General features: G+C 44.4%; 1 protein-coding gene and 1 long non-coding RNA gene across 2 annotated transcripts; both read right to left on the reverse strand.

Annotated features, from left to right (window-relative positions):
- Nucleotides 1-18,386: 18,386 nt before the first annotated feature.
- LOC306769462 lies at nucleotides 18,387-20,182 on the reverse strand. Its single transcript, XR_013771685.1, has 3 exons — nucleotides 19,726-20,182; nucleotides 18,722-18,872; nucleotides 18,387-18,587 (listed from the first exon to the last, which is right to left on the reverse strand). It is a non-coding gene; the product is annotated as an uncharacterized lncRNA (long non-coding RNA).
- Nucleotides 20,183-20,414: 232 nt separating this feature from the next.
- On the reverse strand, nucleotides 20,415-54,575 carry LOC306769014 (SH3 domain and tetratricopeptide repeat-containing protein 1-like; the record flags this gene model as incomplete). The annotated part of the gene is made up of 21 exons (XM_079257514.1): nucleotides 20,415-20,582; nucleotides 21,667-21,860; nucleotides 25,333-25,337; nucleotides 25,397-25,629; nucleotides 29,244-29,440; nucleotides 30,990-31,140; nucleotides 31,286-31,408; nucleotides 34,963-35,113; nucleotides 35,805-35,985; nucleotides 36,057-36,278; nucleotides 36,362-36,502; nucleotides 38,314-39,621; nucleotides 40,432-40,544; nucleotides 40,644-40,839; nucleotides 41,758-41,834; nucleotides 41,915-42,113; nucleotides 42,202-42,342; nucleotides 42,780-42,885; nucleotides 43,093-43,223; nucleotides 52,628-52,699; nucleotides 54,458-54,575. The coding sequence occupies 21 exons, from the start codon at nucleotides 54,573-54,575 to the stop codon at nucleotides 20,415-20,417; spliced, it is 4,227 nt and encodes a 1,408-aa protein (XP_079113640.1).
- Between the last annotated feature and the right edge of the window lie 1,780 nt (nucleotides 54,576-56,355).

A 56,355-nucleotide genomic window follows, 5' to 3' on the forward strand; every position in this document is an offset into this window, starting at 1 on the left:
AACCATCGGCTTGCACCCATCTGCTTCCAGCCTCCATCTGCAGCCACCACCATTGGCTTGCATCCACCTGCTTCCAGCCTCCACCTGCAGCCACCACCATTGGCTTGCATCCACCTGTGTCCAGCCTCATCCTTCAGCCACCATCCACCATTGGCTTGGTTCTGCCCGTATCCAGTCTCCACCTTCAGCCACCACCATCAGCTTCAATCCGCCTTCTTTCAGCCTCCACCTGCAGCCACGACCATCGGCTTCCATCCGCCTTCTTTCAGCCTCCACCTGCAGCCACCACCATCGGCTTGCATCCACCTTCTTTCAGCCTCCACCTGCAGCCACCACCATCAGCTTGCATCCACCTTTTTCCTGTCTCCACCTTCAGCCACAACCATCGGCTTGCATCCATCTGCTTCCAGCCTCCACCTTCAGCCACCACCATCGGCTTCCATCCACCTTTTTCCTGTCTCCACCTTCAGCCACAACCATCGGCTTGCATCCACCTGCTTCCAGCCTCCACCTGCAGCCACCACCATTGGCTTGCATCCACCTGCTTCCAGCCTCCACCTGCAGCCACCACCATTGGCTTGCATCCACCTGCTTTCCAGCCTCCACCTGCAGCCACCACCATCCACTGGCAGCCACCTGTGTCCAGCCTCATCCTTCAGCCACCACCATCCACCATCGGCTTGGTTCCGCCCATATCCAGTCTCCACCTTCAGCCACCACCATCAGCTTGAATCCGCCTTCTTCCAGCCTCCACCTGCAGCCACCACCATCGGCTTGCATCCACCAGTCTCCAGCCTCCACCTGCAGCCACCACCATCGGCTTGTATCCACCTGTCTCCAGCCTCCACCTGCAGTCACCACCATCAGCTTGAATCCGCCTTCTTCCAGCCTCCCCCTGCAGCCACCACCATCGGCTTCCATCCGCCTTCTTTCAGCCTCCACCTGCAGCCACCACCATCGGCTTGCACCCACCTTCTTTCAGCCTCCACCTGCAGCCACCACCATCAGCTTGCATCCACCTTTTTCCTGTCTCCACCTTCAGCCACAACCATCAGCTTGCACCCATCTGCTTCCAGCCTCCACCTGCAGCCACCACCATCGGCTTGCATCCACCTTTTTCCTGTCTCCACCTTCAGCCACAACCATCGGCTTGCATCCACCTGCTTCCAGCCTCCATCTGCAGCCACCACCATTGGCTTGCATCCACCTGCTTCCAGCCTCCACCTGCAGCCACCACCATCCACTGGCAGCCACCTGTGTCCAGCCTCATCCTTCAGCCACCACCATCAGCTTGAATCCGCCTTCTTCCAGCCTCCACCTGCAGCCACTATCATCGGCCTTGCATCCGCCTTCTTCCAGCCTCCACCTTCAGCAACCACCATCGGCTTGCATTCACCAGTCTCCAGCCTCTACCTGCAGCCACAAGCGTCGGCTTGCATCCACCTGCTTCTAGCCTCAACCTGCCTCCACCACCATCAGCTTCCATCCGCCTTCTTTCAGCCTCCCCCTGCAGCCACCACCATCGGCTTCCATCCGCCTTCTTTCAGCCTCCACCTACAGCCACCACCATCGGCTTGCATCCACCTTCTTTCAGCCTCCACCTGCAGCCACCACCATCGGCTTGCATCCACCTTCTTTCAGCCTCCACCTGCAGCCACCACCATCGGCTTGCATCCACCTTTTTCCTGTCTCCACCTTCAGCCACAATCATCGGCTTGCACCCATCTGCTTCCAGCCTCCACCTGCAGCGACCACCATCGGCTTGCATCCACCTTTTTCCTGTCTCCACCTGCAGCCACCACCATCGGCTTGCACCCATCTGCTTCCAGCCTCCACCTGCAGCCACCACCATCGGCTTGCATCCACCAGTCTCCAGCCTCCATCTGCAGCCACCACCATTGGCTTGCATCCACCTGCTTCCAGCCTCCACCTGCAGCCACCACCATTGGCTTGCATCCACCTGCTTCCAGCCTCCACCTGCAGCCACCACCATCCACTGGCTGCCACCTGTGTCCAGCCTCATCCTTCAGCCACCACCATCCACCATTGGCTTGGTTCCGCCCATATCCAGTCTCCACCTTCAGCTACCACCATCAGCTTGAATCCGCCTTCTTCCAGCCTCCACCTGCAGCCACCACCACCGGCTTGCATCCACCTTTCTCCAGCCTCCACCTGCAATCACCACCATCGGCTTGCATCCACCTTCTTTCAGCCTCCACCTGCAGCCACCACCATCAGCTTGAATCCGCCTTCTTCCAGTCTCCACCTACAGCCACAACCATCGGCTTGCACCCATCTGCTTCCAGCCTCCACCTGCAGCCACCACCATCGGCTTGTATCCACCAATCTCCAGCCTCCACCTTCAGCAACCACCACCGGCTTGCATCCACCTTTCTCCAGCCTCCACCTGCAGTCACCACCATCAGCTTGCACCCATCTGCTTCCAGCCTCCACCTGCAGCCACCACCATCCGCTTGTATCCACCTGCTTCCAGCCTCCACCTGCAGCCACCACCATCCACTGGCAGCCACCTGTGTCCAGCCTCATCCTTCAGCCACCACCATCCACCATTGGCTTGGTTCCGCCCGTATCCAGTCTCCACCTTCAGCCACTATCATCCGCCTTGCATCCGCCTTCTTCCAGTCTCCACCTACAGCCACCACCATTGGCTTGCATCCACCTTTCTCCAGCCTCCACCTGCAACCACCACCATCAGCTTGAATCCGCCTTCTTCCAGCCTCCACCTGCAGCCACTATCATCGGCCTTGCATCCGCCTTCTTCCAGTCTCCACCTACACCCACCACCATCGGCTTGCACCCATTTGCTTCCAGCCTCCACCTGCAGCCACCACCATCAGCTTGAATCCGCCTTCTTCCAGCCTCCACCTGCAGCCACCACCATCAGCTTGAATCCGCCTTCTTCCAGCCTCCACCTGCAGCCACTATCATCGGCCTTGCATCCGCCTTCTTCCAGTCTCCACCTACACCCACCACCATCGGCTTGCACCCATTTGCTTCCAGCCTCCACCTGCAGCCACCACCATCCGCTTGTATCCACCTGTCTCCAGCCTCCACCTTCAGCAACCACCACCGGCTTGCATCCACCTTTCTCCAGCCTCCACCTGCAGTCACCACCATCAGCTTGCATCCACCTGCTTCCAGCCTCCACCTGCAATCACCACCATCGGCTTGCATCCACCTTCTTCCCGTCTCCACCTGCAGCGACCACTGTCGGCTTGCATCCACCAGTCTCCAGCCTCCTGTGTCCTCCTGTGTCCAGCCTCCACCTGCAGCCACCACCATCGGCTTGCATCCACCCGTTTCCTGTCTCCACCTTCAGCCACAACCATCGGCTTGCACCCATCTGCTTTCAGCCTCCACCTGCAGCCAACACCATCAGCTTCCATCCACCTGCTTCCAGCCTCCACCTGCAACCACCACCATCGGCTTGTATCCACCTGTCTCCAGCCTCCACCTTCAGCAACCACCATCGGCTTGCATCCACCTTTTTCCAGCCTCCACCTGCAGCGACCACTGTCGGCTTGTATCCACCAGTCTCCAGCCTCCACCTTCAGCCACCACCATCGACTTGCATCCACCTGTCTCCAGCCTCCACCTTCAGCCACCACCATCGGCTTGCATCCACCTTTTTCCTTTCTCCGCCTACAGCCACCACCATCAGCTTGCGCCCATCTGCTTTGAGCCTCCACCTTCAGCCACAACCATCGGCTTGCACCCATCTGCTTCCAACCTCCACCTTCAGCCAAAACCATCGACTTGCATCCACCTGCTTCCAGCCTCCACCTTCAGCCACAACCATTGGTTTGCATCCACCTGCTTTCCAGCTTCCACCTACAGCCACCACCAACGGCTTGCATCCACCAGTCTCCAGCCTCCACCTGCAGCCACCACCATCGACTTGCATCCACCAGTCTCCAGCCTCCACCTTCAGCCACTACCATCAGCTTCCATCCGCCTTCTTCCAGCCTCCAGCTGCAGCCACCACCATCAACTTGCATCCACCTGCTTCCAGCCTCCACCTGCAGCCACCACCATCGGCTTGCATCCACCTGCTTCCAGCCTCCACCTGCAGCCACCACCATCGGCTTAGATCCACCTTCTTCCATTCTCCACCTGCAGCCACCACCATCGGCTTGCATCCACCTTCTTTCAGCCTCCACCTTCAGCCACCGCCATCGGCTTGAATCCACCTGCTTTCAGCCTCCAGCTGCAGCCACCACCATCCGCTTGCATCCACCTGTGTCCAGCCTCCACCTGCAGCCACCACCATCAGCTTCCATCCACCTGCTTCCAGCCTCCACCTGCAGCCACCACCATCGGCTTTCATCCACCTGTGTCCAGCCTACATCTGCAGCCACCACAATCCACTGGCAGCCAGCTGTGTCCAGCCTCCACCTGCAGCCACCACCATCCACCATCTTCTTGGATCCACCCATGTCCAACCTCCACCTGCAGCCACCACCATCGACTTGCATCCACCTGTCTCCAGCCTCCCCCCACAGCCACTACCATCAGCTTGCACCCATCTGCTTCCAACCTCCACCTGCAGCCACCACCATCGGCTTGTATCCACCTGATTCCAGCTTCCACCTGCAGCCACCACCATCGGCTTGCATCCACCTTCTTCCAGCCTCCACCTTCAGCCACCACCATCGGCTTGCATCCACCTTTTTCCTTTCTCCGCCTACAGCCACCACCATCAGCTTGCGCCCATCTGCTTTGAGCCTCCACCTTCAGCCACAACTATCGGCTTGCACCCATCTGCTTCCAACCTCCACCTTCAGCCAAAACCATCGACTTGCATCCACCTGCTTCCAGCCTCCACCTTCAGCCACAACCATCGGCTTGCATCCACCTGCTTTCCAGCTTCCACCTACAGCCACCACCATCGGCTTGCATCCACCAGTCTCCAGCCTCCACCTGCAGCCACCACCATCGGCTTGCATCCACCTGTCTCCAGCCTCCACCTTCAGCCACTACCATCAGCTTCCATCCGCCTTCTTCCAGCCTCCAGCTGCAACCACCACCATCAACTTGCATCCACCTGCTTCCAGCCTCCACCTGCAGCCACCACCATCGGCTTCCATCCACCTGTGTTCGGCCTCCACCTGCAGGACCATCCACCTTCTCCCCCCAACCACAGTACTGTTCAAAAGTCTCGTGTCACTCCTTTTCTTTTCTTTTTTCTCCAATATTAACGTTTTTTTTCAGCAGGAATTTCTGTTGCTCAAGTTCAGCTTTTCCTGAAATTCTTTTTTTAAACTCTAATCTTTTCTACTTTTCTCTATCGACAGTCTGACAGACTTTCTAAAGGTCTGGAGTTTTTCGTTGGATGCTGGCTGTTTTGTTTTTTAACTTATTTTCAGTCCAGTTCTTCTACCTGAGTGATTTCAGAGTAATGTGTTTGTTTTATTTATGTGTTTGTTTCGTCATATATTTATGTTTGTTTACCTCTTAACACTGACCTCTTAATCATTCAGGTATATAAAGGAACCCAAACGATGAACCAGTGTTGGGTCAACACATAACAGAATACTGAAACAACACATTTTATATTCGATCTTAATGCTTGCATTAGTCAGCCGTTAAAATTAAATTAATATTTTTCATCTGATTTTATCTTTATAACAAAAACATCTATGAAAAAATTTGACAGACAGAAAAAAAACAGTATTTTGACCCAACAAAGTGTTTCAAAAGAGTTTCCAGCAGAAAAAAATTGGCATATATCAGCATTGTTTCCACCAAACCACTGGTTCAGATATGGGACCTTCTCCCCTTCTTTTATTTTCAACTGGTCCAGTTTTATTGAGAACAAACTTTCCACCATGCTGTGTGTAAAGTCATGTTGTTGTTTATTCTCAGTCATTTCTTGCTTCTTGAAGATGTTTCACTTTTATCTGAAAGTCTTCAATTCTAACCAGAAGGTGGGGACTCTCAGATTATAAGTGTTAGAAAAACATTAAGGATCGATAAGGTGACATGGGGTCACCATTGTGTTTGGTTGTTTTGTTCTTTAGATAAATATGAGCTGCCGATGAAAGACACATTAGTATATATTTGTATTACACTGCCACCTGTTGAAAAAGTTGTCTTTTCTGTCTTCTCTGTGTTTTTTCAAGAAGTTTATCTGATTTAATGAAGGTCCAGTTTGGATATAAACAGGTTTGAGGTGCTTCCTTAATGCAGCTTTGTTTCCTAAGTGTCCCCTCTGTCCTTGGAGGAACATTTTACCCTGAAGTTTCTGATATTGGAAAGGTTTGTTCCAGTGGTTGGTGTGAGTCAGACAGTAGATCATGGTCTGTTCTGGTTTCTGGTGAACGTCAGTGTTATGGTTTCCATCCTCCTCAATGTGAGTGTTTCAGCCTCTAAAGTTTAGATTTCCACCCGGGTGTCCTCCGTCTCTCTAAACTGGATTGCTGGATGGCACAACATGCAGAAGACAGATTTCTCAAAGGAAACGTAACGTCTAAAACGTTCCATTTCCTTTCTAATCAGGACTGTGTCCTGCTGCATGTATGCCTCTGCACCACCTGCTGTTCATGCCATGACTGCTTCAGGCAGAGGCACAGCTCATGCTGTGGGGTGTCTGATGCCCCCATCATGGCCAGCATGGAAATGGGGGAAGCTGAAAAGCCGTTTTTGGATTGTGCATTCACACTGAGGAGGATGAAACCTCAACACTGAAGTTTACCAGAAACCAACACAGACCAGAGGCTAGTATTTGTCCCCCCCCCCCCTCCCGTGTATCACAAACTGTCTGTCAAGGACAGAAGGGAAGACTCAGGAAACAAAAACACATCAAGGAAGCACATTAAATCTGTTTTTATCCAAACTGGATTTCATCAAAACAGACAGATTTCGGAAAAAACAAACAGAAGACAAAAAGGACAAGTTGCCAGCAGGGGGCGCCACAGTACAAATATTGTGTCGTTCAGCAGCACCTCATATGTACCCAAAGGACAGACAAACCGAACACAAGCTGAGTTAAGAACAGTGAGGAGTGTTCAGACCTTCATACAGGAGAGACCAACAACCACTCTGTAAACACATGAACACAGGAGAGCAGCTCCACACGTCCACATTCAGACGTCCATCTGCACCTCAAGGAGAAAGGACACTGGAAGATAGTCACGTCAGCACTTCAGACATAGAAGACAGATAGATGCGAGGAGAGCAGAAATAATGTTAAACAGGAGAAAGCAAGAGAATGGTGGTCTCTGGTACCACCTTCCAGCTCCTTCAACTCTCCTCCTGAAGGTTCATCCATTCACACACTGGACCTGAAAACCGACATGTTTCTGCTCAGGCAGGTGAACCGTTTTCAGGTGACAACGACATGAACAGATCAGAGTCACTGACTCCATGTGACCTTATCGACCCTGAACACGTGATGTTCCTTTAACACTTACAAGCTGAGAGTCCCACCTTTTAGTTAGTGAAGAAGACGTACAGATGAAGGTGAAACATCTTTAAGAAGCAAGAAACAAAAGTCCAGCTGACTTTATTCCACATCTGATAATTACCATGACCTGCATGGCTGAGGATTTATAGCAACATGTCACATCTCAGCATGGTGGGAAGTTTCTCATCAACAAAACTGGAGCAGTTGAGAGGAAAGGAAGTGGAGAAGTTTGCACATCTCAACCGGCGGTCGGTCTAAAAGCCATCTGCAGCAGATGAAGTCCAGGAGCTGATAGAGGCGCTGATACGTGGACAAAAGGCTGAGGTGTGCCGGATGACGGCAGAACTGGACTGAAAATCAGTGCTAACAGCTCTGATGGAGGGACGGATCCCTCCATCAGAGCTGTAGAGAACAGAACAAGCAGCAGCCGACATGTTTCAGTAAATCTTTACTTTTCCATCCTATTTCTGCTTTTTTTTTTTTTTTTGGAGTGGCTCCAGACTTTTGCACAGTACTGTCCCCCAAGGTAAGAATCCACCTTCCATCCCCGTGATGGACACTCAGCACTGAATGTCCTTCATGATTCATTTTTTTATATTGAACAAGTCATTCATGGTCTCACTCTGTGCCACATGATTTAACGGTGCAATATTCCTTTCTTTACCCGTTGCCGGGGGTTTCCTGGAGGGAAGCTCCCGAGGAGACGTCCTGACTGAGGAAGACATCGTGTCAAAGACTCAAGGTAAACAGAGGAATCGTTGCTGGTGTTAAAGAGTGGATGGAAAGGTTTTAGTTTATTTCATTTGTTTTATTTTTCCCCTCCAGTGAATCTCTCTGGTGTCCAGCTCGGACCGAAGCCGTCTCCATCTGTCTCCTCTGTGATCCGTTTCCAGAAGCACACCTGAAACTCCACCTTCTGCCACGAACCTGCAGGTAAAACTCACCTTCAGTCTCCAGCTGCAGCCTCTACCATCCACCTGGAGCAAGTTCCACTGATCCGTTGTCTGTATGTGCTGGTCCTGCTGCAGGGTCATGATGGTGGGAATGGAGCCGACCCCAGCAGCTGATATAGGGGAGGAGTCCACTTTGGACAGGACACCAGTCCATCGCTGGGCCAACACAGAGAGACAAACAACCAGCCATGCTCACTCAGATGTCAGAGTACCTGGAGAGAAGCCACACATGCAGACCCCAGCCGAGCTTCAAGCCAGGAGCCTCCCAGCTGGGAGGCCATGTTGTTAACTCCCACCGCTCCATGCAGCCCACCTTCCAACTCGCACCGTTTAAAACAAACGTACAGATCCAACCCTCAGCTGAATCGTCTCCATGGCAACGTCTCTCTTTGGCTGCAGCCCATCTTCCATCTAGATCCTTTAACTTTAGGTATTTTGGTGTTCTTCTGTTCCTGCCGGTGAGCAGATCAAGTTGCTTTTTTCCTTTTGCTCCGACACTCAGGATCTGTGTTTCTTTCAGGCTGAACTGCCGTCCATCACCAGGAAGAAGAATCCACCTTCCATTTCCACGTGCAACCTCTAGCATCAAGAAAGAACCTAAATCCAGCTTCATCCTGCTGCTTTTACCGTCCACCTCCAGGAAACTTCAGGTCCACCTCTTCATGCACTCTCCTCCTCCATCCTGCAGCGGAGGAGGGAGGTGTCCAGCAAAGAAAGCTCCATGGTAGGAGAAAAGATTCCTGTTTTACAAGCCTTCTTTCCACTGATCATTTCTCTCCCTTTTCAGTGACTGATCTGTTCAACTGTCCACACACGGCTGTCCTTCATTCATTTATTATCCTTGTTTCATTTCAGCCCGACATCAGGAAGTTCAAGTCCATGCAAAGTCAGCTGAAGCCCCCTTCCTCAGAGACCATCAACATGAAGGTGCTGAGCAAGGTTTGTTTTTATTAAGAGAGAAAGAAAATAGATTGATCCAGTATTCTCAACCCAAATAAGGCCTTTCGTTTCTGAATGCATCTCTGTGCTTTTCCTCCAGATCCATCTGGGTTTCTCCTCCAGATCAAGCAGAAGATGACAGAGAGCCATTTCTTCACTTCCATTATTCCTACCTTCATTCCTCCACGCTCAGCACCAGCAGCACCTTGTCCTCCCTCTGACTGGGAGGGATCCTTCATAGGGGTCTTCTCACTGAACCTGAAGTTAAAAAAAAACTGGTGAAATAAATGAAAGGTTCTGACTTTGAATTGTTTAAGCTTTTTGTGCTCAATTAAGGTTTGTTTCAGTCACAGAAAATTTATTTTTTCACACATAAGGAAAGCAAGAACTGAAAGGCCAAAACAGACAGAAGCAGAAAAACTTGGATGCCTTACATCAAATGAGTTGCCCTAAATAGTAGAAATAAAACAGATGTGCATCAAATAAAGATAATTTTATTACTGCTGTATTATCAGGACAGACAAACCTGACAGAGGTACATCTGTGAGATTTTTTTACATTTAAACCTGAAATGTTCTGCTGTGGCTAAAAGATGTTAAAGTGGTGATAAATTGTTTTCACATTTGGGCTGAAACAAGTCTGTAAAACAGGAGATGTTGTCACAAGGAGAGTTGGACCCAAGGAAGAGAGTAATCAAGCAGGTATGGGTGAACAGATTTATTTGGGTGGCTTGAACAGGTTGTAGTTCGCGAAGGCTCAGGAATCACTGGTGTGTGAGCAGGCAGACAGCTTCTGTAAAAGGCTGTTTCGGTTCACAAGAAGGGAATCAGCAAAGCCTGCAACAATCCAGCACTGAATGCAGATCAGCCTGGGGTTTATTAGCAGCTGAGGTGCAACAAGCCTGATTCCACTCAGCTGTGCTGGTTAACTACAGGACACGCCTCCTGTAAACACCAAGAGAAGACACGCAATCCACACAAGGAAAAGAGGAGGAGGAACACACACACCAGGGCTTGGGGATCCATGACAGGTGTTACTTCACATCTGCAGAAGAAAACAATCTGCAAAACATTTTAATATTTATCTTAAAGGGACTTTTTTTTTTTTTTAGAGAGCAGTTCTTTATTTTGTGGAGGATTATTGTAACCATAGATGTTAGCAATAATCATGAGAGAATTATCAATGCTCATAACTATAACAATCCAGTGTCCAAATTCATCTTTTTTGATAGATGTAACTGATCCAGTAGAATTATTCAGTAAAATCGCTACTCCAGCAGATTTTGAGGTGCCGTGACTATAGTAGATTTTGTCCCCCCATTGATTATTCCAAAATTTTTCATCATTGGAAGTTGTGTGTTTCTTGCAAAAAGTTAATTTGAGCTTTCTGACTTTTACAGAAGAGAAAAATACCCTCTCTTGACCCTGTCTTGTAAACCTCTGGTATTTAAAGAAGAAAATAAAACATCACTTTTAAAGAACATAAATTAAATAATATATATAAAATATAAAAATAGAAATGTGTATTTGTACAAGGAATTAGCTTTGTAACTGTGCTAATACCACCAAAAACTTCTTTTAACAGTTAGCTGAACAACAAACTTTTAGAATAGGCATTTATCTGGTTTTACCCGAGTGTACTGAACAGTTCATATTCTATATTTTTCATCCAGCCGCGGTGACCCGCTTTCCTTCCACATAAGCGTAGGGACCCTTGAATGCCGTCTTCTTCCCCTCCTTCCGCGCCTTAGCGATGATGGGCCACACAGCATCCCGTGCCAGCTTGTCCTCCTTGGTCATGTCCTCCACAAAGCGAATCTTCAGATCCTCACACACCTTGTGCTTGTATGATGCTCTCCATATCACGTCCCAGTCGACCCTCTTCACGAACTGCATGATGACTTGCCGTGGCTTGCCGTCGAGTTTTCTCCCGAGCCTATGAACCGTATCAACTGTCTTCTCCATCTCCGATTCGAGTTGAGGTGAAATACGGCACAACAGGTTGATGACATCCTGCCTTATGTTTTCACCTTCTCGCTCTTTGAGCCCGTTGATCCGAAGGTTCCACCTTCTTTTATATCTTTCAACGTCTTTGACTCTCTCACGCAGCTTGTTGTTTTCCCGGGTTAACTCGGCCAGCGCACTTTTCATGTCGGCCATTTCTTTTTCACAATCATCAATCTCTGCCATGTTGAAAGCGATGCTCTCACTGTGCTCTTTAATAATAGTGGTCATTTCATCAAGCTTCCTGTCTTGCCTGTCAAAACGCTCAATGAGAGATTGTAGAGATGTTTGAATAGCTACCAGCAGCGTAGTGTTGGAAAGTTCTGGCTCATCAGTCATCTCACCGGTTTTCTGTTTCTTCAACGTCTCACCTTTAATCGGAGTTGTTGGCGGGCGTTTGGCGATAGTTTCTTTTCCTCCTTTTCTCGGGGATTTGGAGGCCATCACAACATTAAAAATAGTGTCCGTTGATTGATAATGCAGTTAGAGTTTATATGATTTGGTATATCAGGTAAGTCGAATAAAATTTGCGAAAGTCTGTGCCCGCTAACTATAGAGCGTCTACTCAGTCCCCCATCTTGCCCCCCCCCCCCCCCCTTAGTGTAACATTTACACCCGCCTGACGTCGGAATCGTCGCTACAATTCTAACGCATGCACGTCCTGGCACCTCACTTTCTGAAAAACTGGCATCGTAACGACGGTAGCCAACATGTGTCAAAAAGCCGCGGCAACACCGAAAAGATAAAAATATATATTATAACTATGGTAAACACAACCGAATGAAAAACGTTTCTTTAGGCTATTTTAGGCAGCGCATTTTACTTACTTGTCGAGAAGAAAGTTGGCAACTTCGGCATCCCTTTTAAAACCCTTCTCCGTCTTCAGCTCCTTCCACCTGGAACAAAAGCTAGTCCGATGTTGATCCTTGTTTTTGTATTTCCTGGTCACGCTGCCTTTTAAGTGTCCTTTTGCGCCTTCTCGGCGATGCAAACGCTGCTCCCGTGCTGCTGCTTCATATCCGTGGTCCTCCATCTTTGTTAAAGGAGTCATAACCTGGTCTTTTCATGTGCCCACTGTCCTCTAATGGTTTTTAAATAACTGTTTAAAAACTTATTAAACAAAAAAAAATATATAAAAGTGCTTTTTCTGACACTTTATTCATAATAAACATTTTCTCGTGAGAATTCACGCGAGATTTTCATAAACCTCGACATCGATTAAAATCATGTTAATGAGGTGCTCGCTGATTGGTCGCTGGAAGTCCGGAGTCGGAAAGGGGGCGAGGCCAGTAGCCTCCATGCTAAAAACATTAGCGGCTAGTGATAGCAGCTAACCTGATTAGCAGCAGCTTCCTGAATTCAGGATTTATGTCTGAACCGGACTCTGAGCCTGAGAGAGAAGATACCGAGATGGTGGAAGGAGCACGTTTACAACAAACTGTCTCTGAATGGTAAAGTCCTCATTTTAATGTCTGCTCGCCTTGCCTGTTCGGATAGCATGTTGACAACGAGGCATGTCGTTCATGTTAATACGTCTCAGTTTTATTCTGTACTGTTTTTTAAACAATAAATGTACTTTTTCACACTGTACTGGGAGCATTTAGATAGGAACTAATGTTATGTGGTATCCGGTAGGACACATTAGGAGGTGACACGTTCCCATGTGGAGGCATGTTAATAAAGCTTCAGCTAAAGACCTACATGTGCCTTCTTTATGCATGTCCAGACATCATAATACATGGTGTCAGAAGTTAAGAAGCCCGTCTCAGGCAGAGATCGGAGGACGAGGTCGGTGTGAGGCAGCAGTCTTACCGCAAGCCGAAACAAGAGGCTAAGTGCTACAGGCTAAGCTAACGGCGCAACGAGAGGGCCGGAGGACAGCGCAAAGATGATGGATCCCCTGTTTTCAATCAACCCACCTGAGAACTTTGATTTTGGTGACTACTCGTCATGGCCCAACTGGATTCGCCGTTTCGAAAGGTTTCGTGTTGCGGCGGGACTAGACGGCAAAGATGAAAGCTATCAAGTAAACTCTTTAGTGTACACAATGGGTGATAAAGCAGATGATATTTTGAGCACGCTCGGGTTGAAAGATGATGAGCTTAAAAAGTACACGCGTGTGAAGGAAGCCTTTGATAAACACTTTATAGGCAAACACAACGTAATATACGAGAGAGCACGTTTTAACAAAAGGTGTCAAGAACCAGGGGAATCAGCTGAGTCCTTCATTGCTTCAGTCTACAAGTTAGCTGAAAACTGCCAGTATGGACCACTGCAGGACGAAATGATAAGAGATAGGCTAGTGGTGGGCATACAGCACCAGGGCCTGTCAGAAAAACTGCAGATGGATAGTGGTTTAACAAAGGAAAAAGCAGTGCTACAGATAAGACAGCATGAAGAGATAAAGAAACAGCAACCAGTCATGAGAGAAACAAATGTTAAGGACATGAAAGAGGAAAATGTGGACGCATTAAAGTTTAAGAAAAAGACTTTTAAAGAGAACCAAGCAAGAAAACTATTTGAAACGAAGAGTCAATTTCAAAACCAAAAAGGGAACAAGTACTGTGGACGCTGTGGCAAATCACCTGCACACTCCAAAAATGACTGTGCTACTAGAGACGCAGAGTGCAGAAAATGTCGAAAAAAGGGACATTTTGCAGCTCAGTGCAGATCAGGCAGTCCTGGAGGATGAGGACAACATGTTGTTCTTAGGAGCAGTTTCGGCAGGAGCACAGCTCACCAACTGGAAAAAGACACTGGAAGTAAATGGCAAAAATGTGACTTTCAAACTGGATACAGGAGCTGACGTGACCGTGATACCAGCTGCTATATACTCAAAAGACATTCATGGCCCACTCACCAGAGCAGAGAAGCCCCTGTGTGGTCCAAGTGGTGAAACCCTGAAAGTGAAAGGTCAGTTTGATGCTGTAATAAAATACAAAGACGAAACAACAACACAGCCCATTTATGTTGTACAAAGACTGTCTACACCTCTGTTAGGCTTTCCAGCTATTTCAGCATTATGCCTGCTACATCCTGTGGACAGTGTCAAGGAGCTAGAGGCTGACATGAAAAAACTGTACCCCAAGGTCTTTACAGGACTGGGCCTCCTAAAAGGGGAGTACAAAATAAAGCTGAAAGAAGATGCCAGTCCCTATGCACTGTCACTTCCGCGACGAGTCCCACTACCTTTATATGACAAGGTGAAGACAGAACTTGAGAGAATGGAGAAAATGGGAGTGATTGAGCCGATTGAGGAACCTACAGAGTGGTGCGCAGGAATGGTGGTGGCTCCTAAGCCAAATGAAAAAGTCAGGATCTGCTCGGACATGACTCACCTAAACGAGTATGTTTGCAGAGAGCGCCACATCCTGCCTGCTGTCGATGAAACATTGGCAAAGTTAGCAGGAGCAACAGTCTTCACAAAACTGGATGCTACAGCTGGTTTTTGGCAGGTGTCTCTGCATCCAGAATCAGTTCTGCTGACAACTTTTATAACACCGTTTGGAAGATACTGCTATAAAAGGTTGCCATTCGGAATATCATCAGCACCGGAACATTTTCAAAAGAGACACACTCAGATGATGACAGGACTGGAAGGAACTGTGTGTCACGCAGATGACATACTGGTTTTCGGGTCCACCAGAGAACAGCACGACCAAAGACTGCACAGAGTGCTAGAGCGGCTCCAGCAGGAAGGGCTGACTCTCAACAACGATAAGTGTCAGTTTGCAGTAGAAAAAGTCATGTTTCTGGGTCACATTGTAACGGCACAGGGCATTGAAGCGGACCCTGGCAAAATCAAAGCGATTATGGAGATGCCTACACCTAAAGATACCGCAGATGTGAAGAGGTTTGTGGGCATGGTGAACTATGTCGGAAAGTTTTCCCCACGTGTTGCTGAGCTCACACAGCCACTAAGAGAGCTCCTCAAAGCAGACACCCCTTGGGAATGGGGGGCAGCACAGCAGCGCGCCTTTGCTGAACTCCGACAAGAACTGAGCTCACCCACTGTCCTGGCTCAGTACTGTTTAAACAGAGAGACAAAAGTTGCTGCGGACGCATCCTCTTTTGGGCTAGGAGGAGTTTTGTCACAGAAACAACCAACTGGTGACTGGCGTCCTGTGGCTTTCATTTCACGCAGCATGACAAACGCAGAGCGCAGGTATGCCCAAATAGAGAAAGAGGCACTTGCGCTGACTTGGGCGTGTGAACGATTTCAGTCTTACCTGGTAGGGATGGACTTTTTGATCCAGACAGATCATAAGCCTCTCATTTCTCTACTAGGCAGCAGGGCTCTTGATGACTTGCCACCTCGTATTCTTAGGTTTAGATTACGACTACTTCGCTTCACATATAAAATCGAACACGTTCCTGGAAAAAACTTAATCACAGCTGATGCATTGTCCAGAGCACCTATCCAAGCCCCACCCATGATGCAGGACAAGCAGTTGGAAGAAGATGTGTGCGTTTCTGTCAACCAGATTTTGCAACAGCTGACAGCAACAGAAAGTAAGCTTGCACAAATCAGACAGGCACAAGAAAAGGACAATACATGCAAAAAACTTAAACAGTTGATCCAAACAGGGTGGCCTGCCAGCAGGAAAGCTCTCCCACCTGAACTTCAAGAGTATTGGCAGTACCACCAAGACCTGCTTGTTGCAGATGGACTATTGATGAAAAGTGAAAGGCTTGTTATTCCAGCTAGCATGCAGGAAGACATGCTCAACATTATACATGAAGGTCACCAGGGCATGACAAAATGCATCGCGAGAGCACAGCAGTCCATATGGTGGCCTGGTTTAACCAAAAGGATCAAGCTTAAAGTTGAAAACTGTGAAGTGTGTGCGCGGGAGGTTCGCAACGCACCAGAGCCTCTCCTCACGACAGAACCACCTAACAGACCATGGCAGCGTGTGGCAGCAGATCTTTTCCAGTGGAATCGTGCCATGTACCTGTTAGTGATAGACTATTTTTCCCGATACATTGAAGTGGCCAATTTTACCTCAACTACTGCAGTACCAGTGATTAACAAGATGAAAGCGATTTTTGCACGGCACGGAGTCCCGGAAACTCTTGTCACAGATAACGGCCCCCAATTTTCAGCTGCTGAGTTTGCGACATTTGCAAGGGACTATGATTTCAACCACGTGACTTCAAGTCCCCGCTACCCTCAAAGTAATGGGGAAGCTGAGAGGGCTGTGAGGACTGTCAAATCTCTCCTGAAGAAGGGGGAGGATCCACACAAAGCTCTCATGGCGTACAGAGCCACACCCTTGGCTCATGGCTCGTCACCTGCACAGTTGCTGATGGGTCGCAACATCAGGACACCGCTGCCCGTCAGTCAGGAGAAACTTCAACCAAAATGGCCAAATCTTCAACTATTTCGGAGGAAAGACCAGGATCAGAAACACAAACAAGCTATCTGGTTCAACAAGAGACACAAAACACAAATAAAACAAGAGCTCAGACCAGGACAAAAGGTCTGGGTGAAGAACACCAATGACTCAGGAACAATCAGCAGTCCAGCCAACACCCCGAGGTCCTACAACATTGACATGCCATCGGGACATCTCAGGAGAAACAGATCTCACATCAGAGTGATTCCTGAGGGTGCCACAGTCACAAGATCGGGGCGAGTTGTTCGCACTCCGCAGAGACTGGACTTATAAAAAGTTAGAACGCTGTGGTCCACAGGGCAGAATAATCCCTGCACAGCTTTGGGGACCCAGGCGGTCGGACCTGACCCCTAGACAGGTTCTGTGTCATATTTGTTAGAAATGTTTATTAGAACTGTGACACTGTAAAAAAAAAAAAAAAAAAAAGAGGAAAGAAAAGGTAAGGTTAGTGCAACGTTGACATATTGTAAAAGCACTTAAATGTTTATTGAATATTATGTTTTATATGTTTAAGGCTACAGAAACAAGAATGGCTAAATAATAAGAAAAAGGTCCTGTGGAAAATAAATGGAAATATAGACCCTAAGCAAAAGGGGGGAGATGTACTGGGAGCATTTAGATAGGAACTAATGTTATGTGGTATCCGGTAGGACACATTAGGAGGTGACACGTTCCCATGTGGAGGCATGTTAATAAAGCTTCAGCTAAAGACCTACATGTGCCTTCTTTATGCATGTCCAGACATCATAATACACACACAATCCGAAGTTACAGATGTAAAAACGGATGTTGACTGAACCGGTCGGTACGTTCAGTGTCCAGCTGCACCCAGATAAACACACACACATTTTAACCACACGGAGTTTCACGGAGCTGCGCTTTTTTATTGAGGTTTTATTTACCGTCACGTGGTTTTCTAAATTAATTAGATTTCCCGTTTTAGCCAGGAGTGTGAAAAATGTCGTTATGTCAACCTGACAGATCTCTGGTTGATGCAGACACTGATGTGGGCTGCTGTGTTACTGTACAGATAAATAACATGAAGTCATATATCTTCTATCATTGATCAGGCTTCCTGCTGACTAATATCTCGTGTTTTATAAATTCCAGCATCACTTACCATCTATTATGTTGGTCTAATTGTTTGTTAAGCTGCACATGCCAAGATATTATTACTGTGTTTAGAAAATAAAATGTCTTTTTTTAAGGATAAAGCTAAGGATAAGGATAAAGCAGGTCTAAACTGCTCCGTCTGACCCAACATCCTGGCGTGGAACCAGTCTGCTTCAATGCTTTTTCATTACAAAATGCAGGAAATATTTATAAGCAGGATTATGTACATTTACCTGTCGGAGGGAATGAGAGGCAAGTTTCTCTTCAATGCCCAAAAATTCAGAAATAAAGCTAAACAAATGACAAATAACTGTAAAAGGTGATTTTTTATGTTCTTGCCATTTCATATTACATATAACAAGTCGTAACTTTGCTGCAGTCACTGAGGACAATAGCAATTGAATTAAAGTAAATACACATCTTTACCATATACACATTTATGCATCTGACTACTGAATGTAAAATGTAAATCTGAAGTAAAAAAAAAAAAAAAATACAGCTCTTTAAAACACAATATCTTTATTAGTGTACAGAAATAATATCAATGCTCATTTTCAATGTAATAAAATAAAAATGGTCATTTTCACTCTTAGTTATTGATTCTGTTAACACAGTAGCTGAGTTTTCTAGGTTTTATGTGGCCTCTCGTGGTTCTGGAGCCGGATGAGCAATCCTCCACACCATCTTCATCATCATCATCTTCCTTCAGACTGGCTGAGATGTTACCTTCACTGCTGTCGTCTGGGTTGCTTTTCTGCAAGGAACCAGATACTCACATCAGAACAAGCAATAAAAGTGCCTCTTAGCTTCCATTAAGAATGTATATGTGTTTGATGTGTTATGTTGTGTTATGTGTTGTTTGTTTGTGAAATTAAACAAACGACAAACCTGTATTTCTGAGGAGAGGGTAGAAAGTCCTTGATGACAGCTGTGTTCCAGGTGTTGCCTGCATTGTAGGGTCAGTCTGCTCCAACATCAACTTTTAGACAACAGTGGACCGCTGGTGCTGTGCATGGCGTGAGATGTGCTGGACTAAAATCTGCAAATACAAGTTATAAAAATATCAGATCATCACATAAATAGATTGTAGGTGTAAATAGCTGCAGTTTAAGAGTAATCAAATATTGTAATACAAATAAATCAAATCAAACTTCATAAAGCACTTTCATGCCAAAGGCAACACAAAGTGCTTTGCATACTTTTATTTTTCAAAAGCTGATTAAATAAAACAGGTTTTCACACTAAAATATTAACATAGAATTTTAAAAACACACTTATTTTATTTCACACAGTTATACACAGACCTCCACATCCACAGAGGCTGCAGCTGCAGATAATCCTGCACAGCTCCCGTTTTACAAACATGACGTGAAGATGTCAGGAGGACGAGGATTGGAAATAAAATATCCTCCCTGCCGACATCCTATAGGTGCCAATGTCAGACTACATGATGGTCACCTTGTTAAATTATCATTATGATTATTACAACTGCATGTCATGTTGGGGAGAGCAAGCTACATCCATCATGAGTACTTATTGTGTGGTAGCAGGCGTGAAAAATAATAAATAGAGAAGTCATTTACAAACATTTACATAGGATAGATATAAGAAAATAAAACCTGGGGCGGCCCTGCGATGGACTGGCGAGCTGCCCAGGGTGTACCCTGCCTGTCGCCCAAAGCCAGCTGGGATAGGCTCCAGCTTCCTGAATTGGAATAACCGGTTCGGAAAATGAATGAATGAATGAAAACCTGGGGCTCATTTGTACGCTGCAGGACGTTAAACCTTCCGGCTCGTCCCGTTAGCATAGCCGTTAGCATTAGCCTTATTGTGATTAGCTCAAGTCACCTCTGTCACACAAAGCAGAACATTATAGCGGTAGTGACACTTACCGACTGCATTGATGCTGAGCGGCTTACAGCTGCAACCCCCCCTCTTTCCAACTGAGTTGATGAGTTGTCTTCACCTGGTATTTTCCCAAATGTTAGCAAAATGTTTGGCACAAACGGAGGCCGCAGCCGGCAGAGATGCAGGTGCATTATCAGCAAAAAATAGTGTAATCCATCTGTTCCTGGTAGTTTGGTCCGCTGATGAAGGGAGAGAAAAAACCTTCCGTTATTGGTTTTGGTAACTGACAACCGAGCAGTGGACATGATCGCTGCTCGCACATCTTCACAAAGCTTGTTGCTAATAGCAACTGAGGCAGGTCCAGCAGGTGTATTTAGGGTTGAAAAGGGGCTGGTTAATGCAAATAGCTCCTCGGGATGTCGAAATCCCCGGGAGAAAATTTAAAAAAAATTCTGTGGAACCCGGGAGGTGTTGTCCAGCGACGGACGGCCGCGTAGCGTCGCCGCCCTCCGCCTCCGGGCGGCGCGGGGTGCCTGCGCGCGTCGCCCGCCCAAACCCCCGTTGTCTCAGAAAGTGTGGCCTCCCAAGCAAACCAAAAACTCTGACAACTCTTAGCGGTGGATCACTCGGCGTCGATGTAGAACGCAGCTAGCTGCGAGAACTAATGTGATTTGCAGGACACACTGATCATCGACACTTCACACGCACATTGCGGCCACGGGTTCTTCCTGGGCTACGCCTGTCTGAGGGTCGCTTTGCCATCAATCGGGGAGAAGGACCCGCTCCTTCGTCCCCGCGGCTGGGGCAGTCGCAGGCGCTCGCTTCGCCTTCGTCCCCCTAAGCGCAGACCTCCGTCCACACCGTCCGCCCCACCCTCCTTCCCCGACGCTCCAGGGCGTCTCTCAAAATGGTTCAAAGTCCAACTCAGAGTACCAGGGGCACGGACTGGGAGACGGCGTGTGAAGAAGTGTCGTGTGCTGTCTCTGGCATCTCCAGCTTAGGAAAGGTGAGCCCTTTGCTCCTCATGAAAGTTTTCACTTCCCCCAGACATGCAGCAGTGTTTCAGCACCTCTCCTGTGGACAGCCACCGCACTCACGCAGCAGGAGATTAGAGTACGTGCTCCCCACCTCATCCAGTAATGAGCGGAACTGACAGTGATTTGAACCTATTGCCATTTTTTTATTGACAATCTTAATGACAACATTCATTACCTCTGTGCATTCTGGAGGAAAGGTTTGAGTGCACGGTTCCTCTTGGTGAAGGATGCAATGAAACGTCAGAAGCTTTTTATCCAGTGACTTCTACAGTCACGCCGCAAAGCACCTTTGGGCTTCAGTCATACTTGGTGACCCATCAGTAGCCACTGACACCAGGTGGGTTGTTATTATTTCTTTGGCTCTTAAACAATCAAGCACATCCTCACAGATGTCCTGCCCCCGTGTCAGGCCTTTTAGTGGTACTGCTCAACCATTTCTTCCTGTAGTCCAGAGTTCATGTATCAGCAGAACAGTGCTATTTGTTTAATGTCACTTTTGTCTTTGGACTCATCGCAGGCAATCGAGTATGCTGCGGCTGAATTGATGTCTTTAATTTGTTTTTTTGTGATATTAAATGCCATTTTTATGGTTCTGTCTTTGACAGTCATCGCAGAGAGGGGCATCTCTTTGATTTTCTGTACAATTTCAGTCTTGTTTTTAAAATCCACAAACAGGTGTTCTGAAATCTTAACGACTGACTCTTTCATATAGTCTCTGTCCGTGAACGGCTTCCCATGTCTGACGAAGCTGATGGAGGATTCTTCACACCCTCTCCACAACACAGTGATGAAACAACAAAGTGTGTTCAGTGAGAGGCTTCTTCAGGTCCGATGCAAGACTGAAAGATACAGAAGATCATTCCTGCCAGCAGCCATCAGCTTCTGGAACAAGACCTCCTCAAATTATTATATACTACAATATTGAATTTCCCTTTGGGGATTATTTACAGCGATCTTGATGAAGATGTGTTGAATAACAGGTGAGATCTGAGCAGTTCCTGAAATGGAGTGAAGAGGTGAGCTGGAGGGCAGACAGGTGTGGCTGTAGAAGGTAAAAGAGGAGTCCTGAGCCAGTTGAGGACATCCAAAGATCTCACAAACAGAGAAGGGGTGGTTGTGAAGGCCGGGGAGTCTCAATGGAGCTGATCCAGGAGTTTCAGAGAATAATCCTTTCGTGAAAGGAATAAGGAGAAGTTGCACAGATCATCAGAGGGACCAACGATTTAAGAGGATCACTCAGAGAGCTTGAAGTTACCACATGGGCAGCAGACTCCTCTTGTCCTCGCCTGATGATCCAGAAGAAATCCAGGTGTTCAGCAGAAAACCTGTTGGAGATTCAGCCCTCCTGCAGACTTAGTTTGCACCAAGTGGACCTCTGGTGGATGACCGCTGAAAGTCTCACCAGATCCCAACAGGTTTTCTTTTCCAAAACTATTATTTCTTAGATAATTAAATCACAATTGATTATCTTAAATTGATTTGTCTGGAAAGAGCCCTGAGATGAAGTTGTAAGTTGGCACTGCATGATTAAAGCTGAATTGAATTGAATAAATACGTGGAAAATATGAGCTAATTTTTGAAAACAGCAAAATATCTGTAAAAAGTTGGAACAGCAGCAACAAAAAACTGGAACAGTAAATGGTACAAATAAAACACTGGAGGAGCTACTGAACCAATCAGGTTAAATGGCAACAGGCCAGTAACATCACTGAGAGGCAGAGTCACTCAGAGGTAAAGATTCACCAATCTGAGACAAACCAGCCCGACAAATGTAGAAATATTTTTGAAAAATGTTTTTCAATGTAAAATTGTCAAAACTTTGAAGATCCCTCCATCTACAGAGCTAAATACAAAAAGGTCAACAGAATTAGGAGGAATCTCTGTGTGCACCAGCAAGGCTGACTGCTGGTTAACCTGGGTTCCTCAGGCACTGAAACCAGACAGGATTCAGTCTGAAATCCACAAATTCAGCTTAAAGGTCTGCTGTCAGAATATGTCAGATGTTTTTAGATTACTGTGATTAAAGTGGAAATCAGTTTGGATTGAAAGTCCTCTAATATTTGTTCATTTATAATGTCACAACTCGCCAGAAGAACCCATCATGGAACAATATGAGATACACCTTGTTTATTTTTTATTTATATTTATTGTTGGAAAGTACCAATATTTTGTAGCTTAATATCATATTGAAGATGATCTCTCCAGACAAATTTGATCAACACCATCCCTTCCAGTAGAAAGTGGAGTAAAAACTACCAAAGAAGATTCAGACAGAACCTCGATGCTAAATGATCTCACTTGGTAAAAATGTATTTCCTCCCTGACACGGATCCCTCCCTCCAGACACAAACTCATTACAGATGTGAAGCTGTTTTTAATTGTTGACCTCTCTGACAGGCAGCAGTCAGAACCAGGTCAAGGAATATACCAGTCCAGGTTTGTTTGGACAGATGAGGGGCAGGCAGCTGGATCTGGTCCAGCGATGAATGCAGCAACACAGGACTCTTTGTTCTGCAGCAGGGCGCTTACAGGCTGTTTCTGGACGCATGCAGCTCTATAATATCTGTTCTTTTTCTTTTATCGCCCTTCTGCAGTGTTTTACACTCCACAGACTTAAACTCTTGAACTTTGCTGTTTCTCTGTCTACATAACAGATTCCCTGTGGATGAGTCAAACATGATGTAGAAAAGACAGAAATACAGCATGTGGATGGAAGGGATTCATGTATTATGCTGGTTCACAGAGCAGGAAGTACAACACACACCTTGCCTACAGAAACATCATGATGAGGAAAAATAAATAGCTAAATTTCCCTGAAAAACTTTGTCCAAGCAGCACCGTCTCTGTCCAGGAAAACCACAGACATGATAAAACAACCAATCAGAAGGCTGGCCAAGAAAAGGCAGAACGTAAAGTCAGAAAAACTTGAAAACATAGAATATAAGAGAAGAATCCTTCTGAGACATTGGTGAGGTTTTCTCACACCACAGGGGAAGATAGATCCATCATCATCATCACCAGATGATGCAGCAGATGTTCCTACAACTTCTTCTTGGTTTATTCTTGATGCTGGAAAGTCTTCATCTTCATCTGATGTGTCAGTGTGGAAGGCACTTACCAATCCTGCCCTCAGAATATTTTCCAAGTCACTACATAATCTATAAAATCTCTTTTAAAAGTAAATACAACCTAGAGTTTTTATTTAACCCCCCCCAGACCTGCATAAAAATTGCACTGTATAAATGAGCTTTTCCTTCCCTTTGATGCTAAAAGGTCATCAATAAAAGGGCAAGCCAAAAGCCAAAAAGGAACTCTGTCATATCTTTCTCTATCTCTCTGTATTTACTTTCTCTTTTCTCTCTCGTTCCATCTCTCATCTGTCTGTTGCACTCCACAGGAAATATTCTGGGCCTGTATGGACAGGACTCAGCTGATCCCTGTATTACTGTTAGCCAACCAGAGGCAGTGTAGGTCAGGAGGGGGATGAATAAGGTATTAATTAGTTTCGATGAAAAACATTTATAGTTACCTGTATAGTTGTGTTTCTTTAGTTGCACTGGCACTGACTGGTTAATTCATTTTTGAGACTGTGGTAATGAGTGTTATTTTATTTATTTATTTATTTATTTATGTAGCAAAATGAGTGACAGGAGAGAATTTAGGAGTCTGTTTCAGTCCATCAGACAATCTTCGAGACAGTTAAGCTAAACTTGAACATTGGTCTGCCACAAGCAGGGCAGATCTGCTGAATAAGTAATTATAGTTACTCAGCAGGTATTTAAATAAGCCACATGAATGAAGCACAACTCTCAAGCCAAACTCATCAAGATAAACCCGGCTGTTCCTCACTCCATCCATGTGGAACACCCCTCTTGACTGAAGAGTCAGCGAAAACAGAGTTATTAAGCAACACAGAATCAGCAGCAATGAAAGAAATCAGTCACTTTATTAATCATATTCACATATCACATATTCACATCGTGAGGAAGACACTAGTGGACGATTCCCACATCTTCCTCTATAGTCTGATAAAATATATAAATCACTTTTTAATCTTCCAATTAAAATGACAAGCTGCTGAAGTTGGGGACATCATTAAAGACTTTGTTGATCAATTCTTCTACGCTTTTCACCATTTCCACATATAAATGAGTAAAAAACACACAGCTCCAGAACCATTCATCTATCATCATCTCTGACAGACCAATAAAAAAGTGTACAGATGTCCCCTGTCACCGACAGAAGGTACGATTACAAGTGAAACCAATTTCCTCCAAGCAGCTCCTTTCTTATTCATCTTAAAGAATCCAAAGTACCTCAAAGAAAATGTCAACACCGATAAAAATGAACAAAATCTGACTTCTAAAATAATCAGGATAATTCAAACTCATATCAAACTTCCTGACACGATTCGCCAACTCAAAGTATCTTGTAAAGGTGAATGTAATTGTGTAATGTAGAGAAAACATGTAGAGGTGAAACTATTTAATATATTAATCTTTATATAATCTATATTAATAGAAGAAGTAGGAAAGCTGTTCTGGTGACCGGCAGGTTTAAAGCAACAGATCCAGGCCTGGGAATGTTTTCCTTCAGTCTTTCTGACAGTCTTACCACAGCTGGTAAAAGTCCAACATATAACATGCAGTGACTGACCTATGGTCCAGATGTCTGATACTGGGATCCGCTGCTACACTGCTGATGGGATGAGATGTTGATCCTTCTAACATTCAGCTCTGCAGCAAACGCTCGAGCCTTCTGGTAGAAGAAGAGGGAGAGCTCTCGGTCTACTATGAAGTTGTGGTAAATGGTGGCCAGGCGGGTGCACAGCTGCAGCTGAGACCTCTTGTTACCCAGATCCATGGCTGCAGCCAGAGCCAGGTGGTAGTATCCAGCAGCATCGAAGGGGTCCTGCAGAGGGAGAAGACCATTCTCACTAGTCACATGGTATTTTACTGCATGGTTGGATTTTTCTTCTGTTTTGTAAAATCACCTTCTCCCACAGACATGACATTCCCAGAATCAGGAACATCCTGTCTCAAAGTGATGCAGAAAAACTAGTCCATAGATTCCTTTTTGCTTGATTGGACGAATGTAATTCCCAATTACTGTATTATTCTGTTTCAGAAATGTTCTGAAGAGTCCCAGTTTAATAAAAAATGCTGCAATGATGGTTTCCTTTAAAAAAAAAATATATATATATATACATATATATATATATATATATATATATATATATATATATTTTTTTTTTTTTTTTTTTTAAATATTATTTCATTTTATTTTTTAGGGGGCAGTGAAGGGTTCTGAAGGGAATTATCACAAGAGACCATATCTCTCCACTTTATATTTTGCACTTGACTTGTTTAACCGTTTCTGTTACAGATATATAAAGCAGCAGAGAGTAGCTGCTAAGCCTTTCATCGTAGAGAAGCAAAAATCAAAACATAACACGATCTCGTCTCCATGAAATAAACAAAATTCAATAACAAACACGAATAAAATAATTAATTTTCCTGCGTTTCATCACAGTAAAGTCAGAGAATAACTTGTGAAAAATAATTTCTAACTGTGGACGCGTACCACACATCCAGTCAGTCCCTCATCCTGGTTGGTGGGTCTGGATCCTCAACATGGGGCTCAGGTGAATAATTCACGGAGAGGGACACTGAGCCTTTATATTTGAGACAATTTTTATATCCAGTTTATTTGTGAATGAATTTGTTTTTTTATTTGCTGTGACTGATGAGGGATCATAAAATTATGAATAGAAGTAGATGTTTTTGTGTTCAGTCTCAAAGCAAAAAACACTTGAAGTGACTCCATATAGGCTCTTGTGTTGTGGTTCCTGCTCTGACCTGTGCTGCAGTGGGTGTGCCTGTTTCCCTGGCAATCAAGTCCACACCAGGTTCTCATCGGGTAATCAGCAGCAGCAGCAAGATAAAAGGCCAGCTCAGTTCACCAGTCATCGCCTGATTGTTGTTTCATCTGTGGTAACAGCTCTCGGCCATTGCAGCATTTCTGCTTAAGAATTTAAACTGCTTGTTTCACAACTGTCTGTTCTGTCACCAGTGCATGATTCTTGCCTGCCTGCCCGCCAACCTGCCTGCCTGCCCGCCAACCAGCCTGCCTGCCCGCCAACCTGCCTGCCTGGCCACCTACCATTCTGCCCAGGAGAACAATAAACCTGTCCTAGTATCCACATCCAATCTGCACTTGGGTCCTTGTTTGTCCTACACTACAACATCTTGTGCCTGTTGTCTTTTACTTAGCTTTACACTGCCACATTGTTTTAATTCCTGGTAATTTGGGTTATTTTTCCATTCATTCAAAAATAACCACAAATCAAACTTCTAATAAATGACAGAGATCAAAATACAGAGAACCATGACTTTGCCAGTCAGCCAGACGGTACTTTCCTCCAGTGAGACTTCAACACGTCATTGTTGAAATCACTGCAACACACTGAAAGTTGTTTCCTAAAAAATTCTAAGATTATTTGGAAAAGATTAATTCAGATTATTTATTCTGACACCTCAGAACTGCAACTCACATCACTAGTCAAAACGCAGAAGTTCACTCTGAACTTAGCCTGCTCACTGGAGAATGAACAGACTTAACCGCTATGGCAATGTAAAAGACATAATGACGGCAGCTACATCTGACAACATTCAAAATGGAGATCCCCATTTACGTATGTAAGGAAGCATTAATGGGCCTTAAGCTTGTTGCTAACAGAGATGCTAACTTTAAGCATTCTTCTGACAGTGACCAACCCCTCCAGGTGTGTTTAAGGTGGGTGAAGGTGAATGTTAGTGGGTCCAGCATCCTGGATTTCTGTTACACCACAGATTTTGCAGTTTGCTGCTCCGTTTTTGATCTGTTGTTTTTAAGTTTTTAATAACCTAACTCCTTCAGGGGTCCTGGAGAGGAGGGTCCGCTGGATAGTCAAACTTCGGATTGAGGAGGAGCAGTGTGGTTTTCGTCCTGGTCGCGGAACAGTGGACCAGCTCTATACCCTCTTTGGGGTCTTGGAGGGGGCATGAGAGTTTGCCCAACCAGTCTACATGTGCTTTGTGGACCTGGAGAAGGCGTTCGACCGTGTCCCCCGGGGGCTCCTGTGGGGGGTACTCCGGGAGTATGGGGTACCGGACCCCCTTGTGCGAGCTGTCCGGTCCCTGTACGACAGGTGTCAGAGCTCGGTCCGCATTGCCGGTAGTAAGTCGGATTCGTTTCCAGTGAGGGTTGGACTCCGCCAAGGCGGCCCTTTATCACAGATTCTGTTCATAACTTATATGGACAGAATTTCTAGGCACAGCCAAGGTGTTGAGGGGATCCGGCTTGGTGGCCTCAGGATTGGGTCCCTGCTTTTTGCAGATGACGTGGTCCTGTTGGCTTCATCTGGTCGTGATCTCCAGCTCTCGCTCGAGCGATTCGCGGCCGAGTGTGAAGCGGCTGGGATGAGAATCAGCACCTCCAAATCTGAGACCATGGTCCTCAGCCGGAATAGGGTGGATTGCCCTCTCCGGGTCGGGAGTCAGATCCTGCCTCAAGTGGAGGAGTTTAAATATCTCGGGGTCTTGTTCACGAATGAGGGAAGGATGGAGCGCGAGATCGACAGACGGATCGGTGCGTCGTCTGCAGTAATGCGCCGATCTGTCGTGGTGAAGAAGGAGCTGAGTCAGAAGGCAAAGCTCTCGGTTTACCAGTCGATCTACGTTCCTACCCTCACCTATGGTCATGAGCTGTGCCGGTACCCTATACTCCTGGAGTACCCCCGAGAGGAGTCCTTGGGGGAAATGGTCAAATGTCCTCTCCAAGTCCACAAAATACATGTTGACATATTGGACAAACTCCCATGGCCCCTCCAAGACCCCAAAGAGGGTATAGAGCTGGTCCACTGTTCCGTGACTGGGACTGGGACTGCTCCTCCTCAATCCGAGATTCGACTATCCGATGGACCCTCCTCTCCGGGACCCATGAAGAGACCTTACCAGAAATCGGACGATTGTAAAAGACCATGAAAAAAAAAGATTGTTCAGTTTATGTGTAGCTTGAGTCTGAGCCTAAGAGTCCTGAGTAGCCATCTCTGCCACCTTGCCTTCATTCCTAATCATATGATTACTTGAGTCAGAGTGTGGAGAATGGACCAATAAAATGACAGTACTGTCAAAAAGTAGGCATGAAGGCTTATATGTTGACTAAGCCACTTGCAACAGAAAAGAGTATCAGAGGAGAAATGTTGCTTTCCCTTCTCCTTTTCTGTTACTAAGCAAGCCAAACAGTAACTCACTGATCCTGCAAGTTTCTGAGCCGAAGGAGTTTTCATCTTAACATCACCTGCACAGTGGAGAACGGCTCTTTGTAATATAACCAAATGTGAAGCGGCTTAATGTCATGTTAAAATGAAGTGGAAGGGTTGTAAATGTAGTAATTTGACGCTAGGGGAATAAAGGCATAATGCTGCCGTGTTACTGTCTGTTATTGTGATGACATTATAAATTAAATTGTAATAGCAGTTTTACCTTTAGATCACAGAAAATGATGTCCCCCAGTGTCTGGTACACCTTCACATAATACAGTGTTTCCTCATCAAATTGCAGAGGTGTTGGACAAAGACAGAGAGCTTTCAGGTAATAGTGTTCAGCCAGTTCATGCTGTTGCAGACAGCGGTACAGAGAGGCCAGTCGGTGGTACGACACTCGTTCATTCAGACACTCGCCTACATGGAGAAAAAACACAAAGACATTAAACTTCAAACTGTTTGCAAGTGTCTAACTCAGGGCAGCTTTGAGTATGTTTGTAAAATCATTGCTAGTTACTGGTTAATGTGTAATGGTTTAGTTACCAGCAGTAACAGCTGTTTTATTACCAGACCTTTACCTGCAGATACTGAAGAGGCCATGGGGGTTTGACCTTACAAATGTGGATCACAGAGCATTACAAGACTTCACCAGGGCTGCCGATTGTCACTCGGGATCTCAAACCGCAGTCAGGGAGAGGAGGGGTCTTACTCAAAGGACTTAAGGTTACATCTTTGCTTTCTGCAGATGATATGTTGGCTTCTTAAAACCAATGCCCTGTAGCTCACACTGGACTGGTTAGCAGCTGAGCGTGAAGAAACTGGGATTAAATGAGCTCATCCAAGTCTGAGGCCACTGTTCATGTGCAGGACTCCCTGTGGTTAAGGGATCAGTCCCTGTCTCAAGCAGACTGTCATGGCGGGCAGTGGAGATGGTGAAGGAGTGGACCCAAACGCAGAGACGAGGGAACAGGGATGCAGGTTCAGGACTAATTTATTTTAACCCAGGAGACTAAGAACAAACAAACTAAGTAACAAAATGATCCAGCAACCAAGGAATGAAACTGAGGGGTATAAATACACTGGGGAACCAAACAAGAAACAGGTGTACGGAATGAACTGAAGCAAGACCAGGTGAACTCAATGAACAGGAAATCTATGAAGTTAACCAAGAACCAAGGGAACTAAACAGGAAAAACTACAAAATAAAACAGGAAGCCCGAAAACAAAGCACAAAAAAAACCCAAATCGTGGCACAGAGTTCAACTATCTCATGGAAGGATTGGTCCTTTATCAGCAGCAAGAAAGGCTTCGCCTTGGTCCCATGAAGCTTCAGATGGGCCGGCAATGTTCCAACCATTACACATGACCTTCAGATTTGATTACCAACTGAAACAATGAGACACAAGCAGCTAAAGGAGTTTCCTTTGGATGGTGGCTGGACCCAGCCTTACAGATGGGGAAAGGAGGCTGATCATCCAGAGGGAAGCACAGTAGAGCAGCTGTTTCTGGACATTGAAAGGTGTCAGTCAAGGTTGTACGGTTTTAGGATTTAACTGTTTGCCTGCCTTTGGAGGTCTTTCAAGCATGATAGTAGACCCCAGGCAAGACCCAGGGATTGCATATCTCTTCAGGCCTGAGAATACCTCAGGATCTCACAGGTGGTGTTTAAGGGTGTCCCTGGTTGCCTTGAATAGCTCAGATCTTTTTGAAAGGTATTTCCTTCAGGCTAATCAGTGCATCATATAAAAACCTGGTTAGTAACATTGTTAAAAGGTGAGTTATGAAGAGAAAATAAATAAATTTAGTTTGGTGATTTCAGTGAAATCCATTGCTTTGTTTTGAGATGATAAACTGGTAACATAGACTAAGATGAGGTATCCCATCTCATCAACATTCATGATCTCAAGGAAAACATTAATTAGTGAAAGAAAAGTTCAGAAGCCTATACTGAGAAAACATTTCATACCCTGAGAGATACTGATGTCCGCTGCAGTCTTAGCAAACTCTACAGCTTCTCCATACAGCTTGAGACAGAACAAGAGTTCGGCTAGTTTATTACACAACCTCAGCCTGGTACGAGCACTGTTGCTCTTTACTGCGATGGGAAGAGCACGGTCCTGCATGGTGGAGAGCAGATACAGAGCTCATTCAGAGTTATGGAGCTTTATTAAAACACTTTTTAATAATCCATCATTAAACCAATAATAACACCATCCAGGTATTAAAACGACAATGTGAACAAATAAAAGTCCTATTTTTTACCCTGTAGAAGGTGATGGCCTTGTCTCGATCCTGGTAGCTGTTGAAAAAAATGTCTCCGGCATCTTCCAGAAGCTTCAGGACAAAGTGAGTATCTCCAGTGCTGAGAGAAACTTCCTGAGCTGCCTGAAAAAACAAACACTTTAAAAAGGCCAATGTGCAGCAAATGATGCAGAAAGCTCCCTCTTCAGTGGAGGATCAAAACTGGTCTCACAGGTTTGGGATGAACTCATGGAGTTCCCTGCATCCAAAAAGGATTGCTATACATCTATTTATGGCATGTACATATACTAATATTGTACTCTTTTGTACAGTGAATGTCAGTAAATGGTAGTTTTTTCTTGTGAGAAGGGCCTTCAGTTGCCAGGCTATATCAGAAACTTCATGAGCTGTGAAGCTTGGACCTGGAAAAGCAGCAAGTACTAGAACCCTGTGGTCAGGTCAATGCTCTGGTTCCAGTACAAACTTTTTGTAGATTTTCTAAACTTAGCTTGTAGATTTACCTTTTCACTTATTCATTTTTGAACAACGGCACGTTTCACTTTACAGGTGGATCAAACATAACCAAGCACCAGGCGAAGATCTGAGTGTATTTAGCAGGTCTGAGAGTGAAAAACAGCATTTATCTGTGTTCAGATTCAGTTATACAGTCTAAGTTGTAAATAGCACCAGACTTCCACTACAGAACAAGGGACAAGTGATAATTAAATTACTAAAAATGTGTTACAAACTATTCTAATATACAAAAGGATTCACCACTATTATCACCATCAGCTACCACCATCTCAAAGGACATTTGCTCCTTCATATGCAATAAAACCTTCATCCTTCAGCCATCTAGTTTCTTTCTATATGGCACCACAAGTTTCAAGTGTGCAGCCTAAAGCATGCCCCCAAGTAATGTGGCTCCATACTGACAGTATTGCATACCTCAGCAAACTGTACAGCAAATGGCAGGTTCAGGATATTCATCACCGGTTGAGAAACCTTCATTCCCTCATTTCAGTCGTAATAATGACTCTTATGAATTTATAAACCTTCTGCCAGCAGAGGAGTCAGAAATAAAAAAAATTATATTTTGTTGGAACACTGCTCTATCCTATCCTATAATACACAACCTGTTACCACAGCCTTAGCAGCTTGAGAGACTGTTTGGTCAACCAGGTCAATTAGCTCTTAAAGAGAAAAAAACAACCCTAAATCTCCCTGAAGTTGTGAGTGAGGATGCTGAAGGTCTGAGGGTGAGATCACTGGTTGGTATGTTGCAGTCTCCTGAACCAGGAGAGGGTGCCACAGAGCGGAGTTGTGCTTCACGTGTTCATTGCTTGTTTAGTAAGCTTCCTACAGAGCTAGTCTCAAACTTTGTCAAGATGTATCCACTGTTCACCATAACTTAGGTGATGTTGCTGCATGGCTCAAACCTTTGATACCTACTCTATCTTAGATGATAGATCCGAACGTATGATGCTCGTAACAACCAGGCGCAGCTCCTGGTAACAGCATCATACGTTCGGATCTATCATTGGTTGGAGGGGAACCTGAAAAACTTTATCAAGGCAGCAAACAGAGATACTAGAACGTAGATCTGTAAATTGCAAGTTTTCTGCTGATTTATGCCCTGAGAAAAAGTTTTCCATTGATGCTACATTCACCTCTGACAAGATAATGTTTGTTGATTAGTGCTATCCTTGTTGATAAATACCTGCATGATCTTCCTATAAAATCCAGCAAATCCAAGGTTTAACCACACATTCTTACTGGATCAATTAATCCAGTTCTCATTACACCCACTGAAGACGTCCACTGTGGTCCAAAGGCCCCAGCTGGAGTAAGGATGAAACTAGGATGGGCACTAGAAGGACTGACTTTTACTGGTCAGTCAGCTGGTTCCACCCAGTGTCTATTCCCCTCACCAGACAACCCTGTTCCTGTACCGAAACGTCCTGCTGAATTATGATGGCAAGTTGATACACTCCCATTCAGAAATGAAAAGCTGATCACTATGTACAAAAAGGAAAAGGAGGTCATGGATCTTTTACAAATAAAAACAAAATGAGCAGATGTAGGTGGAAATGAATGTGTCTGACCACTGACCACACAATGCTAGATCTGGCAGTGCTGAACTGTGGCTCGATCAAAATGAAATAGACCCCGTTGAGGGTGCACTAGGAATAAGCTGACATCATACTTCTGACACTTTGGGTCATAAATATAAAACCACTTCCTATCAAATCTTAAATATAAGAAATGTGTACAAAGTGTTGGTGTTACAGTAGGACCCTTTAGGCTACTAAAGGATAATGAATGAACTCTGGATCACAAATAAACAATGGGACCTGTCCATCAGCCCAGGTAATTGGCATAAAGCCTGGAATAAATGGGAAAGCAAGCTTCCAGACCGAGTTCACATCTGCTTTCCTGGATGGTTTAACAGAAACAATCCTCATGTACCTCATGGTGTCAGGAGCAGAAAACTACATATCTTCTGTGATGGCCCTGAAAAGGCATCCGGTTCAGTGGCATACATGGAGACAAGCCGCAGTGGGGAGATGATGCTTCCTTTGTAATGACCAGATCTTGTGTAGTTCCTTTGAAGCAGCTTACTATACCCAGTCTGGAGCTATCGACAGCACTCACTGCAGCACAACTCAGCAGAGTGATCCTTTCTGAAGTCTGATTCTACGGTTGTCCTGACCTGGCTTCATTCTGAGTCCTGCAGGTTTCAGGTTTTTATCCTCGAGTCGACATCTGCCAATGATTTGAGGTATGTTGATTTAAAATAGAACCCAGCAGATTATATCAATCAAGCTAAAAAACTAAAGGATCTTGATCTTGTTCACCAGTGGCACAGAAGTCCTGCATTTACTCTGACCGTAGTCTGTGGCCTGTTCTCCCTGTACCTCCACAGGAGATGCCCTCAGACATAAAACCTTTCTATTGTGGTCGTACTCAGCCTATCAAGTAGCCTGATCTTCCAGACTGGAAACACTATGATTCCTGGTCAGGGGCCTCATTTATCAAACTGTGCGTAGCAACGCTGACTACAGGTGGCGTACGTACGGAAAAGAGGAAATGCGGCGCAGAAAAAACTTCCCGATTTACAAAGCGTTGCGCACGCACGTCCCACGCCTGTTTCACTTCATAAATCAGGATCAACACTAAATGTTGATCCTGATTTAAAGACCCTCAACTTAAATTGCACTGACATATCAGTACCTCATGCTCAATCTCAGAGCTTTTCAGAAGAATTTAGAATTTCAGGCCCTGAGAAATAGGAAGGACATTCGGCTTTAACTTGAAGAACTTAGCCCAGCTCTTTGCAACAAATATTGTAGTTTATATTCTATATTTTAACATAAGGAATCCTGTGGGGAGGAAAAAAAAATCCAGTAACACAACATGCCAACATATGCGTCCAACTGGACTCGCATCTGTCCACCAGCACCTTCCTATGATGTCTTCTACTGTTTGATTTCATGCTTGTGTTGTTCTCACTCTCATATGTAAGTCGCTTTGGATAAAAGTGTCTGCTAAATGACTGTAGAATAGAATAGAATAGAATAGAATAGAATAGAATAGAATAGAATAAATGAAAGATGAGTGTTTGATAGTAATTAAAAAGCTGACAGCAACTTCAAGGATTAATTTCTAGTTACAGAACTTCTGAAGCCGTTTCCAACCTGAACGTAGATGTCCACCAGCTCAGTTTGGCCAAGTAGTTGGTAGATCCTCCCTGCCTTCAGCCAGGCATATGCTTCTTTCTCCCTGCAGCCCAGGTCGATGAAAATAGCCAGACTGCTCTTCGTGCAGTCCAGAGCGGCTCGGTAAGCCCTGAAAAACATCTAGAAATGCTGATCTGGAACCAGAGTAGTTCAGCTCATATCTGTTCAGTGACTGCAGAGGAAGAAGGAGAAGAACCACTCTGAAGGAGAACCTGAAGCTGTAAAACTCGGACTCTTTTTGGGGAGACCGCCGTGCGGACCGCCGTGGGGACCGCCGTGGGGACCGCTGTGGGGACTGCTGTGGGGACCGCTGTGGGGACCGCCGTGGGGACCGCCGTGGGGACCGCTGTGGGGACCGCCGTGGGGACCGCCGTGGGGACCGCCGTGGGGACCGCTGTGGGGACTGCTGTGGGGACCGCTGTGGGGACCGCCGTGGGGACCGCTGTGGGGACTGCTGTGGGGACCGCCGTGGGGACCGCCGTGGGGACCGCTGTGGGGACTGCTGTGGGGACCGCCGTGGGGACCGCTGTGGTCCCCACGGCGGTCCCCACGGCGGTCCCCACGTCTCACTTTTAACACTCTCCCTGATATGTTGCTTATCACCTATTGGGAATAACATATGTACTGATAAGATTCTGATTCACTCAGTATTTGTGAAGGAAACTTTGAAAAACTTTTTTTTAATCTTCACATTGACAAAAAAATAATGTAATTGTAAAATGAACACTTTTAAAAGTCAATAAAAACATTTTTTATTTAAATATTTAAGTAATGAGATCATATTAGACATATGCACAAACCTATCTGTTTCCAGACTGAGGTAAAGTTGGCTAATGACCTCCAGCATGTCTCCTTCTTGTCTTCTGTCTCCAGTACATCTGAACAGCTGGACCTGGTGCTGGCTGTAGATGATACACCGGGCCTGGTTTGGACTCTCATGGCCATACAGGTGACACAGATGTCTGCATGCTCTGAGCTGACCTGGGGAACAGCGAGCAGTTCAACACAGGACATAAAATCCAAACGAACCTCGCTGACAGTGTGATACTGACTGTCTAACAGCCTGGTTCTGATAGCCAGAAGCAACGCCCATTCATAGCATCTTCTCCCGTAGTCCAGCTCCTTCTGCATCACATAGAGTTGTCCCAGCTCCAGCATCACCATGATGAAGTTCTCCTCATGACCTTCATCACTGATCTCAGAGAAGAGCTGCACAGCCTCAGTGAGAAACCTCTGAGCTAAACCTTTCGCACCAGCCTTCAAACACAGCAACCCTTCAAGGACACAAAACCCCACAGAGTCACAGAACAGAAATCAGGGATCTGAAAGTGATAGAAATAAAGAAATCCAGCCTTACCCAAGTTAGCCTGAGCTACGGCCCAGTTTGGCATGTCTTCATTCTCCTTACAGATGTCAGCAGCAGCCTGGTAGCTCTCTGCTGCCCCGCGGTGGTTCTTTACACACCGGAGAGCCACGCCTCGCATGTTTAGAACCACCCCTGTAATAAAACAATACATTCATCATCATCATCATCATCATATCAGCTGTTTATCAAGCCATTTAAAAGTTGATTTAGAATGAATCCATCTAATTATAAAAACAAAATGAACTCAGGCTGAATCTCATGGCAGAAACATGGATGATGAAATAGTTCCAGGTCCATAATTCCCATCATCTTTTAACTGGAAATTAGCAACTGTTCCCTCCCAGTATCCTGATGGGAGCAGGTCAGGAGGATCATCTTTATTCAGGTTCCACATCCACTTCAGTCTGCTCTCCAGTGTGTTGGACCAGTTAGATAACAGAAAAGTAACCTTTGAATAATAAAAACTCCCTTTGAGAGAAATCTCGCCACATTTGTGTAGAAACCCTGAACACCTGAACTAACTTGCCTCACAATACACACTGAAGTCAGATCTCCTGAGTAAAAAGAAAAAAGAGCAAGTTTTCACCCTATCTTTTACATTTCAACAATGAAACCTCAAATGGTCACTTTATCCTTACTTTTATTTAAGTACTACAGTTAATATCTTCTTCATAGGCTCCAGCATTGCTGGGATAGTATCCAGCTTCACACGACCCTGAATTGGACGAAGCGGTGAAGAAAAACGGATGGATGGATGTCTTCCATGTAGGTTTTTGTGCTGTTGCGATTGATGTAAGGTTTAGCATTGTCTTGCTACAATCTGACAGGTCTTCCTTGGAAGAGACGTTATCTGGATGGGAGCAGATGTTGCTCTGAAACCTTTTTAGCACCGATGGAGCTTCAGAGACGTGGAAGCTGTCCACGCCATGAGCACTAAACCAACCCCATTCCAGAGACGCAGGCCTTGAATTGTCCACTGATAACAGGCTGAATGCTCCCCCTTCCTTCAGTCCCTTCAGTCTGCAGGACACACCGTCCTATTTCCCAGAAACCTGACCACAGAACAGCTCTACATGCTCTGCAGAGGATGAAGCAGCTAGCGGCAACTTTTCAGGGGGGGGGTTCCTTTTTTTTTTTTTTTTTTCCCCCACAGTGGAACATGTTAGTTAGTAGCTATTGTCAGGTTGCACATGTGTAATTATGAAAATAAAAACTGAAATTGAAGTCTTCAGCTTTATATAGAGGAACATAATTCTGACACTAAAAATAATTCTGTATATTTTCCCCTGAGAGACGCTGCTCCTCTAAGGGTTCCAAGTCATGTTGATCCTTCACACGATTGGCTGCATCATGCTCCTCCAGCATCTTCTCTGCCACTGCATTTTATTCACAATGAGATATTTGAAATAAAATACAATATATCTCACTTTAACATTTGGTGTTTTCTCTGTTCTATTGTCAAATGTTTTGTTAGATTTGTGGATAATTTAATTCTCTTTTTATTCACTTTTTCTGCAGCCTCGTTAGGAAGGTTCAGATAAAGGAGCATAAGGCCTTTCAGGAAAACCATTTATCGTTTCTCGTTTTCATTTCCTAAACCAAAATTTAAAAAAAAAAACAAAACTATTTTATATTTTATTAAAAAGTGACTGTCGGTTGACTTCCATCCTGATAAATGCACCCAGAGGGGAATATTTCCAGACACCGTTTTGTTATGGAGATGAAAACTGATCTGATTTCTTAGAGACGGTTCCTGTTTGTACCCGTGTCTGTGGATAAGATACCGTCTAGTTTCTGGTATGACAACGGTTTCCTCCATCTGTGGATGCAAGCTGCATTTTAACATATTAGTTGTTTTTTATTTGATTTAGCGAACTAAAACAGAAGAAACAGACATCCTGAATGCAGACTGTTAGTAGAGGATGTTTAGGTAACCTACTGACCTTCCTGAGGAGATCTGCAGTGTCCAGACATTGATGCTAGGACTGAGTCCAGGATGCTTAAAGCAGTGTCAGGCTGGTTGTTGTTGATATGGAGCCATGCAAACCAGATGAGAGCACCATTCCTTTCTGAAACTGAGACTGGGACCTGGTCTGGAGATGGACTGTTGTTAATGAGAGACATCATGTGGTTTATCGCCTGTCCAACCAGTCCGTGTTTGTAAAGGATCTGACACAGAGAAAGGGTGAGCTGATGACTCAACACATGCTGGAGGGCACTTCCTCCTCCATGGGCCATCGTAACAGAGAGAACTTTCTGGAAATATGGCGCCACCTGAGGCCGAACAGAGGTTTCCTGTCCATGTCTGTCCACACTGTGCAAAACTAGCATCATGCTTCCGAGGCAGTGGGACAGAGTGAGCGATGGCTGCAGAGACGCTCTCTTCGCTGAACTAACACTAAGGTGGTAACACTGCAGTTTGTTGTAAAGTTGTCCCAGAGTGATGTATCCAGAACTGGGAGCAACGTTCCATGTTTTCTGAGCTTCATTGCCGACAGCAAGCAGCCTCTCCAAGTACGGGACGACCAGATCGGCCTCGCCATGGCTCAAGTGATGCCTGGCGAGCAGGAAACATGCCCGAGCCTCGGCTCGCTTCTGCTGGCAGAGAACAGCTTTCTTCAGAATATAGAACAAAACAGAGGTATCCTCAAAGCTTTTTACACAGTCCGGGATTCCCATGAGCAAGGCAGCGAGTCGCTCCGTCACAGCGAAGAAGCTTTCTTTGTTCTTCTGGAGAATATAAATGGCAGCGAGGTGGGAGAAGATTCCAGCCAGCAGCCGGAAGTCGGTGAAGGCTTCCCGAGGAACGCCGAGGGACTCCTCAAAGTAAACCCGGGCCTGGCTGAACTTTGACCTCCCAGCACACAGTTTACCCAAAAGGAAGCACAAACGAGTCTGCGTCCAAAACAGACGCCTCTTCCTGGCTGTTTCCCTGGCAATGCCAAGAAAGGCAATTAGCTCCTCCTCATCAGAATAACCTGTGAAGACTGAGGAAAAGTCCGTCGGTCCATACAGGAGAGCAAACTCCTGTCTGTACGGCCGTCCTTCCAGAAAGGAGAAGAGCGTGAGAAAGTTCTCGGAGTTGTTGTTTCTGTCTGACAGCTGGTGAATGACGAAACGAGGCAAGCTTCCACATCCCGAGTCCTCCACTGGTTCTTTGTTGCATGAGGAATGTGGTGATGAATGTTCAACACTCCCGATGTTCTCCTTCAGCTCCATCTGCTGATGACTGGCATTGCAATCAGAGCTGACTGTCGAGGAAAACCAAGAGAAGAACCTCAGGACAAAACAACATGCTGGCACACTCAGAAAACTAAAACTGATCATTTTCTTACAGGATGTTTTCTTTTCAGAGTCTTGGAAAGCGATCATGTCTGAAATCACAGATACAAAATGGAAAATTAAATAAAAACATTTCAAATCGATCAACAGGTTGCTAAACTCTGTAAGAGAGGATGGTTCCTTCAGAGGCAGAAATAACTCCAGAGACAAGAAAAACCTCAAAGACAAAATAAATTCAAGAATGGCAAGAAAAGCCAAAAGGACAAACTCTGGAGTGAAACAAAATCTTCCACGGAAACTAGGAGAGAAAAGAAAAACTCTTTAAAAGACCAAATACACTTCCCAAGATAAAAACACTTCACAGTGGGAAGGAAAACTCCAGAGGCGAAAGAAAAGAAAGGAAAACTCCTGAGGTGAGAGAAAAGAAAAGAAAGGAAAACTCCAGAGGCGAAAGAAAGAAAAGAAAGGAAAACTCCAGAGGCGAAAGAAAGAAAAGAAAGGAAAACTCCAGAGGCAAAAGAAAGAAAAGGAAAACTCCAGAGGCAAAAGAAAGAAAAGGAAAACTCCAGAGGCGAAAGAAAAGAAAAGAAAGGAAAACTCCAGAGGCGAAAGAAAAGAAAAGAAAGGAAAACGCCAGACTGACAAAGTCAGAGAGGACTCAGAAAAACTGAAACTCCAGTAAGACAAGAAAAACTTTGGTGCAAATTTCCAACTAAAAATAAAGGAAAACTCCAGAAGCCAGCTGGAGATGGAAAATGTACCCAGTTTGTAACTCTGACCAGAGTCGTTCCTCGATTTCCTTTTCAAGTTATCCACGACTTCTTCTATGATTTTGTCCTCTAGCTGGCTGGAGGACATCCAATCCTCTCCATCCAAAAATATATCTGCCGAGCTGGAGCAAGTGGAGGGACAGCGCCAACGTGACCGAATGCAAACCAGTTATGAAAGCCTGCTTTGTAACAGCCGACATGGAAATAGATGAAATACTCACTCCCAGGTTTCAGCAGACGGCTTCACCAAGCTCGTCTTTACCAGACCCACTTCTCCAGTCGCCTCTTTCCTGCCAGTGAACCAATGAAAACAAGACACCAGCAGTCCAAAAATGATGATGCGGTCACCAGGCACCACACTCAGCTCCTCTGGGCGCTCAGCATCATACTCCCCCGTGGCCAGACATGTTCCTCTGGCTGAACAGAGCAGAAGATGACATTTCTCTTTTTATCCTCCTCTTCAGCCGCAGTCAGGAGTAGATTCGATTTTATTGTCCCCCTATCTGCTTCCCTTGGGTTACTTCTCCTCAAACGGTGTCCTTTTTGTCTGAAATTTGCATGTTCTCCCCGTGTATGGGTGTTTCTCTCTGGGTAGTCTGGCTTCCTTCCACCGTTCAAAGACATGCGTCTTAATTGCTTACTCTAAATTGTCCCTAGAAGTGAGTGTGTGTGTGTGTGTGTGTATGTGTGAATGGTTGTTTGTCTCTGTGTTGCCCCTGTGATGGACTGGCAACCAGTCCAGGGTGTACCCTGCATCTTGTCCAGTGTTTGCTGGGACAGGCTGCGGCTTCCCCACAGCCTTTAATCAGACACAGCGGTTCAGAGAATGATGACAATCTTTTTGCACTGATTGTATTTTATTCTGTTGCTGTGAGGTGAGTGTCATGAACGCCACCCATTATTATTGTTCTATAATACTAAGAAGAAGAATCTTTATTGCTGGGATATCTATCTATCTATCTATCTATCTTTAAATGAGCCTTACACAACTGTTCCAAAATAGTTGAGACGCTGCTTGAAATGTATCCTGAATCCTGAATCTTTTCATATCTACATTTCGGAATTTGTTCCACAATTTTTAGATTTGTCCCAGAATGGTCACCCTCTGTTCGTCTTTACTTCTTTACATCAGTCATTAGTTGTCAAATGCAAAGTGGTCATTGATCCCCACAAACACTACTGGGGAAGTAGTCTGGGGAAACTTGATCTAAAAAGATCCCACTTATGGTTTTAATTTCCATTTGAATAGAAGAGTCAGAGGGTCGAAACTGTTCGGATCGCTTAATGATGGTCAAATATTTCAGGAAAAGTAGAGGTAGAAAACTAAAAACCAACCAAACTGCAGAGGGAAATCACAGGAAGGTTTTCCATCACCAACCAGAATGTTGTCCGGGCAGGATTTGAGGAACCACCTATGAAGACATGGGACCAGTCACAATGATTTGTATGAGACAACATGGAGTCCTCAGCAGCCTTTATGAGGATGACTCACTGATGAAAAGGAATGACTGGTTCTAAAGCAGGCTTGGGTGTGGTGCCCCGGGCTCCATCAGCAAGGCAGAGGACGGTCCACCCCGAGTCAAGAAAGGGAGGCTCAAACTGGGCAATGTCTCCCTGCTCCAGGTACAGGTCGCCTCCAGAGGTTGAGCTGTCAAACATCTGGCTGGAAGTACAGCTTGCAAACAAAGAACCTGAGAGCAGAGAGAAACCGTTTTTTTTCTGGAAGCATTTATTATAATACACTTGGTGCAGTTCCAAACGATGGCGTTCAGCAACTACCTTCTTGCATGAGGACACTATTGTAGAAAAGCTGAAGAGTTTCTTCCTGAATGGAGACCTCGATGGCGATGTCCTCATCCAGAGAACTGAGCCAAACCGCTGGGTCAAACAAGATGTTCTCCAAACAGTGACCAACAAAACCTGAAGGAGAGGAGAACAAGCAGCAGGCTGATGTAACGTTTTGGGATTACCACAATATATCTGACATGTATGGAGAGAAATATGTTAATAAATATCATGTTCATTTCTGTTAAAAGGTTAAAGGAGCATCAAGTGAGTCTGTAAACCTGTAAAGTTCACTTTATCTGAACCACCTTCTAGTACCAGGCCGGAGCCCCTTTGCCCCCCAGAGCTGCCTTTATTCTTTATATCATAGATTCAGCAAGGTGTTTGACACATTCCTCAGAGATTTCCACCATTTCCCAAAAGCTGCTCTACTGGATCGAGATGTGGTCACTATGGAGACCATTGGAATACAGTGAACTTCAGGAAAACAGACGGAACAAAAGCAGGATGGCTCCAAGCTTCCAGATTACCAGATCAAATGTTTTCTTTAAATATTTGTAAGGTTATAATACCTATTGTGTAATAAGTGGTGAATTTCCAGATTTCCTCAAATGTTTGGAAGGTGACATAAATGACTTTTTCTTCACTGCTGATGGAGACAAGATGAGTCGACAACTCCTAAAAAAACAAAGAAAAGTTCTCACTAATTCTCACAAAAACAAAAGTGGCAAATATCTTTGAAGCATGTGGTTACTGTCCTAAATGTAAGTCCTAAATTCTAAACAAATAAATCTTGCTTTCTGACTAAAAAGGGAATTGAATCCAGAAAATTTCTTGGAGAGATGTTGATGGTTTTAAAGAAGACGTTTGGCACATGACATTTACCTTGAACAGACTTTTGATCTCGGTAGCGTCAGCCTGGAGAAGACGTAGTTTCCCTTTCAGCATCTCCTGGGATGCCTCATCAGCAGGAAGATGATTGGTATCCCTGACCACATCCAGCAGCAAAGGCAAAACTGAGCACACAACGACACACTTACACTAGGGAACATTATTTAGTTCTATCTAAATGCCATACCAGTGGACGCAATGAAGAAGGATTCAATCATCTATCAGTGATGCATGGAAACAAAAAGTCTGTTTCTTTATAATCTTTAGGCTTTTCTGGAGGATCAAAACTTACAATTTAAATACAAAAAAATTACATTATCACATAAATACTTCTGAGTTTTATAAAAAAGCTATTTCTTCATCTTCATTGTCATCTTCATCTTCATGCCGCTTATCCGGGGTCGGGTCGCGGGAGCAGCAGCCTAAGCAGGGAAGCCCAGACTTCCCTCTCCCCAGCCACATTTGCCAACTCTGCAGGGGGAATCCCAAAGCGTTCCCAGGCCAGCCGAGAGATATAATCCCTCCAGCGTGTCCTGGGTCTTCCCTGGAGTCTCCTCCCAGAGGGACGTGCCTGGAACACCTCACCAGGGAGGTCCAGGAGGCATCCTGACCAGATGCCCGAGCCACCTCAACTGGTTCCTCTCGATGCGGAGAAACAGCAGCTCTACTCTGAGGCCCTCCCGGATGACCGAGCTCCTCACCCTATCTCTAAGGGTGAGCCCGGCAACCCTGCGGAGGAAACTCATTTCAGCCGCCTGTATACAAGATCTCGTTTTTTCGGTCACGACCCACAGCTCATGACCATAGGTGAGGGTAGGAACGTAGATCGACTGGTAAATCGAGAGCTTTGCCCTCTGGCTCAGCTCCTTCTTCACCACGACAGACCGGCGCAGAGCCCGCATTACTGCAAACGCCGCACCGATCCACCTGTCGATCTTGCGCTCCATTCTTCCCTCACTCGTGAACAAGACCCTGAGATATTTAAACTCCTCCACTTGAGGCAAGACCTGACTCCCAAACCGGAGAGGGCAATCCACCCTATTCCGGCTGAGGACCATGGTCTCAGATTTGGAGGTGCTGATTCTCATCCCAGCCGCTTCCCACTCGGCCGCGAATCGCTCAAGCAAGAGCTGGAGATCACGACCATATGAAGCCAACAGGACCACGTCATCCGCAAAAAGCAGGGACCCAATCCTGAGGCCACCAAGTCGGATCCCCTCAATACTTCTAGAAATTCTGTCCATATAAGTTATGAACAGAATCGGTGATAAAGGGCAGCCTTGGTGGAGTCCAACCCTCACCGGAAACAAATCCGACTTACCGCTGGCAATGCAAACCAAGCTCTGACATCTGTCGTACAGGGACCGGACAGCTCGCACAAGGGGGTCCGGTACCCCATACTCCTGAAGTACCCCCCATAGGAGCCCCCGGGGGACACGGTCGAACACCTTCTCCAGGTCCACAAAGCACATGTAGACTGGTTGGGCAAACTCCCATGCCCCCTCCAGGACCCCAAAGAGGGTATAGAGCTGGTCCACTGTTCCACGACCAGGACGAAAACCACACTGCTCCTCCTCAATCCGAGATTCGACTATCCGGCGGACCCTCCTCTCCAGGACCCCTGAATAGACCTTACCAGGGAGGCTGAGGAGTGTGATTCCCCTGTAATTGGAACACACCCTCCGGTCCCCCTTCTTAAAAAGTGGGACCACCACCCCAGTCTGCCAATCCAGCGGTACTGCCCCCGATGTCCACGCGATGCTGCAGAGGCGTGTCAGCCAGGACAGCCCCACAGCATCCAGAGCCTTAAGGAACTCCGGGCGGATCTCATCCACCCCCGGGGCCTAAAAGCTTTTTCTGTTTATTTTTAAGGTGCTTGTCTTCTATTTATTTAAGTTGTCATGCAGATTTCCCCAGCTAGGTAGTCATGATATAAACACAGCTATTATTAATTGGACTAATGTGCATAATATAATGAATTTGTTTGACTACATTGAACTGAACATTAATTCTGCATGCTTCTTGCAGACTGCCTATCCTAAAATCAACAATAAATAAAAACATAACATTATGTTGTATATTTTGCTGCATGGATAAAAGTGAGTGTGAATGGTTGTTTGTCTCTCTGTGTTCACTCTGAGATGGCATGGTGAGCTGTCCACGCTTTCGCTTACCTCTTTCATGATAATTGCTGGGACAGGCTCCAGCTTTCCTGCCTAATGAATGACTGTCATATATTTAATTCAAAAGTATATTTAAATTAATTTAATTTAAAGGGATACCTTTTCAGTGTCAACCCAAACATTAGTCTAATGTGAGTAATAGTGGATGATTTCTAGGGTCGATTTACAATGCTTGACAGTTGTCAGAGCTCTGAGGGGGCTGCCCGCTACAGAAACCAGACATTGGTACCTATGCAGCAGTGGGTCCGTCTCTAAAAGGATCATGTGACCTGGAGCGCTTCCCTTTACAGCTCCCACTCTCTAAACACATAGAGCTCTGCTTTGTGCAACCTTTTCCTCCCCTTCCAATGAAAGTCATGGCTGATCAAAGTAAGAATATGAAAATGGAGTCCGAGGAGGCAAGAAAGAGAAGGTGTGAAAGGGATCGCTCCAGAGGAAATACAAGATTTGACAGTAGGAAAAAATGCACTGGTTCTGGTGTGATGAAAGAACACTCTCTGTTTTGCCTCAGTATCATCTCATCTTTCAGCCTTAAAATGTCAGCAGTAAATGCCTGACGACCTGAAGAACACTGCAGTATACATTTGTCTCTTAATTTAGCCAATTAGTAGAAACTAAATGCAGTTATTTGAAAAGGATCAGCTACAGACCAAAGCTAACGTGGCTCCCTAAATATTTTGCACAAGTTGAGCTCGTTTCCATGCAATAAATAAATAAATACATCTCCTATAATCCATGAAAATATCAAAGAAGTGACAAAACTATTGGCAACGGGTCTGGTTAAGTTTTATGGATTTCATACGCTGTTTAGGAAGCTTTATGTTTATGTTTAGTTATGTTTAGTTATGTTATGTTATGTTATGTTATGTTATGTTATGTTATGTTATGTTATGTAAACTAAGGGCTAAGGCAGCTGTTTTCATAACATTGGTTGTGCCAAAGTTACTTCTTCATTTGATACTAAAACCTGTTCAATCCTATTCTAAAGTCATTTAGCAGACATTTTTCTACAAAGTGACCTACATCCGAGAGTGAGAACAACATAAACAAGGAGAGCACAGTAAGAAGAAAGAAGAACAACACAAAGGGAGAGTAGCACTAGATTAAGGAGTGAAGGTATGCAGGAACTGTTTGATTCATTGTTTTGCAAGCCAAAAACAAAGCTTTGAATTTGATGCAAGCTGCAACTGGAAGCCAGTGAAGCATAATGAACAGCATAGTGACATGAGCTCTTTTGGGCTGATTGAAGAAAAGACGTATTATTGCGTTCTGAATCATCTTCAGAGGTTTAACCGAGCATGCAGGCAGGCCTGTTACAGCCTAAACCAACAGCTGTGTTGTGTCTTCTGTCAGATGCAATCTGATTCTCTTGATGTTGTAGGAAGCAAATCCGCAAGTACAGGCAACCAGGGCAACATCGACATTAATGGTCAACTGGTCGTCCACCATGACACCAAGATTCTGGGCAGCAGACATGGGCACATGTGTGATAGACTCAAACTTTACACTTATTTGTGGAGGTAAGGAAGAATTGGCTGGATCGACAATGAGCTTGGTCTTGGGAATATTTATCTAAAGGTGATGATCCTTCATCCATTCGGAGATATCAGCAAATCATTCTGACATGCACATTGAAACAGTTGTGTCATCAGGTGGGAAGGAAAGTTCTAGTTCCCCTCGAGTCACTGGTAGACAATTTTATCCAAAGAAACTTACTTGTGATCAGTGATCAAGTAACCCAATAGCCATGTCTTGTGATTTGGAGAAAGCTGGAGTACCCAGAGAAAAACCAGGCTTACATAGACATAACACCTCCATTTAGTTTGATTCAGGTGTGAATACATGGGAAACCTGCTGGATTGCGTAGCCCGTAGGATCGAGTTGAAGACCCCTGCTCTAAAGGATCTTCCTTGAGGTAGAACATGAATGCTGAGAGGACAAAGCTCAAAGAGTATGAAGAGGAGAATCTGATTGGCTGTGTCAAAAGCAGCGGACAAGTCCAGCCGTATTAAAACTGAGGATTGGATTAGGCATGCTGTATGGGATCAGTTACAGACATGAGATTCAGGGTGAGTGGCCTTGCCTAAAGCCAGACTGAAATGGATCAAACGGGTTGTTATTGTGGATGAACTGTGAGACCACTCTAGTAGTTTTGACGTGAACAGAACCAGTGAGACCGGTGGTAGTTTTCAACCTGGGCGGCTTGATTGTGGGTTTCTGGGGTAACCCAAGCTTGCTTGAAGATGGAGGAAAAGGCACCAGATTTAAGAGAGAGTTGATAATATGGGTTAGAGCAGATTTGACTGTAGATGGAATGATCTGCAGGATGTCTGTAGAGACGGTATCAAAACAGACAGGTAGTGGGTTTTGAGTTGACAGAAGAGACTTTTTTCTCATTTAGTGACCAAAAGTTACATAGTATCCCTTTAATGAAAAAAAAAATATTTCCAATTATAGCTTTTTTGGCAGAAACCAGACTATAGGCTTGTATAATGCAAGGCTCAGTATTTCATTAAGGAAACTTTTCAAACCTGAGACCAGACTTGAGCTTTCTGGTAGTTTTATCTCAGAGGAAGTTACTCTAACACTCCTTCCTGTTAATGTTTGCTAAAAAACCTGAGTGGTTCTGTTTCTGCTACTGAAGCGGAAACTGCTGGAATAAAATCTTTCAGGCTTTTTGTGAACCTTAAAATTGTGTTTTGTATTGTGAGTTAATGTGAACAAATATGAAACTCTATGTGACTTTCACTGAGGGGATGTATTCACTCTTTCCTGTCAGCCTCTTTCCAACTGCTCATTGTTTTTCATTAACCTTGTCATTACCATTGAAGATATGTGTATGAAATCATTTTGTTGCTCTTTATAACACTCATAAATTGTGTTTGATCAGTTTAATAACTGGAATGTGAAAAGCATCCTTTCTGACTTTGGTCCACCACTGCTGATAAACCTTATGATGTTCAACAAACTGAGATGCTCAGACAGACTCGAGGCTTAATGAGTAACTTCTGATGGGTTCAAAGTTAAAACCAGATGACACTTTCTCACATGACTTTCACTGAACTGGTCAGGTGAGTCAGGACAGATGTTCGAAGTACTTTTAATCCGTACCGTGATGGACAGATGACTTCTGCAGGTATATCTTTCTCTCACCTGGTAGTTCTCACCTGGACTGGACGGTACTGGTACCTTGCCCAGTTTCATAATATTAGATCAAAAAAGTCAAATAGAAGTCCTTCTTCAACTTGACAACATCCCTGACTGCTGGTTTCCACCAATGAGTTCTGGGCTTATTGCCATGACAGGCACCAGCCACCTTATGCCACATCTCCAGGAAGCCATCTCATTAACAGAGACGAGGAACACAGCCCACTTCGACTCAACGTTCCCCATCTCACTCGGGACATGGTTGAAGCCCTGTTGGAGGTGGAAGATAAACCTCTTTCTCTGTCAGACAGGGGACTCTGCCACGTGTTCCTAGCAGACCCTCACAGCACATTGGGCCTGCCAGGCTTGACAGACATCCTTCCCAACCATCTGAGCCAACTCACCACCCGGGGGTAATCGGCTGACAGTGCTGCACCTCTCTTCATCTGAGCATTCAAGACATCTGACCACAAATCTGATGACTATAATACAAAGTGGACAAATGTACTTCAGCCTAGAGTGTCCTTGTGCCAAGTGCACATATGGAGGCGGTTCTTATCAAACACAATCATGACTGGAGGTTCTCTTTTTACTGTTTAAAGGAATTTTTGCTGTCCACTGTGCATTGTAAAATGGATTTGTTTTAATGTTTCAATGGGATTATAATTGTAAAACAATTATTTGAACTGAACTGGGCTGTGTCTATAAAAGAGATGATTATTGCAAATTTTGTATTGAACAAATGAAGCTGCAAACCAATGGAAAGGTTCAGAATTCAGTAAAACTACGGTCTAATCAGTTGTGGACTTTTCTGGTTTAGAATCAGAGAAATGAGTGTGGAAGGCTAATTAAGCCTTCAAGTTTCACCAGGTCACTTCGATTGCTGTCTAGCTCTTTCTGATTTATCTATTAAACACAAAAATCATTAAAGAGTTGATGAACATGTTATTGGAAAACCAAAATGGTTTCAATTCAGTTGGATTCAGATATTTCTACCTGAACAGCTACCACTCACAGCAATGAAATCTCCTATACTGTCCAATTTAATGCAGTCCCGTTATATTCCAATTAAAACAAATCCATAATGTGTGTCATGGTGTGCAGAATGTGAGGACCCAGGAAGGGCAATGAGGAAGCACACAAATGTCTAGGTTGAAATAACGTGAAAATGAGTCATCAAGTGCTGTCCATTTATTCTCTTTAATAAATTAATGTTGTATAATCTCAAACTTTTATGGATTAATAGATTTGCCAATTTCCTGCCAGCATTCTTTCCTGCCTTTTGCTGTGGAAACACTGTTGTTCTTGGCCGGAATGATGTGTCTGAGCTCTTCATATTTCTAAAGAAAACAAGTCCATGGTAAAGTAGCTGCTCTGCAGGGTTTTTCCATGTTTGCCATTTGTCAAACAGGACAACAAAAAATCCCTGCTGTGACTGGGCTGATGAGGGCCGACAGGGCACTTCTGGCCAGTCACAGGACACCCTGAGACAATGGCGTAATTTGCACGGGGGATAGGGGGGTTTCAACCCCTGCAAAAATCACATCCAGCCAATACAACCCCCCCAAAAAATAACATAACGATTCTATCGGCGCAAATAGAAAATGACACCTGTGATTCAAACGAGCTTAACTCTGGAACCATTTATGCTATCAACGTAATTCCAACAGATTCTGAAAGCTGAGAAATGTAGCTTTCCGTTGATATGTGACATGTTATCGTTTTCGCGGGGGTACGAATGAGAGGGCGGGGTAAATTGAGCAGGCGCGGGAAGCAGCAACGGAGACTGAGCGAAAATCTGAAGCATCGTAGCGTTGATTTAGCGGATATTAGCGGGTTCTTTGCAGTGTTTTTGTCCAGATACCTCCTGTAAATAATATTTTGTAATCATAAATAATTGGATTAGTATAGATTTTGATAGTTTTTAGGGTGTTTTTTCTGTGTTTCTTGAATTCATATTTTTTCTTCATCATTCCATGTTTCTTGCTAACTTTCATCTTTTTGCCATAGTTCCTGTTTTTATACAGACCTAATCATTAGTAATCATAGTAACTATTTCTAAATAATTTTGTAAATAATGGAGATAATCTGAGGAGATCTGAAAGAGAGAGGAACGTCCTGGTGAGATTTCTGGATGAGGGACAGGAGGAGTCAGGTGTAGCATCTCAACCACAGGAAGCAATACAGTTTGTATGCACTGAATATTCCCAGGTTCATGACAGCAATGTGTTTTTATTTTCTAGTCCATGTTTTATTGGAAGTTTTTTTATTTTTATTTTTTTAAATTTATATTTGACACAAGCACAAAATCAGCTGAGTGGAAGCTGCCATGGCCTTGCTAGCTAGTGCCTAAATACAGTAGGATGTACCAGTCATTACTTTGTCATCGTGTCATAAATGGTCAAGTACACAGTTGCAATAATGTCAAGTAAATCACAGTAAAAGTACCACAATACATTTCTTATACAGACCCACCAAATTACCTGGACTGGTTTTGCAAATGGGAATAATTAAGCAAGTGAAAAGACAGGCAAAGAGTGCAACCCCCCCAACGGCAAACCAAAAGTTACGCCCTTGCCCTGAGAGTTGCAACCCCTCAAACATACAAGCTTGTACCAAGTGTGCCTAGCAGGAACTGAAGCCAGAAGCGAAGGGTAAGCCCACCTCTTGGGGACCCCCTCAGTAATAGGAAACAGATGCAGAGGAGGAACCACCTCCTTGGAGATAGGTACCAGGGGCAGAGGAGCAACAACTTCTACAGAGAAAGGAACCAGAGGACACAGAAGAACTTTCCACCCAGGGACACCATCACAAACAGGACAACAAGAAGGCAGAGGAGCATCCCAACCCAGAGATCACTCTGTCAAACAGTCAATGTAAACTTTGGTTTCCAGGTGCACTTCTAAGAATGTTCCGGCTGCACTTAATATATACTAATACATAGAAAATATCACAGAACAGCCAGCAGATGGCAGTACTCGCAAATAAGCTGTTAAACAGGGCTTCAAGAGGTGAAACTTTTGGCAAAGTAATTTACGGGAAAGACTCGTGATTCTCATTAATCTTTTTTTGGAATTGGGGAGTCGGCTCAGTTTTAGGGGTGTGTATCCATGTGGACCACAATCATGTACATGCCGCACATTGGTCAAACAAGTTAAACCATGAGAATAATATATCCCCATGCCCACCAAAGGTGGCACTGCACTAGTGTTTAGTAACAGAAAGGACAAGAAAGAAGAACACCGTTTCCTCCACTTGTGAGTTAAACATGGAGACGTAGCTATCGTTGTTTAGTTTTTTTTTTTTAATTTTGTCTTATGCAAGTATACTGCAGAAATACACTGCAACAATAGGCGCTGTATGAACAGCATGGTGACCATGCTGTTATCCTAGGATAGAGCAGGTCACTCTGAACTTATTTGGATATTTTTAATGATATGTATTTATCGGTCTTTATTGTAGAACAAGTTCATCTACAACACAGCAATTAAAGATTAGGATATTTAATTGCTGTGTTGTAGATAAACATGTGTGTATATATACTGTAACAGTATATAATAACTCTAACAACTAAATCCTACAACAATTACTGAGCTAATAAAAAAACACATTTAATCATATCAACTCTTCAATTCAATCCTCCATCCTGAGCTGCATAAGGAGACCGTGGAGAGGAAAACCTGCATCAGAATCAGAACCAGGAACATTTACCTCCAACATAATCAAGAAGGAAATCTTCTATTAGAACCAGAACCAGGATAGAAAACCTCAAGCAAAACTATAACCAGGAAAGAATACCTTGATCAGAACCAGAACCATCTGCCAGGACTGACCATAATAAAGAATGAAAAAAGCAGCATTTTAAAGAAATTAGCCTAAATATGGTGATCGTATAATTATTTTCCTGAGAAAGTTTGTCTTTGTGGTTCAGAAGATGGTTGTTCTATAATTTCCTTTGGCCCAGCGCTGTGCCTCATCTCTCACATGTTTGCAGTGGGAAGTCATATCAGGATGCCGTCATGTTAAAACATCAGCCGGCCTTTCAGTTTCTATGCCATTGACTGACTATACAACAGAGTTAGTGTGAAACATGTGACCATTTTCTTACTCAAGCAGCTGTAAAAAAATCTGAGAGCTCTAACTTTTATAGCATCTCTGAATTCAGTGCACTGAAAGGGATATAAAAAGTAAGAAATCACCTTTTGGGAAGTTTTCTTCAACAGCTGACAGCGGTCTTTTTAAACTTGTAGCATCTCTGGAGAAACCAAACACTGTTAAAAAAGTTGAGAAGCACAAAACAACAAAAATCATGCTTTACAACTGTGTTCAGTTTAGAAACTACTAAGATTTTTCTAAATGAAAGAAATAATCATTGAAAAAGAAAAACCCCAAGAGAACACCATCCACAGACAAATCTTACAAAACAGCTTAGATTTCATGGATGTGGGCAGCAATCTGTAAAACGTTGGTATAAATGGTGGGAAAGTAATTGGAACAAACAAAACACAACTGGAGTTCCCTTATTTTTAAGATCAGATCCAACTTCCCCTGATGTGTTGTCTTTGCAGTGGTCAGTGACCACTTTGCATTTGACAATTAATTACATTAATTAGCAACAGGTCGGCAATAAGACTGGGTCTAAAAGGAGGATGTTCATTCATCTTGCAACATACAGATTGTACTAAAAAAAAACTAAAAATTGTACAAAAATTGAAAAAATGTTCCTCAATGTCAAATTTTGAGACTTTGAGGATTACACTGTCTGTGTGTAATCTGTGTAGACTCAGGGTTTCAGGAGGAATCTATGTGCATGATGGGACAAAACTAAACACTGGTGATCTTGGGGTCCTCAGCACTTCATGCAGACATGATCCTCGACTGAAAATCACTGCACGGACTCAGGATCACTTCTAGAAATCATTGTATGTGAACAAAGTTCACTCTGAAATCTGCATGCAGGTTAAAGTTTTATTATGCAAAGAAGAAGCCAAATGTGAGCAGAATCCTGAAACACAGTCGTTTACTCTGGAATAAAGTTCATTTAAAATGGTCTGAGGCAACATGGAAGACTGTTCTTTGGTCAGATGGATGAAAATATATCATTTCTTCTGGAAACCATGGATGGCATGTCCTTCAGATTGAAAAGGAGGGTGCATCTTGTTATCAGCAGACAGTTCAGAAGAATACATCTCTGGGATTACATTAGTGCTTACAGCAGGGGCAGCATCCACATCTATGAATGCTCAATCAATACCAAAAAGTACATTGAAGTTATAGAGGAAGACCTGAAAAGGCCTTACAACTATCAGCAAGATGATGCTAAACTACATTCAGCTTCCATCTCAACAGCCTGGTTTCCCAGAAAGACTCCTGGTGCTGGACTAACCTGACTGTAGTCAAGACATTTAATCAATAGAAAACACTTGGGGCATTATGAAAGGAAAACACCCTCAACAAAGGTCCAGGAGCGCTGAGCAGCTGAAATCCTACAGCAAAGCAGGATATTCTCTTCACTTCCCAGACACAACCAGGGATGTTTACTGCCGATTAAGCAGCCTTCCAGCAAGAATGGTGGAAACACTAGAGATAGCAAGATTGACTTCTTTCAACAAACCAGAAGTTTTTAGGCAGTTGTTAAAGAAGAAGGAATTCAATACAACAGTAAACATCACCGTGGAACTACTTTTTACAGATGTGTTGCTGTCATTAGATAAATGAACTCATTTTCTCCACAAAATAGTAAAAAAAAAAACAAAAAAAACTACAGTTTCAATATATGACATTTTTTAACGATCCATTGGGAATTAAATGTGGGTTTATGAGAATCAGAAAATCATAGAGTTCTATTGATATGCAGATTTTTCAGAGAATACTCACTTTGGGGGAAGTGTGTAGTAAACGTGAAATAAAGGGATTAAAATAACAAACTTTGGCAAAATAACAATGAACATAACCAATAAAAAAAAAAAAGATAATCAAATCACCTCTAACTATCAATGTTTGTGTAGTGTGATGTGACGGTGTGTTACCGGAGATACTGTTTTGGCGGGGTTTCTCCAGCACGTGCCGCCAAGGCTGCTGGCCGTCTGCAGACGTCTGTCTTCGGTATGAGACGCAGCCAGAGTCCCGGTTAAGCTTGAGCGACATTTTCAGAACGGTTGTGGCTTCACTGAGCCTCAGACGTGTCTCCGATCAGAGCAACAACACTATATGACCCAGTAGTTGATACGGCTTCCGTCCCTTCAGAATAAATTTCCTTCACGGGTCGGGGGACAGGGGCGTGTCAACTGCATGACTGATGGGGGGGCCAGGCATGGAGAAGGGTTATAGCCATCAGAAACACTTGTTTATTTTTCATGTCTACTGAACTGATTATTAAACTAAAGTTGTAATCTGATGTAAAGAAAGAAATATTTAAAAGCTAAAAAGTTCATTGTATTTTTTCCCACTTTGTTTTCAATTGTTTCTCTAAGATTAAAAATCTAGTTGGCTTATTCACAAAACAAGACAAAGCGTGTTCTACTTCAAACACTGATGTTTAACAAAGATATTTTCTACATGGAGAGTAAAAGAAGCAGATATGAGGTCAGTGCCTCCTGGGATGTCCACCAGCAGCCCCAGCCTATAGCAGCAGAACTAAAAGAATGAATAAAGTGGCATTACGCTTGAAGCAGAAGACGGATATGCAAATGGATGGACAGTTGGGTTCATCCATCTCCTGTGTTGGTTACATGTTTACATGATCAGTTTATTTTTCTTTCTTTCAAGGAACTTAGCTATCCCCTCTGGGATAAATAAAAAATCTATCTATCTATCTATCTATCTATCTATCTATCTATCTATCTATCTATCTATCTATCTATCTATCTGTGAATTGAATTGTCTAGCTTACAAGCAACTGGCAAAAGAGAAAAAAACTGAAACAAAAAAAAAAAAAAAATGAAACAGGATGAAGACGATGCAGAAACTGTCACATAGAAAGTACCCGGGCACAAGACACAAGAAGTTGAGAACAGCAGAAGACATTGTGGTTTTATTCTACTTCTTCTGGTGTTTTTGGATGGTTAGAAAGGCTTTTAGTGGTACATTACCGCTATCAACCAGTTTCAAACTGAGAAAGTGAGCCCCAAACTCAACACTGGCCACCATTGAATGAACTGACTTGACAACTATGGCAATCTAAAAGATGCATGTAAGTATGAGAGAGGCAGCCTATTAAAACATTTGATGGAGACGTCCCAATTTACATATGTAAGGGAGCATAAATCGGCCTCAAGGATAACCAAGCCAGATCAAATTATACGATTTATCAGAAAGGTAAGTATGAAAACTGATCTGAAAGCTAGAAAGGGTATCTGCTTTCTGAAGCCAAACCGGTAACTGGTTCCACAGAGAGGTCTGATTATTGAAGGTTCTGCCTCACAGTCTTCTTTGAAATGGAGTCAGATTGGGTGGGCTGTGCCCCCACCAGGATTTCTCTATGCCACTGCTCTTTGTTGATGCTGAACTGAGTTTCTAAATCACTCAATGAATTAGATTAAGTCATTTATTACTGAACCAGAATTTTCCTCTTGTGTAAATGATAACTAAATTATGAATTTACAGATCACTTAAATACCAATTTTCCAGAAGAATAATTTACATTTGTTATTTTACATGTGTGACAGTGAAGTTTGTTCAACTCATTTCTGTTTGTATTCTATAGTTATTTGGCAGATACTTTGATTTAAAGTGACTTACGTGTGATAAGTGATCATAGTTATTAACCTAACATGGATGTCTTGTGGGTGGGAGGAAGCCGGAGTACCTGGAGAGAACCCATACTTACATGGGAAGAACATGCAAACTCCACACAGAAAGACCACTGGGAAGGCTTGAATCAGAAACTTTCTTTCCATGAAGCAGCCCATTTTATTTATCACATAAA

The sequence above is a fragment of the Telmatherina bonti genome (assembly GCF_933228915.1).
Source record: "Telmatherina bonti genome assembly, chromosome: 18".
In the NCBI taxonomy this organism is placed as follows: Eukaryota; Metazoa; Chordata; class Actinopteri; order Atheriniformes; family Telmatherinidae; genus Telmatherina; species Telmatherina bonti.